Consider the following 72,089-nt stretch of genomic DNA (forward strand, 5'->3'; position numbering starts at 1 on the left):
AGCGTTTCAAATCAGTAATTCAAATCAGTATGATAAAGTATATGTATAACCGTGGGCATCCGGTAACTAGACTTAACGTTTATAACCCCCTGAAAGTACACTTGGCGAGTGCGTATGTTCACGAAGTATTAAACACTCGTTAAATGCTAGCGCGACTAGCCCGAGTGGGGATGTCAAACCCTATGGATCCATATCTAAGATTCGCGTTCACCGGTTCAAAAACCAATGACTAAACGTTACCGAGCTAAAGGGAATGTTTCTGCCGTTGTATAACCCACACATATATAAGTTTAAGTACTCGTGCCTAGTATGTAAAACATAAAATCTGCATGTATTCTCAGTTCCCAAAATAAGTTAAAGTAAAAAGGGAATGCTATAACTCACAGTGATAAAAGCGGTAAAGTCGGTAATGAAAGTACGCAAGTAGTAAGTCGGTCCGAAAGGTTGTCAACCTAAATCAAGGGTTACTAGGTTAGTAGGTTGTTTTTATAAATTCTAATAGTGCATAAAGTAAGTTTAAGTGTCATCATCATCATCATTCATCATCATAAAAGCTAAGTAAGTTCGACAAGAATAGAGATCGAAACAATAGGCTGACTTCGGTCAGCTGCTGCGACCACTACGTAAATCGAAAAGATGGATAGTCAGTGGCTATGGCTCCGTATGTGAGTCCCCTAACCGCTGACCAATTTTCAGAACCTAACTCGTCTTCGTTTGACCGTGGCGACGGTTTAAGTGCGAGTAGGTCAGAAATTTCAGCACAACGTTAATAGGGTGTAGTGACTCTCGGAGGGCCATAAATCCTAAACCGTAACTCGGATTAAGATGAGGCATAAACGGAAAATCATCTACTCGAACCGAACTAACTGAAAATCAACTTTCCAGTAGCCCAGGTGGTCTGATCAGATACGAAAATCAGTGGACAAGTGCTCCGGTGAGGTTCTTGGTGTTTGATGCTCATCACGGTTCTCATCCTTGATGCTGTAGCTTCAAGTGTACAACTCGTTGATGGTTTAGCATCACTTTTGACCAAGATTCTACCATCAATACACAATATGTTAAGACCAAGTGGTAACACAACTCATTTAAGAGTCTTAGATGGATGATGAACCAAGGTTACATCATATCCTTAGTGTTAACACAATTACAAGTCCTATTTACAAACAAAGTTACAAACTTTACATCAATCAAACAAGTATGAACATGATCCAAGTCAAAAGAGGTGATGGAACCCTAATCTAGAGAGCTTGGATCCCTTTCACACAATTTATAAGGTCACAAAGCTAGAAAGCTTGAACCTTTAGTGTTCTTGAAGATCTTGAAGCATAAAGCTTGGATCTTTAAGATATATGAAGATAACAAACAAAAGTTTGAATCTTTATCACAAAATAACAAGATTAAAGTAAAAGAAAGATGAATCTACAAAGTTGGTGAAGATTCAAAGCTAGAAAGCTTGAATCTTCCATGTTCTTGAAAGATTCATGCTTGAATCAACAAGATATAAGCAAGATCAAAGCTAAAAGGAACTTTGATCTCCATAATATGATGATGATGGCCACGAAAATGAAAGGAAAAGAAGAAGAAAAAGAAGACTTACAAGCAATACTAGAAAGGAAAGAAAGAAAGAACAAGTGTGTGTGAAAACCAAATGAGCAAGTGATTTGAATGAGAGGTAAATGGCTAGTATTTATAAGCAAGGAATTTGACAAGGATTGATGACATGGACAAGGGCTAGTATTTATAAGCAAGGAATTTGACAAGGATTGATGACATGGACAAGGGCTAGTATTTATAAGCAAGGAATTTGAAAAGGATTGATGACATGGACAAGGGCTAATTAATTGGGTCACTAGCTAGAGTAGGGTGGGCTTAAGCCCAACAAGGTAGAAAGTCCAACAAGACTAACTATTGTGCATAATTAAATTACTACGCGTAATTAAGCATCCAAAAACCCAGGTAATTATTATTATAAAATAATAATTAATATTTCGCAGTCATAATATTCCGATTATGACAAAAGTTAAACGTGCGCGCAAGTTCGCGGTTTATTCGAAACGTCAAATAACACTAACGGTTATAAAGGCTTCCAATGATCAAGTTATGTATCCTACGTACTCTAAGGCACGTTTTAACATATAAATGGAAGTAAACCACGTAAATCAAGTTTCCAGAGTATAAAGTAACACAGTACGCACAAATACGCAGTTTCGCAAAAACACAAGGCACAAAAGCAAGTCGAAAAAGCCGGGTCGTTACAATAATTAAGGTTTGGACAAAAGACCGACACTTGTAGACATTGGACTATTGACTATTAATAGATAGGGGGTATTGTCTAATCGAATGACAACTGATTAGAATCTGTCGAACCTATCTTCAAATTAGTTAATCTAATAATTATTAAAATGATTATGCATGTTCTATTTAGTGACGTTTATACGACATCTTTTACGATCATTTAATTAATTATTCGGGTTGGGTAATTGATTATTCATTCTGATTAAGTGGGTAAATTAATATTCATATCTCATTAAAACAGGGGTGGATTACATACAAGGATAATTGGTGTAATTGTTAACAAAGTATTAAAACCTTGGATTACAAGCAGTCGATAACCTAGTGTAATTATTAACAAAGTATTAAAACCTTGTTACAGTTCGAATCCCTAATTAGTTGGAATATTTGACTTCGGGAATAAGGTTAATTTGACGAGCATTTTATAATTATGACCGATGGACTATTATGAACAAAAACCAGATAGGTATCAAATAAACCAGGACAAAGGACAATTAACCCGGGTAACAATTAATTAAAATCAAAACGTCAAACATCATGATTACGGAAGTTTAAATAAGCATAATACTTTTTTTTCATATTTCATCGTACCTTTATTTACTGTCATTTTAATTATTGCAATTTACTTTATCGCAATTTAAATTCTGTCATTTATATTATCGTCATTTATCTTTACGGTTTATTTAAAATCAACAAACCGGTCATTAAACGGTAAAACCCCCTTTTATAATAATATTACTACTTATATATATATATATATATATATATATATATATATATATATATATATATATACACAAATATAGTTTAAAATAAATATAGCGTTAAACTTGGCTAGCTCCCTGCGGAACGAACCGGACTTACTAAAAACTACACTACTGTACAATTAGGTACGCTGCCTATAGTGTTGTAGCAAGGTTTAGGTATATCCACTCTAATAATAAATAAATAACTTGTGTAAAATTGTATCGTATTTAATAGTATTTCGCAATAAAAATATAACTATTTCGTACCCCTCTGCTTTAACATCACACTTATACCAATCCGAATACATACTAGCAATATAGTTAGCATACCTTCATAACGTATAACGCTAAATCCTCGATAACATAAGTTAGTATAACATTAGCATATAACGCAAACATTACAATATGCTACAACACAATACACAAACATCGATGTTCACAACATCCATTAATATCCAAATTCCAAGGCTAGTCCAACGAATGGTATCGTCAACATCGAACTTATTCCCCATACATCCTAATTAATGTGGTATCGTCAACATCGAACTTATACCCACATATGAGCTATCGTCAACATCAAACTTAAACTCTCATCGAATGTCACTACAATAGTGGTATGGCTTCATCAACATCGAACTTTAAATCCATAAATGAGGTATTGTCAACATCGAACTTAAACCCTCATCAAAACGAACAAACAATATACTCTAGGATATGGTATCGTCAAAATCGAACTTTAACCCATACCCCACAAGCAAATAAATCATATACATACATATATAATTATTCCACTCACCTTAACGCCTTTCGTGAGTTAATCAAGCACGCAACCTTCAACGCAACGTACCTAGTACATTATGTATATAATTAATATACAATTCGTTGGACTAAACACCAACAATACACTCTTGTGCATTTAATGACTTAAATGCATTAGTTGACCAATTTATACCAAAACCATCCATTTAAGGTCAAGACCCATCATATATCACTATAATCTAGTGATTAAGGTCTAATGTAACGACCCGACTTTTTCGACTTGCTTTTGTGCTTTGTGTTTTTGTGAAACTGCGTATTTGTGCGTACTGAACTATATTATACTCTAGAAACTCCCTACATGTTGATTACTTTCATTTATATGTTAAAACGTATCATTAGGTACATAGGATACTTAACTTAACCCCCGGAAGCCTTTATGACTGTTAGTGTTACTTGACGTTTTTTAACGAACTGCGTACTGCGTACACGTTTAACTTTTGTCGTAATCGGAATATTATGACTACGAAATACTAATTGTTATTTTATAATAACAATTACTTGGGTTTTTGGATGCTTAATTACGCTTAGTAATTTACTAGAGCACACTAGTTAGTCTTGTTGGACTTTCTACCTTGTTGGACCTTAGCCCACCCTACACTAGCTAGTGGACTATTTAATTAGCCCAATTACAAATAACTAGTGACCCATTAATAAGTAAGATAAATGCCCATTTATTAGAGGGAACATACTAGCATTTTTGTCAAGTATTATCCTTAATGTTGCATGGGATCCTAACATAAGCACCAACTTTAGACAACCATTAACCAAAAAGCAAAAAGGTGTCCCCCTTGTCCCCCATACAACCCACGGCCACCACCACCCACCCTCACCCTCACCACCTATAAATACAAGCCTTATTCCATCTATTTTACACTTGCTCTCATTTGCATTTTACACACTCTTACTCTCTAATTCTTTCTCTGGTCTTTCTCTCTCTAAAAAGTGTAAGTATTTGATTTTTCTTCTTCTTCTTCCCTTCTCTTTCACGAAATCATCATCATCATCAAAGGGTCTAGCTTTTTAGCTTTGATCTTGATTACATCTTGTAGATTCAAACATGGATTTGAATCCTTCAAGAACATGGAAGATTCAAGCTTTCTAGCTTTGAATCTTCACCTATTTTGTAGATCTAAATCTTTTAGCTTTAATCTTATTATTTTATTATAAAGAGTCAAACATGTGTTTGTAATCTTCATGTAACTTAAAGATCCAAGCTTTATGCTTCAAGATCTTCAAGAACAACCAAGATTCAAGCTTTCTAGCTTTGAATCTTCATTTCTTTTATTGGATCTAAGTTTTCTAACTTATGATCTCATTATTTTGTTATAAAGATCAAAACTTGTGTTTATGGTCTTCATGTAACTTAAAGATCCAAGCTTTATGCTTCAAGATCTTCAAGAACACCAAAGATTCAAGCTTTCTAGCTTTATAATCTCATAACTTGTGTGAAAAGGATCCAAGCTCTCTAGCTTAGGGTTCCATTACTTTATTTGATTAAGATTGTGTTCATACTTGTTTGATTGAAGTAAAGTTTGTAGTTTTAGTTGTAAATAGAATTTGTATTTGTGTTAAGACTAAGGATATGATGTAACCTTGGTTCATCATCCATCTAAGACTCTTAAATGAGTTGTGTTCTTACTTGGTCTTAACATATTATGTGTTGATGGTTGAATCTTGGTCAAGGTGATGCTAACCCATCAATGAGTTGTACACTTGAAGCTACAAGCATCAAGGATGAGAACCGTGATGAGCATCAAGCACCAAGAACCCCACCTGAGCACTTTTTTACTGTTTTTCGGGATATGATCAGATTCCTGGACTTCTGAAAAATTGATTTTCAGTTAGTTCGTTTCGAGTATATGACTTTTTGTTTAGGCCTCGACTTAATCCGATATACGGTTTAGGATTTATGGCCTTCCGAAAGTCACTACGCCTTTGTAACGTTGTGCTGAAATTTCCGACCTACTCACACTTAAATCGTCGCCACAGTCAAATGAAGACGAGTTAGGTTCTGAAAATTGGTCAGAGGTTAGAGGACTCACATATGGAGCCATAGCCACCGACTATGCATCTTTTCGATTTGTATAGAGGTCGTAACAGCTGTCCGAAGTCAGCCTTTTGTTTCGATCTCTATTCTTGTTAAACTTACCTTAGTATTGATGAATGATGATGATAATGATGATGTCGATGATGACACTTAAACTTAATTTATTCACTCTTAAACTTTTGGGACAACATACTGACCTAGTGACCTTTGACTTAGGTTGACGACCTTTCGGACCGACATACTACCTGCATACGTTTCATATCGACTTTTACTGCTTGATCACTGTGAGTTATAGCTTCCCTTTTTACTTATACTATTTTTGGGACTGAGAATACATGCGCTTTTTATGTTTTACTTACTTGACACGAGTACTTAAACTTTACATATGTGTGGGTTAGATAACGGCATAAACATTCCCCTTAGCACGGTAACGTTTAATCATTGGTTTTGAACCGGTGAACACGAATATTAGATATGGATTCATAGGGTTTGACATCCCCACTCGGGCTAGTCACGCTAGCATTTAATGGGTGTTTGATACTTCGAGGACATACGCACTCGTCAAGTGTACTTTTAGGGGGTATTACTATTACGTTAAGTTAGTTACCGGGTGCCCACGGATAAGTATATACTTTTCATACTGTTTTGAATATGATAACTCATGGTCTACATTACTTTACTGATTACAAACTATAGCTCACCAACATTCGTGTTAACTTTTAAGCGTGTATTTCTCAGGTGCTTAGACGATGTTGCTTCCGATGTTAGACTTGCTGTTCTGGTGTTATAGACTTGCTGTTATGGACCTGCTGTGTTAGATTTCCGCTAAATTACTTAGAGATGTCTCAATCATGAAACTTTTATCTTGCATTCATAACTTATGTTATTTTCAAATAATGACTTTGTAACGACCTTTGTGTCACGTTATCTTTTGTAAACGCTATCTTTTTATGAATGCAAAACTGGTTTTCAAACAGCATGTAGTATCTGACCGTGTAAAAATCCTGTTGTTGACGAATCGTACACAATGGTTTTGTACGGGGCGTCACATCAAACAACACCGACTAACACAAACTTAGGACATTTCACACTCATCTTGCCCAACTAGGTCAACAATTACCCATTTAATCATTTAAAGTCAACACGCCCATTTCGGGTCATCCACTAACCCAATTAACACACTTTCACATAATATCAAGGTGTGCTAGTAATTTACTAACCAATTAAGGCTCATAAGTTCAATTTACCATTTCAAGCCCTAGGTTAGTCATCATTGAGTCTTTGTGACCCAAACTCGCCCAAAACCCCCAACTCACAAACAAACGGGTTTTTAAATTCACCACTAACCCAAACCCTAACCCTTAAATAATTAAAGTAAGGAAATCGAAGTTAAGGCTTACCACTACAATCAAAACGTAGCTAGGGAGTAGATGAACAACTTTAAAACACGCACTTTGACCCGAAACTAGCTTCTTCCTCTTTGGATTGAGCTTTCTCACACTAAAACCCTTCTCTCTCTCTAGAATTTATGTGGATAGGAAGTGGTGGTTGAAAATGGAGTGATGACACTCAATGAACTGATCTAGGAGCCTTAAACTCGTTTCATAAGTGAAATTACCAAAAATCCCCTTTAATATAACCAAAGTAAGACAGCTGGCCCGCCAGTACATCTGGACGGCGTCCAGAATACTGGACGGCGTTCAGTCCTTCAACACAGGATGGCGTCCCACACATTGGACGACGTCCCAACCATCAGGGAAAACAGGATGTTACACTTTGAAGGGGCACCGATACCGCGCGAATTATCAACCGAGACATTCACTTTGAATAAATTGTTTGTCGATGATCCAACAAAGGGTGGAATTGAATCTTTACTAGAGCTCAAAGTACACTCATTTACAACCACATCATCAGAAAAAGATCTGAATCTTAACCCGAAACAATCCACATCAAAAAATGAAGCGACTATCGACTATCTGAAGGAACAATCACTGAATCAACTATACATGGGTGACCTGACATCGCGCCTAAAACAGTATCACAATGAGAAGCATAAAGTGTTCGTTGGATATCTCGTTCAAATTAATCTAAGTCTGACGAAGAAATGACCCTTCGCCACCCAAACTACTTGATACCACAAAGCGATTTGTAGATTCCAAAAGCAGTTTGATCGATGCCTTGAAAAGAAACCGATTAAGGAAAGTCAAGTTTGTAACTTCATTAACCAAAACATTACAAGTTGAACACACCGCATCCAAATTTTCCAAGTCCACATTGACCTTATCATGAATATATTTTGCGTTCGAAGATTGATGAAGACGAACACCGAGCTAATATAACCCAACGTTTATGACGACTTTACCACATCCATAACCATACCAAAAATTTTGACCACTTCCATAGCGCTCTCCTTCAAAACACATAAAGTCGTGATACCAGTGATTTCCAACCAAACCAACCGATGAATAGCAGAAACGCAGTCTAATAAAGGAGCAACTAAAATGAAATCATGAGACCTAGAAGTAATCACATTATTGAAGCTATCTAAATTACCACAGACGCACACATACCCTAAAGGGCCAAATATGCTAATATGTGCAACTTGTGCTTTGCCCGACAATAAAACACGGGAAACCTCAGTTTCCGTAATCAGGACCAAATCCAACAGCAAGATCAAAAGGCTAAGACGATCCGAAATCAAAGGGTTAGAGGAATCTTACATCGGAGATTGGGCTTCGCCAGCGAAAAAACCACCGGAAACACTCACCTTCGACGTTTTGGCCACCCTACAAAGATGGGTCGCCAAAAAACCGTCGAACCATTGAGGGAAGAAACAATTTGGATGGCCTCCAAACAATTCGGAAACACTCTCCACCATATGACGAGTAACAGAACTTTCGATCCTTTTGATGAACATGGTACAATTGTGTTGATCAGAAGAAGCACTCCAAGGCCTGGGAGTACCTCCGGCACTAGGAACATCATCTAGGGGTGTTCATCGGTTTGATTTATTCGGTTTGGTGTATTCTTTAATTTTTTTTGTCAAAACCGAAAAAGTTGAAATAAATTTTGAAACCGAACCAAAACTAAATACGAAAACCGAATTCAATTAGGTTCGGTTTCGGTTAAAACCGAAAATCGTGAAAGAAAAATTGAACTCTCGGATTTAAACATTTTGATAGAAGAATGTTACTAGTATTAGTTTAGGTATGAAAAGCAAAGAAAATTAGTGGTATGTATACCACTCACGATGAAGCTGTTCATTATTCTTATTTTAAAATGGTTGCAACAAATAAGAATCTTAAATTAGAGATTATAGGTGATCATAAAGATTGGAATTTGTATACTTGGAATAACGTGTGATCACTATATATTAGATTTAGAATTTGGTACATGGTATTAACATATGGTTAAAAATTTAGTAAGTGAAAACACACTCGCATTACCAATTACCAAATACATATAAAATGAAATTGAAGCTAAAATCACATAAGTTAGATGGAGTTTAGCCCATAGTGAAAACTAATATTGATAATCCGGGTGACCCAATCCGGGTGAAAACTAATATTAATAATTGCTTGCCTGACCTCCTAGATTGACAAAAACCCCCAAAACAACTAAGCACTTTGCCTAAACCATCAACATGTATATATATCATCGTGTACTCGTTTACATCTAATGAATGCTGTAATTGAATTAATGTTAGAACTTGAGTCTTCTAGTGAAAGGACATTGTTATTTCTTGGATCCTTGTTCGGGTAGAACCGGGTTTCATTTGCTCTATTCATTTTCCTGCACGTCAAAATCAAATAATAAATTATATTGATTAACTTGACATAAGTATTTGACATAAGTATATTTGATGATGAATCGATAAAAATGTAATGTACGAATTACTTTTTGAAATAGTAAAAGATAATTATAAGTACGCAAAAATGAATAAATATATTTATAACAATAATTTGGATTTTTTATTTATAAAAGTGTTATGCAAGCACAATATATTGAATTTTTTATTCATTATAAGTGTTATGCAAGTACAATATATTGAGTTTAAAATGACGATTATTATTAAATTGTATAACGATGCACGTTAATGTTAATGATAGCTCTTATTATTAGGCAAATCCTAATAATTAATAGTTAATATGAAGAAAAACACATACCAAATGATCTTTTGCAGTGAACAATGGCCTCATCAACTGATCCTTCACTATAATCATACGAAGTATTATTCGAACAAGAAAAATGAGCTGGGCTTGTTGAATTATGGCTCCAACTTTTGGTTCTACGGAATGTGATCGTCTTCCAACCCTCAGTTTTCGTATTCATTTGGTTATTTGTAATCATAGAAGACGGAAAACAAACCGAATTTCTAGAACTATCAACAATTCTTGTATTCTTTCGCCATACAAGAAACCTAAAACATTTTCCAAGTGCCTTTTTAGACGAAGCTCGCCAATTTGCTATAAGTTGACTACATTTTTTCGCGTAATTTGATGGACTTTTAGGTGGAAAATGAGCTAGAGGTGTAGTGGGACATGAATATAAAGTCAATTGATGTACCGATTTAGGAAGAATACGTCCATCAAGAAAGATTTCATCGGCATCAACAATATTAGAATCATTTGGAAGACTGAAACAAAAGTTTTGTGATTCTTGATCAAGAAACCTTGATGATTTCGCAACAGAATTTGTGTTTCCTTCTTTGTTGTGATCATCGAATATGTGATCGAGGGACGGTTTTTGGTTGATCAACCAAGAGTATGAGAAGCTTTCGATAGTAAGTGTTTGAGAGGTATCCATGTCTCTCTTAGGATGAATGTTGGTTTTGAGATATAAATATGAAATAATCAGTAGGAAGAGTTTTCATATTTGTTTATTTGAGGGGCCGACTAATAATTTTTAAATATTTATTAAGAAAAGAGTTATGTTATTTTCAAGAGACATTTGAGAATGATGTGTACAAAATTATAAAACTCATGATAATTATGTTTTTGCGTGTTCATTTTTTTTTTTTTTTTTTTTTTGAAATATTTATTTAGTCTCTTTTTCTTTAATCATTAAATAAAATATATGAAGATAGATTAAAAATAATGATAATTCAAAATATTAAAAATAAAAATTGTTAATCGTAGACACAACTTGTATTTTTCTTGTCTTTTTGCCATACCCACGAACCAAAGTTGACAAAAAAAAATAGTGAAATACACCTTCTATGAAGTAACTCTTTGACTTTTGCTCCAATTTTTTGATGACTTACGACCTTCCTTAAGAAATAAAATGCACTTCCTCCGTATAATTCATACTCCGTAATTAACACTTAAAAACCTATTAATAATTAAAATATATTAAAAACTTAAATCTATCTTCATTTATTGTACCAGTCAACCCTTTGAATTTCGTATTCCCTTTTTTTTTTTTTTAAGAACAATTTTATTAATAACACCAAAAGGCCCAAATTGAGCATACAAACCAACATGGACGGCCCGCAAGATTATGACCACCTAAAAAGGACTCCTAATGCTTGGAATCACCATCTTCAAAATCCTAACATCTCCGAGCTTATGTCAAACTTATTTTAAACGAGGATAAGAAACTCGCGCTTGGCTGCGGTGTGGTTTTGGTCGGTTAACGAAATGTTAAAAACGGTTAACCCGTCGGTTCGCGATTGGTTAATTGAAAAGTAAAAGACGGTTAACGGCAAGATATTTATACGTTTAAAGAATTAAGAAATGAAAAACGAATGAGAAAAAGAAGGAGAAAAAGAAAGTAAAGAAATTTTACAAAAATGTAATTTTAAAAGTTTTTATTTTATAAAAAGGTTTAAAAAAATACCCTCAAAGTTGAAAGTATTTACGAAATTGCCATCGTGAATAGTGTTCACTCTCATGACATTAAGTATATTACTATAATATTTGCAAAAGGTAAGGTGTAGATTGACAGGCACCCAAACTACGTTTTCATATAAAAACGACCAAACTCACATCGTTTGAGGCAGGTACCTATAAAATTCACTATGTGACAGGAACGAGACTAATTCCACTATGTCAAGAGATGCGAATTCTTGACACTAATGGGATCGAACAATCGCCCACATTTGCAAAGAACTTCTACATAATGGCTGCGGGCTTTTAAGTCAACGGTACTTTCCCACGAAGCACATTGATAACTGACATTTTATTACTCTCGTTGAGTTCAATTCAAACCTTGTGTTGTAACTCATGTGGTAATGGTCTGACTCTCTTAGTGAAAGGTCAGAAGTTCGACTCCCGTGGAGTGCAGTATTACACACAAGGTTGTCCATTTACTCTTGAATTTCATTGAATTCCACCCAAAGGTGCCTTCTGCACATCGCGTTACGGGGGCAGTGGGGAGGGGGATTTTGCCGCCCATGCCCTCGAAGGTGGTAGCATGAGTTCAGAGTTATCAAAGTTAGCATGGAGACGTTTCTTTAGACTAATAGAGTATTATATTAATAATATCAAATATTAATACTTCTATAGTTAGTATATAAAAATAGAAACGGCAAAAATAATACAGGCATAAAATGTATAGTTAAAAAATGCAATTGGTGAACGTAAAATTTTCCTAGTAGAATTTTCCTAGTAGAGATAATGACATAATGTAATGTTGGAATAATACGGTATTATTTATATAATGGCAGCTAATTTTATTAGTCAAATATATGGTTTAAACTTTGAACAAGTATGAGCTTCTATATGTACGTTGGATAAGGTAGGATTTAGTCCAAGTAGTTGGAAGAGTAGCCCAACTTTTACTCCACGTGCACCACACTTTTCTCAGAGTCAGTTTATAATTCTTTGTGTTAAATACCTATGCTTGGCTACATATTCTAGGGTACAAAAAATTGATCTGGATCTTTTCTCTCAACAAATTACCTCAGACTCAAAAATCAATTGTTTCATTCTCATAAAACCCATCTGCTTTTACACTATTGATTTGTAACTTTGGGCACAAGTTTGGCAAGTTCCAAGTCGTACTATCACGAGTGCACGTGTTAGTCGACTGTTGTGTTAACCTTGGGGAGCGAACGACATTCTCGGTTGCACCACGGTCGGTGTCGAAATTCGCTTTCAAGGCACTGATTGATTCACGGTGCAACATCTCGTTCTATTTTCGATAAGTGTTTTTGGTTTTTGTTACATCAATTATCTATATATTTGACTTGTGTTTGTTCTTAGGTACAGTCAGTACCAACAATTTTGAAAGCGAATTATTTTAATTTTAACATGGTTGTATCTATTAATAAAGTGCTTCCTGATTTGTCAAAGTTGGAACCACTTGATGGGACCAATTACAAACGTTGGTCTCAAAAGCTTTTAGTTTTCTTTGAGCAACTTGAAATAGACTATGTTCTATTTCAAGAATCTGAACTCAATACCTCTAAGAGTCCTACTGATGTAACTACAAAGTCAACAATTGAATTGGATAAGTCGAGTTCTACTGATGTTACTGATAAGTCAACAATTGATTTGGATAAATTGAAATTGAAAATTGAAAAAGATAACAGGACTGCTTGAGGTCACCTTTTGAATCATATGACTAATTGTAACACCCCGTTTTTCTAAACATGACGCTCGGGGCATCATTTGAAGTCCAAGAATGATTATTTAATAGTTTGGATGTAATGCATTGACCACGTTTGACTTTGGGATGTTTTAAAAGTGAAATTGGAGTACATCAGGTAAACTGTCGAGTTTGAGTGCAGTTTGTCGCGTTCTGGTGTGTCGCGTTCCGTGACAAACATGGTTGAAACGCGACAACTTCTGATACTTGATTTCTGCCCCTTTTGTCGCGTTTCAGTATTGTTTATAGCGTCCTAGTGTCGCGAAACGCGACGAAGTGTCGCAAAACGCGGCAAATGTCGCTGTAATGACATTTTTAACCCATTTTAATGGAATCTTTTGAGGGTGATTTGGTAAATTCACTTATGGCCGGTTCTAGAGCCATAAGACTGGTTCAAGGCTCATCTTATCCTCATTTTACACATCAAACACTTCCTTCATCAAACCCTAGAGTGAGAAACTCAATTTAGTGAGAGAAAGCTCCATTTGGAGAAGAAGAAGAGTGTTTCGGGTCAAACCTTAATTGTTAAAGTTGTTCCACTCGTCAACGGCATCACTTTGGCGGTATTGGTAAGTTCTAACTCCGAGTTTCATTATTTGATTTAAGATTCAATGTTAGGGTTTTGAGATTGTTAGTTGTAAAACCCATTTAGATGATGAAGAGGGTTTATATGTGAGAACCCGTCCTTATCCTCCTGGACGAAGTCATCAACATTTGGTCCCATTGCGATGATTGACTCCAAGTAATATCCTTAAATTGAGCAAATGCACAGCGGAAGTCCTAATTCGTACCTGAGAATAAACATGCTTTAAAGTGTCAACCAAAAGGTTGGTGAGTTCATAGGTTTCTCCGATATGCAGTTTTATTTTTGACACAAATATGCATACTCAAGATCTTGCTTAAATTCAACATGTTGCAGCGGAAGCTTTTAGTTATCACCTGAGAATAAACATGCTTAAAACGTCAACATAAAGTTGGTGAGATATAGGTTTAATGCCTGCAGCGTTATACATATAGACCACAAGATTTCATATATAAACGTTTTAATAAAAATATTCTAAGTTGTTGAGCACTTGATAACCATACTTAACATTTAATCAACGTCGCATATTCCCTTTATTATGAAATCTTACTACACCGTACCAAGTGTAGTCACCAAAACGAAGTACTGTGCAACCGTTGAATACTGGTCGTCCAGTCCGGTTGGGGTTGTCAGGCCCGATAGATCTATCAACAGGATTCGCGTTTACAATACCTCATGTAAATAGTAGTTACCAAGTTACAGGGAAGTATGCCAGTGGTACAACTCAACGTAGAATATATATTTTTAATCACTTGTGTCCATAACGTAAATCATAAAATGCATGTATTCTCATCCCGAAATATTTAGAGTTTAAAAGTGGGACTATATACTCACTTTTGTCTTGAAGGTAATTAACACGACTTGGTCTCCGATAGATATCACGAACCTAACCATATATATAATATATCAACATATTTTCTTTTCAAGTAATCGTTATATATATATATATATATATATATATATATATATATATATATATATATATATATATATATATATATATATATATATATATATATATATATACTTATTATACTTTTAATATTTTCTTTGTCCGTAGTTAGCAGTCTGTTGTTAATGGTCCACAATTAGTTGCTCAAAAAAATAAATAAAGACCCCATCGTATTCGTATTGATCAGAATTAATCTCGACCCATGGTACCATGTTGTCAAATGACGTGTTGCGTACATAAAGTACCGTGTTGTCAAATGACGTGTTGCGTACAATCATGAGGTCTTATGATTAATCTTCTCGTGTTGTTTACGGGTGGTCCTGAAATATGTAAAATCAAATCATGAGTAAATATATATAAAATATCATATTAGTTAGCCAAGATATGATTAGTTTGGTTTTTGTCAAAATATATTCGTAGCTAAACTAGCTTCGGATACCCGATTTTGTTTTAAGGTGTTCTTTGTAAAAACAAGTTGTATCTTGTTAAGTTAGCATATCATTATGATATATTACAGGTCTTGAAGTATTTTAAAAGTCAAGTTAGAAGGATCTATTTAGTTTGCGAACAAGTTTGAAATCATTCAAACTATGTTCTTGTTGTTATAATTTATATCTCAAAATAAGAAAGCTATATAAATATGAATCGAATAAGATTATGAATAAGGTTACTACCTCAGGTTACTTGGATAAAGCTACTGGAAAAGATAAGAAAAAATCTTGAAATCAAAAGAGTGGTGGAGTGGGATTGAAAGATTGGAAGTAATCTCCTTGAAATCGGATGACTATATTGATACGTTCTTGGGTAGGTAAATGAAGAGAGATTAGGGAGTGAATTAACTTGAAAGAAAATTGGAAATGAAATTGTATGTGTGTGTGTGTGCAAAATGATGTGATTATGGGATGGATATATAGGAGATTTAGTTTGTTTTCTTGCATATAAGTCATACATGAGGTTAAATGGTTGGTTCCCACATATAACATCATGTCTAGTGGCTGATCATTGGAGTTTATTGTTGGTATATACTAATAGTAAATACGTATAGAAGCTGGGTATGATACGGTTACATATACCCTAGATATACTTGTAGAAATTTTGAGGAAACGGAACGAGAATTCAAATATGGACGGGTTTATAACTGTAAAAGAGGCTCAAAATCGGGCTTTTATTTTGGGTCAAACCGGGCCAAAATAAAATTTTAAGACATTTTTAATAAAGCAATGTTAGCCCAAAAAAAAAAATTCCAAGCTGACCTGGCAGCTCGACCCCAGCCAGGGGCTCTGCCCCTTGGACCCCGCTAGGGGTTGCCACCCCTTGGACCCCGCTATCGGGGGTGCTGCCCCCGAACTCCCGTCATGATCAAGATAAGTTCAAACAAGTGTGCACCCCGCACTTTCCCAAACTTGTTCGCTATTTATCAAGATTATTTTGGTTAACAAATTAATCCCATTACACTTAAATCATATTGGTGACATAAATCACCAACACATTATAGATTATAAGTATATATGTCAAAGAATGTTACATATAGTTATCGTTTTGAAAACTTAAGTTAGTGATCTCAAAGTATACCTATAACTCATTGTTGTTAGTACACAATGAGACGTTAAACCATCCTTAAATCATGTTAAATATGTATAGATATATATATACATAATCGTATAATTATCGTGTGTTATATAGCTCGTGATATCATCGGTCAAATTGGACGGTCAAACGTTGTGTAAAAATCTTTTCAAAAACATAAGTCTCAACAATTTAGATTACTTATCATGTTGGTAAGGTTTAATTTATGTAAATATTAATCTCATAAGTATAAAACGATCGAAAAAATCCGGGTCGTTACATATAACTATATTGAACAATGCAGGGTTGACCTCGGATTCACGAACCTATATAATTTGTATGTATATTAACACATATAATTGAAATCGAACAATTTATATATTATTAGTGATTAAATTGTTATTTTTTTATTATGTTTTTCATTAATAACCTACTTGATTATATCTATTATTATTTATAATAAAAATATTAATATATTTATGTTATATGTAGTAAATATAGTTTTAAATAACTAGTAGTTAGTTGATAAAATAATATTGATAATAATAAATAAAAAGTTATTTTATTTTGTAATAATAATAGTAATAATAACAAAAAGATAATTTATAAAAAAATGATACTTTTAAAAATATTGATATAAATGATAACTTTTAATAATAAGGATAGCTTTTATGATAATGATACTAATATTAATATTAATAATAATAATAATAATTTGTGTTATATTTTTACAATAATACTAATAATAATTATAATAATAATAATATTAATAATAATAATAATAATAATAATGATAAATGAGGTGACTACCTTAAAGGGGAAGACTTCAAAAAAATAAGCTGCTGCGAATGGGACTCGAACTCGCGACCCCTCGAAACCTCAACACTCACACAAACCATCCATCCGCCTATTTCTATCAGTTTTTATTCACTTAAATAAATATATGAATCCGTATTACTGTTATCCGCTTCTTCTTCCTCTCAAATCATAATTCGACCAAAGTTTGATACCAATTACAAAGAAAACGTTTCTTATTTTATTTTAGGATTTATAAACAATACGAAAACAATTTGATAGTGAATTAAATTACTAAAAAATATATATAAAAAGGGATAAACCTCCTGTGCTGTTCGTCGGATAAAAAAAATAATAATAATAATTGTGATTTTTGATTTCGTGAGCGATTTAGGCCAAGGTTATAACATAAAGTATGTTTCTAATCACTCATATAAACTTTCCAAACCGTTAATTGAACCTTAATTGTCACAGAAATTTCCAATTTAATCGAAGAACAATATTTGACTTTTTATTTCAAAAATGTTTGACTTCGAAATTAGAACATGTTAAGAAGATTTGAAACCTGAAATTTTGTAAAGAGTTCGCTTATAGGGTTACCAACACTTCTACATTTATAGTTTTTGATAAAAAAAAAATCGAATTCAAACATTTGTCAAAAAAAAAATACTCGTAAAGAGCTTAATAAACTGTTTTTATAAAACTTTTACTCATTTACAAGAATCACTATCTGTTTTAATTATAATGGATAATTGATAGTAAGAGGTTGAATGTGTTAACAAAAAAAAATCAGATTATCTGTTATATAAAGAGCTTATGTACTTCGACACTAATCACAGACAGAAATGAAAATATATAAAAAAAATAAAAATAAAAATTACAGAAGGTGATCGTGACTCTTAAACAGATTTCTTTGGATTGTTGTGTTGATTAGATCTTGATTTGTACTGGGAGTAAAATTAGCTACAGATTGAAAGAGACTAGATATTGAATTCGATTTTGTGATGTTATAATTCTGTATTTTCTTTAATTAAAATTTATAACAAAAATACATTAATAACAGATTTATTAAAAGTCTGTTTGTATGCATATTCAGATGCATATATGTATATATTAGTATATATGTAATCATATATGTATAATTGTATTTCGCATATGTACATGTATATGTATTTGTGATTATATAAGTGTATTAATAATAATATTAATACTGTATAATAGGTATTTAAATAATAATACTATTAATATTAATGATAATAATATCAATGATTCTAATAATTAGTAATAAATAATGATTTTATTACTAACAAATAAATAATAGTATTACTGGTAATAATTATTAACGATAATGTTCCTAGTAACATTAATAGTATCGTTGATAATATTATAAGTAAAATACTAGTAAAAATATTAACAATAATAGAATTATAACTTTCCTACTAGTTGTAACATTGATAATATTAATAATAATAACAATAATTCAAATGTATCAAATTTCAGTATTATAATTTTAATAATATTAATATCAATATTAATATTACTATGGATAATAATAATAATATAATAACTTTAATTATCTTGTAATTACATTTAATATTTTATTATTATATATTATTAATTATTATTTATATGAATATACACATATCTATTTACAAATAGTTGTTCGTGAATCGTCGGAAGTAGACACAGGTTAAATGATATATTTAAACAGTTCAAAGTTTTTGAGACGCAACCTAACAGACTTTGCTTATCGTGTTGAAAATACAATATCGTATCGAGAGTTTGATTTAAAATTAGTCGAAATTTTCCGGGTCTTGACAGTACCTACCCGTTAAATAAATTTCGTCCCGAAATTTGAGTGAGGTGGTCATGGCTAACAACAAAAATGTTTTCATGATGAATATGAGTCGATAAATAGAGTTTTATTACCATAGAGTGATATGGATAAAATAATTCGATTACTCGAAGAGTGTGAGTGAAGCTATTGCAAAAGAGCGAAATGATAACTTTAAGGTTCGTCTTAACTCTTGACGTAATCACGGTTGATTTCCGAAATTCAAGGGATATAAAGAAAATCTTCGAAATCTAAAAGATTTGATTCTTCGGCGAGTAAAGAAATTAAGATCTATATAATTAAATACGGTGATCTGCCTCGATTACTTTGTCTGATATTTCCATTATAAATTAAACTCTTCCTTCCCATTATTCTCATCATTCCTATATTTTTTTTCTCAGTTAATATATCCAAAAGATTGTAAAAATGCTTAATTCGGTTCTAATCCTTGTCCTTCTTCTGTCAATCACTTCTGTCTTCCTTTTTCATCTACCACCGGAAGGAATCTGCTTTCTTCTACTTCGCCCTTGGGGTTATAGTGTTCTTAATTCTCCCGTGTCTTTATGTTGCGATAAACATTGATATACACGGTTTGTAATTTATGTGTTGTTATCGGTTTTTATATTCTCCCTTATATTTCAAAGTCCTTGCTTCTGTTTTCTATATCCATTGTCATTCCCAGTTAATACTCCCCCCCCCCCTATTTGCTGCGATTTATACTCCAATTTCTATTTCGGAGCTTTGTCCCTTCGTTTCTTCTTCTTGCAATTGACATCTCTTGTAATAGTCCAAAATTCGTAGATATAAGTTTCAGAATGAATATTGTTAATGTTCTAAGAAAGAAACGGTAATAGTACAATTTGACTTGTCAAATTACCAGAATATCCGGGAAAAGACCGAATCATCAAGAAAAATATTTTCTTGAAATGTTTAGAGGTTAAATAGAATACAAGAGTCGTGTAACATGGCACATGATGACGGTACTGTGAATCATCACGTTCCATTAGAAACTCAGCATGAATTACTGTAATATAATCACGTTGATCAAGTGTCATTATATTATACTAACTCATGCTTCAGTTCCCAACACTACTTCAAAAGCATTCATATTTTAAATTTGAAGGTTCGCAGAATATAGAAACTAATAGTTTCTCATATGATGTAACACTGATAGCTCAAGAGATAAATGATTTCGGATAAGATTAGTTATGAAAATATATTCAGATATATAGAAGATATTTATAATGAAAGATACAATAATATCTTTGATTATCTAAGATCATAGGATGATGGAGACTATTGTCCGCAAGGGTTTAGAGTAAGGAGTAAGATATTCGCTAAAGACTTCAACAGGCATTGAATTATTTGGATTCTTTGAAGTCAAACTTATTCTTTGTGATTTGTCCACGGCTTTCTTCATAGTTTCGCATAATCTGCTTTTCGGTACTAAATTTTCTATCAAGCGTTCCTAACACTCCTTTCTTTATCATCAAACTTTTGGCCATTAAGATCATCTACAACATGCTGCTTCGTCAGCATTTTCAAAGTTAACTGATCTGGGTCATCAGTTATCAAACCGAGGTAGTTTTAGGAGAATTGTGTTTTTAGATGATTAAACGCTGATGGTAATATCGTGGAATATAAAAGGTTCCCCAGTAACAATAAAGAGTACGCATATATATCGAGGTTATAATAAGGTTGTTTTGGATGAAAAGTCGGAGTTGACTTGCTGGACCTGTGACAAAATTGGCTACTTTGGAAAGGGATTGCAAAACGATCTTCGGTAGTAACAATGTCAAAGGAACTAGAACAGATACGTGTTAAACTATTACTCGGGTTTTCTAGTGTTTTCAGGTGCATGACTATATGCATCAATCTTTTCTTCCGTAGATGAAGTTTGGTTCATTCTCTCGATTGAGGTGTTTTGAAGGATCATGAAAGGTTCGAACGCAGATTGTAATCGTCAAGATAAAAATGACATTTAAGATGAAATCAAGTGGCAAACTTGAAGAATTGTTTAGTTTCATATGTTATAATCAATATTTTAATCCATTTTAATTGTCCAATAATGGCAATCCTTAGTTGATAGTCCAATAATTGGTTTATATATATATAATCTTAGAATTACCCAACGACGTATTGTATACGTATTGTCTTTGCATCAACCCAGAGACGTATTGTAGACGTATTGTCTTAGAATTAACTAAGACGTATTGTGTACGTATTGTCTTAGGATTTATCAAAACGTATTGTATACTTATTGTGTTAGGATGTACCAAATATTCGAATTAATAAGTACGTATCATGACCCGTGTACAACTTATTGTCTCAGAATTAATCCGACGTATTGTGTACATATGTCCCGATTTATCCGACGATATGTAAAGTACGAAAAATAAATAACAGTATTTAAATGACGGTAAATAAAATTGCGAGAATATAAATTGCGATAATTAAATTGTGATAAATAAAATGTAACCAGTTAGCTAGGAACAGTTAGCGTGGATTCTTAACAAAATTCTTTATAATTAATTTGTTTGTTTCTAACAAATTTTATTTTGTCCATTGTTTTCTTCATTATGCCACTTGTTGGATTCTGATAGGTCAAAATCCAAATATGAAAATTAAATTTGAATGAAAATAGTTGTTCTTTGGTGAACGGATACGTATATATGTAGATTTGAGCAGTATTGTTAATGACTGCTGAATCTGAATTGAAGAATGTACAGTGTAACTTATTAATGTGAAATCTAAATATTCCTCGGGTATTACCTACCCGTTAAAATATTTTCACCATTAACAGTTTGTACAAAAGAATTTTTAATCACAATCTTTATGAAAATATATATACATATATATTTTCTTCAGATGTAATTATGGATTTAACGAGTTTATATGCTTTTAATCTCATTTGCTTTTCGGTTTGTGCTAGAATAAGTAATCTCTAAAACTATTAGGAACCACATATTCTTCGCAGAATATCAATGAAGTTATGGATCAATACTTCATCGTTCATTGTTGCTGGTACTCCTGGGTATCTATGGTGCGTATGGCGTTGATGTTCGAGGTATAGATTGTGAAATTGAGGTTTGCGGTGCGGATGTGGTTGTTGTGGAAGGTGGTACTGGTTATGCTGCTGGTGCTGCTTCTGGCATTTATAACCTTCGCACCATATTTTCTAAAGCCACTACCCGAGCGCGAAGCTCGTTGACTTCTTCTATTACACCGGGGTGACTGTCGGTTCGGACGAGCGGATAAATAAAATCTAAAATTTGATGTAATATATAATCGTGACGAGATACTCTGGAAATAAGAGAGAAAATGGTTTCTCGAACAGGTTCGCCGGTAAGTGCTTCAGGTTCATCTCCAAGAGGGAAATTTGGTGGATGGAAGGGATCACCTTCTTCTTGTCTCCAATAATTAAGTAAACTACGAACCCATCCCCAATTCATCCAGAATTGGTGATGACTAATTGGTTGATCCATTCCAGTTACACTGTCTTCGGAGCTTGAGTCGAAATCCATATCGGAATAGCTGTCGGAATCTAAGGAATTTGAACTGGTTGCGAGTTTCGTCTTGTACGGTTAGATAAAGGATTTTTGGATATGAAATGATTTTCGGATATCGGATGATATTCTAATTGCATATAATACCTAAATATAGTACAGAAGATCCCGTAAATTACGGAGGAAATTAAGGAAACGTGTCAGACAAGATTTAATGTGATGGGATATGAATTTATCTGTACACCATCTATGCACTAATTGCAATAAGACGTGTCGAGACTGTAAATGATAAGTAGATATTTTTCGATAAATGGTGGTAAGCAAAAACTTTTAACATACAGACCAGGTTCAAGTCCAGACTTACTAATATAACCTAACAACTACTAGGTCGAAGTCCAGACTCTTTAATGTATCCTAACAACTCCTAGTTAGACACACTAATGCAAGACCTGGTTCGCTACGACCACCGCTCTGATACCACCTGTGAGAACTCGTCCTTATCCTCCTGGACGAAGTCATCAACATTTGGTCCCATTGCGATGATTGACTCCAAGTAATATCCTTAAATTGAGCAAATGCACAGCGGAAGACCTAATTCGTACCTGAGAATAAACATGCTTTAAAGTGTCAACCAAAAGGTTGGTGAGTTCATAGGTTTATCATAACAATCATTTCAATATTTTAATAGACCACAAGATTTCATAATCATAAACATAATACACTCGTAAGTGTATGTAAAGCATTCTAAGTAGTTGAGCACTTGGTAACCATACTTAACTATTAATCAACGTCGCATATTCCCTTTATTATAAAATCTCACTACACTGTACCAAGTGTAGCCTACAAAACGAAGTACTGTGCAACCGTTGAATACTGGTCGTCCAGTCCGGTTGGGGTTGTCAGGCCCGATAGATCTATCAACAGGATTCGCGTTTACAATACCCATGTAAATAGTAGTTACCAAGCAACAGGGAAGTATGCCAGTAGTACAACTCAACGTAGAATGTATTTTAATTACTTGTGTCTATTTCGTAAACATTTATAAAAGCAGCGCATGTATTCTCAGCCCAAAAATATATATTGCAAAAGCAATTAAAAAGGGAGCAAATGAAACTCACCATACTGTATTTCATAGTAAAAATACATATAACTATATTGAACAATGCAGGGTTGACCTCAGATTCACGAACCTATATCATTTGTATGTATATTAACACATATAATTGAAATCGAACAATTTATATATTATTAGTGATTAAATTGTTATTTTTTTATTATGTTTTTCATTAATAACCTACTTGATTATATCTATATCTATTATTATTTATAATACAAATATTAATATATTTATGTTATATGTAGTAAATATAGTTTTAAATAACTAGTAGTTAGTTGATAAAATAATATTGATAATAATAAATAAAAAGTTATTTTATTTTGTAATAATAATAGTAATAATAACAAAAAGATAATTTATAAAAAAATGATACTTTTAAAAATATTGATATAAATGATAACTTTTAATAATAAGGATGGATTTTATGATAATGATACTAATATTAATATTAATAATAATAATAAATTGTGTTATCTTTTTACAATAATACTAATAATAATTATAATAATAATAATATTAATAATAATAATAATAATAATAATGATAAATGAGGTGACTACCTTAAAGGGGAAGGCTTAAAAAAATAAGCTGCTGCGAATGGGACTCGAACTCGCGACCCCTCGAAACCCCAACACTCACACAAACCATCCATCCGCCTGTTTCTTTCAGTTTTTATTCACTTAAATAAATATATGAATCCGTATTACTGTTATCCTCTTCTTCTTCCTCTCAAATCATAATTCGACCAAAGTTTGATACCAATTACAAAGAAAACGTTTCTTATTTTATTTTAGGATTTATAAACAATACGAAAACAATTTGATAGTGAATTAAATTACTAAAAATATATATAAAAAGGGATAAACCTCCTGTGCTGTTCGTCGGACAAAAAAAAAATAAAAAAAATAATAATAATTGTGATTTTTCATTTCGTGAGCGATTTAGGCAAAGGTTATAACATAAAGTATGTTTTTAATCACTCATATAAACTTTCCAAATCATTAATTGAACCTTAATCGTCACAGAAATTTCCAATTTAATCGAAGAACAATATTTGACTTTTTATTTCAAAAATGTTTGACTTCGAAATTAGAACATGTTAAGAAGATTTGAAACCTGAGATTTTGTAAATAGTTCGCTTATAGGGTTACCAACACTTCTACATTTATAGTTTTTGATAAAAAATCGAATTCAAACATTTGTCAAAAAAAATACTCGTACAGAGCTTAATAAACTGTTTTTATAAAACTTTTACTCATTTACAAGAATCACTATCTGTTTTAATTATAATTGATAATTGATAGTAAGAGGTTGAATGTGTTAACAAAAAAAATCAGATTATCTGTTATATAAAGAGCTTATGTACATCGACACTAATCACAGACAGAAATGAAAATATATATAAAAAATAAAAAAAAATACAGAAGGTGATCGTGACTCTTAAACAGATTTCTTTGGATTGTTGTGTTGATTAGATCTTGATTTGTACTGGGAGTAAAATTAGCTACAGATTGAAAGAGACTGGATATTGAATTCGATTCTGTGATGTTATAATTCTGTATTTTCTTTAATTAAAATTTATAACAAAAATACATTAATAACAGATTTATTAAAAGTCTGTTTGTATGCATATTCAGATGCATATATGTATATATTAATATATATGTAATCATATATGTATAATTGTATTTCGCATAAGTACATGTATATGTATTTGTGATTATATAAGTGTATTAATAATAATATTAATACTGTATAATAGGTATTTAAAAAATAATACTACTAATATTAATGATAATAATATCAATGATTCTAATAATTAGTAATAAATAATGATTTTATTACTAACAAATAAATAATAGTATTACTGGTAATAATTATTAACGATAATGTTCCTAGTAACATTAATAGTATCGTTGATAATATTATAAGTAAAATACTAGTAAAAATATTAACAATAATAGAATTATAACTTTCCTACTAGTTGTAACATTGATAATATTAATAATGATAACAATAATTCAAATGTATCAAATTTCTGTATTATAATTTTAACAATATTAATATCAATATTAATATTACTATGGATAATAATAATATAATAACTTTAATTATCTTGTAATTACATTTAATATTTTAATATTATATATTATTAATTATTATTTATATGAATATACACATATCTATTTATAAATAGTTGTTCGTGAATCGTCGGAAGTAGACACAGGTTAAATGATATATTTAAACAGTTCAAAGTTTTTGATACGCAACCTAACAGACTTTGCTTATCGTGTTGAAAATACAATATCGTATCGAGAGTTTGATTTAAAATTAGTCGAAATTTTCCGGGTCGTGACATTATGGAAAGTTGTTATTGTTGATACTTGGCGGGTTTTGGGTTGATTAATGATTTAACCATGTTTAAGGCTTGTAAGTAGTGTGTAATCACTAGTGTTAGTGATTATAGAAGTGTTGGAACTACTTTGGGTGTATTTGGGTTGACTAATTTTGAAATGGGTCAAAATTAGGGTTAAGATGTCATATTGGGCAAGATTGGTGTTTAACACCTATGCTTTGGTTTAATTGGTGTATTAGGACCATTCTCATTTGTGTTAGTGATTATTAGTTAGTTTGGGCGCGGTTTGAGCTTGAAAGTGCAATTGGGTCGAAATTGCACTAGTTGTCGAAATGGGTTGATTTGTAATCCACCCTAATTGTGTTATTTGTTATGTGATAATGGAATAGGTACGTTCCATTGGCGTTTGTGGATTTTGGTTTGGAATCCATCTAGACTTCAAGGTGAGTGTTAATATCCTATGTGCATATGTATGTGTAGGATGGGTGCGGGTCTGGTGAAGCAGTTCTCGTTTATAGAGATCACTTCACATGTAGGTGGATGATGGACTCTTGGTTTTGGAGTCTTTGTGTACGCTTATGCGTTTTGGGTCACCACCCTTGGGATAGTGAATCTTTGTAGTATACGGATTCATGATGACTCGGTTGTTCGGTCATCTTATTATAGAGGTAGTGGATCTCGGTTAGGGCGGATTCATGATGACTCGGTTGTTCAGTCATCTTATTATAGAGTTAGTGGATCTCGGTTAGGGCGGATTCATGATAACTCGGTTTGTTCGGTCATCTTATTATAGAGGTAATGAATCTCGGTTAGTGCGGATTCATGATGGCTCGGTTTGCTCGGTCATCTTCTCGTTAAGGTTGTGAATCTCGGTTAGAGCGGGTTCATGATGACTCAGTTTGTTCGGTCATCTTATCATTGAGGTAGTGTATCTCGGGTCGTGCGAATTCACTAAGGCTCGAGTTGTCCAGCCAACTTTCGTATGTTTAAGGTTAAGTGGTTAACCTTGGGTTGCAGGTTCGTTGGGTATTATATTACCTTATGTTATTGATATTGTTGTGTTGTAGCTAGGCCTCCGGGTGTAGCTTGGTAGTGTTGTTCATATCGTTGTGAGTGAACTTACATTGATGTTGTAGCTAGTGGTATCGTAATTGTACGGTATCCTTAGATTAGCTTGCTATATGCCTGGATGCTCCGGTATGTGTTATTTGATATTTGTGTGGCGTGTCCATTTTATGCATATATATGTATGTAGTATATTCTCACTCACTAAGCGTTAGCTTACCCTCTCGTTGTTGATATTTTTATAGGTTCGCGTAATGGCGGCTCGGGTAAGCGTGGGGATTAGAGATCTTGGCTAGGTTGCTTAGGAGATATCTCTTTTGGATTTGATTAGGATTGGGTAGCGTATCCCCAATCACCATGCTCGGTTTTGTATGCCCGTTTGGATATTTAAACTTGTGTTAAATGTTTTAAAGTTATTAAACTTACTATTGTATTGAAGATGTCTTGGAAACATAATTGGGACCTAAATGTTAATGATATTAATGTATTATAAAGAAAAATTTTTATGGGCCGTTATTAACACGGGTTGGGGTTGTTTCGCTAATACTCTTTTTACTCTTTTTATCAACCAAAAATCTACAAAAGTTATTTGGGAAACCCTTGAGAAAAAATATGGTGCAGATGATGCTGGTAAAAAGAAATATGTTGTTGGAAACTGGTTACAATTTCAGATGGTAGATGACAAGCCAATCATGGAACAAATACATACTTATGAGAACTTGGTGGCTGATGTTCTAAATGAAGGAATGAAGATGTGTGAAGTTTTGCAAGCTAATGTGTTGCTAGAGAAATTTCCTCCACAATGGAATGACTACCGAAATCAACTCAAACACAAGAAACGCGATCTTTCATTGCAAGAACTTATTTGTCACATGAGAACTGAAGAAGCCAACCGACTAAAGGATAAGCAAATCTCTAACTCTACTTGTTCTATTAAAGCTAATTTGGTTGAATCTGTTGGTCCTTTAAAAAACAGGTTTAAAGGAAAAGATAAGAACCATAAAAATGGGTACCAAAAGAAAAAGTTTGTCCCGAGAAAGGGAGATGGCGGTATTCAAAAAATCAAAGGCTCATGCTATGTTTGTGGAAAGCCTGGGCACAAAGCTTTTCGATGCAATGACCGCAAGGATCAACAAAGTACGAATCAAAAGCAATCTGCCCCACAAGTGAATGTTGTTGAAACTGAAATCATAGCAGCAGTGGTTGTTGAAACTAACCTGCTAGAAGACAAATCGGTGTGGATAATGGACAGTGGTGCCACAGGGCACTTTTGCAACAATCGAGCACTTTTTCACCGATTTGAAGAAATTCCAAATGGTCAACATGTTTTCATGGGAAACTCTAATTGTAACGACCCTGGTTTTTCCTACGTTATTTATTAATAATTATTATTATTAATACGCTTGATTAATCGAATGTATGTTATTACATTTACATGTTGCTTTAACTGTCCGTACTTGAACTTTAAATGCCCGAAACGTCTTGGTGACACCCGGAACTTGCACGAATAATATTTTCAAGTATTATTTACATTCATGATTAATTTTATTAATCATTTAGGTTAACTATAATGGTTAGTTAGTTACTTGGGCTTAACTTGGACTTTTAGTGGATTACTAGCTAACTACTCACTACTTGGGCCTTTTAAGAGTTAATGGACTTGTATAAGCCCACCCTACTTATTACTTGGGTTAATTAGCCCACTCTTGAAGCTTGTAAGTATCATTTAGCTTGGAACTAACTAGTTTGACCATTTGGAATCTTGTTGGCTCACTATCCCCATGCACACCACCTTATTGTCCAACTTTAAGCCTTCTTTACATGCAATTATCCAACAAACCATGCACTCTTTCCCTTGGGGCTGCAGGCCGTGAGTTTTGTGGCTTCAAGGAGTCCACACTTCATTATTTCTTCATTACTTGTTCACTTGAAATCTCTCACTCAAACACACACACTTTACTTGCAATTTTCTTCTCTCTTTTTCTCTCAAGTTCTTTGTTCTTTGTAAGTAATTTGAAGACATTTCTTCTTCTTCTTTCTCCCTAAAAACCGTGGCCTTTTACCCCTTAAACATCATCATCAATTGTTGTTTGTTTACTTGTTCTTACTTAATGTTTGAATACATGTAGTTACTAGTTATATGTTACTTACTTTCTAACTTTCAAGAACAAACTTACTAGTTTGATTTCTTCATCTTTATCTTGTTATAACAAGAACATTCAAGAACATAATCTATCTAGTTATGTTCTACATATTTTGTTTCAAAATAACTAAAGTTCATAGTTGTATAAACTCATTACTTGTAGTTCTTGAAGTAACTTTAAAGTTACTTCACTTAAAGATCAACTTGGGTTGAATCTTTAAAAGTATGAGCAACTATGAACCATTTTCTTATTTAGTTAGCTTTCTACTTTATTTATTTCAAAGATTTAAAGTTTATAATCTTTATAATTGTTACTTGTGTTCTTGTTTGTTGTATGTTACTAGAATACCACCTTCATGGTTGGTTTAGGCTTATCATTCATTTTCTTTATTTCTTATTGTTAGTTGCTTACTACACATTTGAACAAGGACATGAAACCAACAAGAGCTCACACTTTGGTGCAAGTATCATGGATCCAACACTTGGTTGTGATCTTTCTTAGTGTTCATGAACTTGTTCATAAACTTACATGTAACCTTGGTTCATCAAACACTTACAACACTTGCACTTGAGTTATGATGGACAAACCTTGGTCAAAATGATGTTAACACATCAACGAGTTGTACACTTGAAGCTATACGCATCAAGGATGAGAACCGTGATGAACATCAAGCACCGAGACAACCGGAACTCTCCAAAACCCACTGTTCTGTCCAAAACCTACTGACCTGATGCTTCTGGAACAGACCAGTAGACCTGGGCTGTTCTAACCTTGATTTTTAGATAGAACTTTTCGAGTAGATAACTTTTCATATAGGACTCGTCTTAATCCGAGTTACGGTTTAGGATTTATGGCCCTCCGATCGTTACCATGTCCTTTAACGTTGTGCAGAAATTTCTGACCTACTCGCACTTAGACCGTCGTCACGGTCAAACCAAGACGAGTTTGCTTCTGTAAATTTTACCACACTTAAGGGACTCATAGACGGAGCCATGACCACTGGTCTCACCTTAATTCAGTAAGGGTAGAGGCCGTGGTGACTGACCGAAGTCAGCCCTTGTTTTAAACGACTTTCATAAACGAGTCTTACATGTTTCCTTTTGTTTAATGATGATTGATGATGACCCTTATGACCTTAATTACATACTTGTAAACCTTTTGAGACGACTTATTGACTTAGTGCTATTTGACTTAGGTTGAGGACGTTTGGACCGTTACTTGCACACCACTTTCCCGACTACTACCTTACCGTTACGTCTAATCATTGTGAGTTATAGCATTCCCTTTTTACTTTAACTTATTTTGGGAACTGAGAATACATGCGGATTTTATTTTATGTTTTACATACTAGGCACGAGTACTTAAACTTTTATATGTGTGGGTTATACAACGGCATAAACATTCCCTTTAGCTCGGTAACGTTTAATCATTGGTTTTTGAACCGTGAACGCGAATCTTAGATATGGATCCATAGGGTTTGACATCCCCACTCGGGCTAGTAGCGCTAGCATTTAACGAGTGTTTAATACTTCGAGGTTATACGCACTTGCCAAGTGCACTTTAAGGGGGTACATTAAACGTTAAGTTAGTTACCGGGTGCCCATGGTTAAGCATATACTTTTACATACTTTTGAAACGCTCGTGTAGCACTGAAATCTCGTGGCCTACTTACATTACTGTTATACTTAAACTATAGCTCACCAACCTTTGTGTTGACCTTTTTAAGCATGTATTTTCTCAGGTGCTTGAAGTCGCTTCCGCTACCTTACTAGTCGTGCTGTAGAACCCGCTGCCTAGAGTTGTTATCGCATGACTACTTATGTTGCATTCAAACTTTTTACTTATGAACTTATGTTATGTAACGACCATTATGGTCACGTACACTTATTTAATGCTTCTACTTAGTGAAGCATACTTTTGATTTGTAAAACAATTGACGTATGTTATGACGTCACTTTTATTTATGAATGTAAACTCTGTTTTGAAAACGCATATAGTACTTAACCTTGTAATGATCCTGTTGTTGATGGTCCGTACATAATGATTTAGTACGGGGCGTCACATTTGGTATCAGAGCATTGGTTGTAGGGAATTAGGATGCATTAGTGAGTCTAAGACCGACCCGAGTAGGATTCACTAATAGGGCTAATCTACAACTTGTTAGTTTACTTGTTTCCGCTGAATTTACTGCATGCTACTGCTTACTGTTACTGCTATATGCCGTATGCTACTACGTGATTTCACTACTGCATGCTATTACTTGCTTTCGATTGCATGCTAGTTTCGTACGATTACTGATATTGCCATGCTACTTATTGTTATACATGATTTAAACTGTTGGCCTATTATTTGCTTGCTTTATGACATACTGACATGGAAAATTTATTTTTCCTTGTTCAGATGTCGGACGTTCCACCTGCTGACATCCCGAGCGGCTCAGGCCCCGTTGTTCCACCCACTGCTGCACCTGTTGCTGCTGCTGCTACCGACATTCCGGCCCCGACACCCACTGGCGACCCCGGCGCCTCTAGTTCTGGAGCTAGCTCTAGTGTGCCCATCCCGGCGTCTTCTTCCAGACCCCCGAGGCAACTGGCTCGCATTGGTGGTATGGAGATCCTCGCGGAGTTCGGGGAAGGTCCCTTCCGTAATCACTGGCGCACACCTTGCCGACGCACTGCCGACGGCCGCTTAGCCGTGATTACGCCAGGCCGACACCGACAGATGTTGGCCGCTTTCGGATATGTTGAGCCACCCGCGCCACCACCGCATGATTCAGACGACGATTCTTCCACCGATACTTCTTCAGACGACACCTCATCTGACGACTCCAGTGATGAGGAGGATCACGCTGACCGACCGATTCAGGCACCTTCTACCCCGCCGAAGAAGCGGTATCGCTTCGCTGGCATAATTCCTGGTCGTACTGTCACTGACGCTTATGGACGGCGTCGTAGGATCACTGCACGTAAACGGCTGGTGCCGTACCCCGCCGACCCACAGATATTACCGTCTCCACCCAGAGCCGGACCATCCACTTCAGCACCACCGGCTCCACCTGCACCGCCAGCACCACCTGCCCCACCATCTTCCTCTAATGAGGAAATGAGGCGGGAGATTGAGATTCTCCAGACTCGAGTTACTGAGCTCGAGGAGCAGTTGGCTCATGTTTTGGACATCTTGTACCCACCATCGCCGTAGGACTTTGTACTAGATTCTGTATTGTAATCTCTTTTGTAATCTCATATTTCACTTATGTAATGTACGAACTTATTGTAATGTATGAACTTATTATCATTAATGAATGGAATTTGTGTTGCTTACTTCTTGCGCAAGTGTTCTATTTACGTTATCATCTCATGGTTTTGTGGTACTTATATCTGCTTGCGTTATTTAATCAACATGTGTTGTGCTGTTTTCATGTTGGTTGTTATATAATGTACTATTATTATTTGCATAATGGATTTTGACTTGAGTCAAAATGTTTGTATAGAACATCATGGCCAACGGGAGATCTATCCCCACCGCGGCACAAATTGAGGAAATGATTAACGAGCGAGTCGCTGCTGCACTAGCTGAAAGACAACCCCAAGCTCCACCACCACCGCCTGTCAATCCACCTGTCATCCGAGATGGGTGTACTTACAAGGAATTTCAAAGCTGCAAGCCACACTACTTCAGTGGCACTGAGGGACCCGTCGGTCTCACCAGATGGTTCGAAAAGTTGGAATCGGTATTCAGGGTTAGCAATTGTTCTGAGGCTAACAAAACGAAATTTGCATCTTGCACACTTTCGGATGGCGCGCTTACATGGTGGAATACCATGGCCCAAGCGCAAGGAATTGATGAGGCGTATGCTACGCCTTGGGAAGAATTTAAATGTGCTATGATCGAGGAATACTGTCCGAGAACCGAGATTCAAAAGATGGAAATCGAATTTATGCAATTGAAAACCGTGGGGAACGACCTTAACAGCTACAACCGTAGGTTTTTGGAATTGGCTCTTATGTGTCCAACCATGGTCACCCCCGAATTTAAGCGTTTGGAGAAATACTTCTCGGGACTTCCTAAGTCCATCAAGGGTAATGTTACCTCATCCAAGCCACCAAGTGTTCCCGAAGCAATGCGCATGGCGCATACTCTCTTGAATCAAATCATCCTTGACGAGCCGGAGAAGGCTAAGTTTGAAACTGTTAGTGGTGAAAAGAGGAAATGGGACAACAACCACAACAACAACAGGGGTAGGAACTATGATCAAAACCCGGCAAAACGACATGAAGGGTTCAGGCAAAACAACAACATACACAACAATAACACCAACCCCAACAACAACAACCGCACCAATCCGAACTACAAAGGAACCTTACCACAATGCAATAGGTGCTACAAGCACCACACTGGGTATTGCAATGTTATCTGTGAGAAGTGCCAACGATCTGGACATGTTGGCAAGGATTGCAAGGTTACCACTTTGAATGTGAAGCCAAACCACAACAACAATGGGCCTAAGAAGTGTTATGAATGTGGAAAGACGGGCCATTTCAGAAACGAGTGTCCTAACAAGCGTAAGGATGGCGGACCACCATGTGCTAGAGCCTTCAATGTTAATGCAAGAGATGCACGCGACAACCCCGACTTGGTAACAGGTATATTTAAAATCAACAATCTTTTAGCTTCTGTCCTATTCGATACTGGTGCCGATAGGAGCTATGTGTGTAGACATTTTTGTGATAAGTTAGATTGGTCGTTAGTTCCTTTGAAGGAAAGTATGCTTGTCGAGGTCGCCAATGGAAAACTTGAAAAGGTTGACCATATTAGTCGTGGAGCTATTATCAACATAGCTGGTGCAGATTTCGAAATTGATTTGATACCTATCAAACTGGGAAGTTTTGACGTGATCGTCGGTATGGATTGGTTGAGCAAGATAAAGGCCGATGTTATCTGTGGAGATAAAGCACTTCGCATACCACAAGGAGATGGCGAACCACTGGTTATCTATGGAGAGAGATGTACCTCGAAGTTGAACCTCATTAGTTGCGTGAAAGCACAAAAGATTATGAAGAAGGGACGCTTTGCTGTCCTAGCACATGTGAAAGCGGTAGAAACTGAGGTGAAGAACGTGAACGACGTTCGAATTGTGAACGAATTTTCTGATGTCTTCCCAGAGGAATTGCCTGGATTACCGCCGCAGAGAGCAGTAGAGTTTCAGATTGACTTAGTGCCGGGAGCTGCACCTGTAGCTCGCGCACCTTATAGACTCGCACCTTCCGAGATGCAAGAATTACAGAGTCAACTACAAGAGCTATTAGATCGAGGGTTTATCCAACCAAGCTTCTCGCCTTGGGGCGCACCTGTGTTGTTTGTAAAGAAGAAGGATGGATCCTTCCGTATGTGTATCGACTACCGTGAACTCAACAAATTGACTATCAAGAATCGATATCCTCTTCCACGAATTGATGATATTTTTGATCAACTACAAGGATCGAGCGTTTATTCAAAGATCGATTTGCGATCCGGATATCACCAGCTGAGGGTGAAGGAAAGTGACATGATGAAAACTGCATTCAGGACCCGTTATGGTCATTATGAGTTCCTTGTGATGCCATTCGGTTTGACAAATGCACCTGCCGTGTTCATGGATCTCATGAATCGTGTCTGCAAGCCTTACTTGGATAAGTTTGTTATCGTCTTCATAGATGATATCCTCATCTACTCTAAGAGCGAAGAAGAACATGAGCAACACCTTCGGCTAGTGCTTGAACTCTTAAGACAAGAGCAACTTTACGCCAAATTCTCCAAGTGCGAATTTTGGTTGAAGGAAGTACAGTTTTTGGGTCATGTTGTGAGCGACCAGGGTATCAAAGTGGATCCCGCCAAGATTGAAGCCATCAGCAAGTGGGAGACCCCCACTACTCCAACGCATATTCGCCAATTTCTAGGTCTCGCCGGTTATTATCGAAGGTTTATCGAAGGATTTTCTCTGATTGCGCGTCCTTTGACCGCACTGACTCACAAGGGCAAGAAGTTCATTTGGGAACCCACACACGAATCAGCATTCCAAACTTTGAAGAATAAGTTAACCTCCGCACCTATCCTATCACTTCCTGAAGGCAGTGACGACTTTGTTGTTTATTGCGATGCATCGAAGAGTGGTTTTGGTTGTGTACTGATGCAACGATCAAAGGTTATTGCCTATGCCTCCCGCCAATTGAAGATTCACGAGCGGAACTACACTACACATGATCTTGAACTTGGAGCCGTTGTCTTTGCACTCAAATTGTGGAGACATTATTTGTATGGAACTAAGAGCACTATCTTCACCGATCACAAGAGTCTCCAGCACATCTTCGATCAGAAGCAATTGAATATGAGACAGCGTCGATGGATCGAGACGCTCAACGACTACGATTGTGAACTCCGTTATCACCCTGGCAAGGCCAATGTTGTAGCTGACGCTTTAAGCCGAAAGGAGAGGACGGCACCTCTCCGTGTTAGGGCTCTGAACATCACCATCCATTCGAACCTCAACAACCAGATCAGAGTAGCCCAAGTTGAGGCTCTCAAGGAGGAGAACATATCTCACGAGCATTTGAACATACTTGTCTCTCGATTCGAGGTTAGAGAGTCTGGACTCCGATGTTATGCCGGAAGAATTTGGGTACCTTACTATGGAGATCTACGAAGCCTGATACTTGATGAAGCACACAAATCGAGATATTCGATTCACCCCGGTGTAGGTAAGATGTACCACGACCTTAAAGAACAGTATTGGTGGCCGAATCTTAAGAAGGACGTTGCGACTTATGTTGGTAAGTGTTTGACTTGCTCGAAGGTTAAAGCCGAGCATCAGAGACCTTCTGGGTTACTTCAACAGCCGGAAATCCCACAATGGAAGTGGGAAAGGATCACAATGGATTTCATTACTAAGCTGCCGAAGACGGTGGGCGGATGCGATACTATTTGGGTTATTGTTGACCGCCTCACCAAATCTGCACACTTCCTAGCGATGAAGGAAATTGATACAATGGAAAGACTTGCTCAGCTGTACATCAAAGAGGTTGTATCTCGTCATGGTGTACCTTTATCAATCATCTCCGATCGCGATCCCCGTTTTGCTTCCAGATTTTGGCGTTCTTTGCAAGAAGCCATGGGAACTCGTCTTGACATGAGTACTGCTTATCATCCTCAGACTGACGGGCAAAGTGAACGAACGATTCAGACCTTGGAGGACATGCTGCGTGCATGTGTCATTGATTTTGGAAAGGCCTGGGAAAGGCATTTTCCACTCGCCGAATTCTCGTACAACAACAGTTATCACTCAAGCATTAATGCTGCACCTTTTGAAGCATTGTATGGTCGTAAGTGCCGATCTCCTATTTGTTGGGCCGAAGTAGGCGAAAAGCAAATCACCGGACCCGAGGTAGTTCACGAAACCACGGAGAAGATTGCTCAGATCCAAGCTAGACTTAAGACTGCCCGTGATCGCCAAAAGAGCTATGCCGATCTTAAACGGAAAGACTTTGAATTTAATGTTGGTGATCGTGTAATGTTGAAGGTTGCACCTTGGAAAGGTGTGATCCGTTTTGGAAAACGTGGAAAGTTGAACCCACGATACATTGGTCCATTCGAGATCTTGGAACGTGTTGGACCAGTTGCATACCGTTTGGATCTACCAGCACAATTGAGCTCAGTTCATCCTACCTTCCATGTATCGAACTTGAAGAAGTGTCTTGCTGCACCCGAACTCATCATACCTTTGGAAGAACTTACTATTGATGACAAACTCCACTTTGTGGAGGAACCTGTTGAGATTATGGATCGTGAGATCAAAACTTTGAAACGCAACAAGATTCCGATTGTACGAGTACGATGGAATGCCAAACGAGGACCTGAGTTTACTTGGGAACGAGAGGATCAAATGATGCGGAAATATCCTCATCTTTTCCCGACTCCTCCATCTACTTCAGCTTAAATTTCGGGACGAAATTTTCTTTAACAGGTGGGTAATGTAACGACCCTGGTTTTTCCTACGTTATTTATTAATAATTATTATTATTAATACGCTTGATTAATCGAATGTATGTTATTACATTTACATGTTGCTTTAACTGTCCGTACTTGAACTTTAAATGCCCGAAACGTCTTGGTGACACCCGGAACTTGCACGAATAATATTTTCAAGTATTATTTACATTCATGATTAATTTTATTAATCATTTAGGTTAACTATAATGGTTAGTTAGTTACTTGGGCTTAACTTGGACTTTTAGTGGATTACTAGCTAACTACTCACTACTTGGGCCTTTTAAGAGTTAATGGACTTGTATAAGCCCACCCTACTTATTACTTGGGTTAATTAGCCCACTCTTGAAGCTTGTAAGTATCATTTAGCTTGGAACTAACTAGTTTGACCATTTGGAATCTTGTTGGCTCACTATCCCCATGCACACCACCTTATTGTCCAACTTTAAGCCTTCTTTACATGCAATTATCCAACAAACCATGCACTCTTTCCCTTGGGGCTGCAGGCCGTGAGTTTTGTGGCTTCAAGGAGTCCACACTTCATTATTTCTTCATTACTTGTTCACTTGAAATCTCTCACTCAAACACACACACTTTACTTGCAATTTTCTTCTCTCTTTTTCTCTCAAGTTCTTTGTTCTTTGTAAGTAATTTGAAGACATTTCTTCTTCTTCTTTCTCCCTAAAAACCGTGGCCTTTTACCCCTTAAACATCATCATCAATTGTTGTTTGTTTACTTGTTCTTACTTAATGTTTGAATACATGTAGTTACTAGTTATATGTTACTTACTTTCTAACTTTCAAGAACAAACTTACTAGTTTGATTTCTTCATCTTTATCTTGTTATAACAAGAACATTCAAGAACATAATCTATCTAGTTATGTTCTACATATTTTGTTTCAAAATAACTAAAGTTCATAGTTGTATAAACTCATTACTTGTAGTTCTTGAAGTAACTTTAAAGTTACTTCACTTAAAGATCAACTTGGGTTGAATCTTTAAAAGTATGAGCAACTATGAACCATTTTCTTATTTAGTTAGCTTTCTACTTTATTTATTTCAAAGATTTAAAGTTTATAATCTTTATAATTGTTACTTGTGTTCTTGTTTGTTGTATGTTACTAGAATACCACCTTCATGGTTGGTTTAGGCTTATCATTCATTTTCTTTATTTCTTATTGTTAGTTGCTTACTACACATTTGAACAAGGACATGAAACCAACAAGAGCTTACACTTTGGTGCAAGTATCATGGATCCAACACTTGGTTGTGATCTTTCTTAGTGTTCATGAACTTGTTCATAAACTTACATGTAACCTTGGTTCATCAAACACTTACAACACTTGCACTTGAGTTATGATGGACAAACCTTGGTCAATATGATGTTAACACATCAACGAGTTGTACACTTGAAGCTATACGCATCAAGGATGAGAACCGTGATGAACATCAAGCACCGAGACAACCGGAACTCTCCAAAACCCACTGTTCTGTCCAAAACCTACTGACCTGATGCTTCTGGAACAGACCAGTAGACCTGGGCTGTTCTAACCTTGATTTTTAGATAGAACTTTTCGAGTAGATAACTTTTCATATAGGACTCGTCTTAATCCGAGTTACGGTTTAGGATTTATGGCCCTCCGATCGTTACCATGTCCTTTAACGTTGTGCAGAAATTTCTGACCTACTCGCACTTAGACCGTCGTCACGGTCAAACCAAGACGAGTTTGCTTCTGTAAATTTTACCACACTTAAGGGACTCATAGACGGAGCCATGACCACTGGTCTCACCTTAATTCAGTAAGGGTAGAGGCCGTGGTGACTGACCGAAGTCAGCCCTTGTTTTAAACGACTTTCATAAACGAGTCTTACATGTTTCCTTTTGTTTAATGATGATTGATGATGACCCTTATGACCTTAATTACATACTTGTAAACCTTTTGAGACGACTTATTGACTTAGTGCTATTTGACTTAGGTTGAGGACGTTTGGACCGTTACTTGCACACCACTTTCCCGACTACTACCTTACCGTTACGTCTAATCATTGTGAGTTATAGCATTCCCTTTTTACTTTAACTTATTTTGGGAACTGAGAATACATGCGGATTTTATTTTATGTTTTACATACTAGGCACGAGTACTTAAACTTTTATATGTGTGGGTTATACAACGGCATAAACATTCCCTTTAGCTCGGTAACGTTTAATCATTGGTTTTTGAACCGTGAACGCGAATCTTAGATATGGATCCATAGGGTTTGACATCCCCACTCGGGCTAGTAGCGCTAGCATTTAACGAGTGTTTAATACTTCGAGGTTATACGCACTTGCCAAGTGCACTTTAAGGGGGTACATTAAACGTTAAGTTAGTTACCGGGTGCCCATGGTTAAGCATATACTTTTACATACTTTTGAAACGCTCGTGTAGCACTGAAATCTCGTGGCCTACTTACATTACTGTTATACTTAAACTATAGCTCACCAACCTTTGTGTTGACCTTTTTAAGCATGTATTTTCTCAGGTGCTTGAAGTCGCTTCCGCTACCTTACTAGTCGTGCTGTAGAACCCGCTGCCTAGAGTTGTTATCGCATGACTACTTATGTTGCATTCAAACTTTTTACTTATGAACTTATGTTATGTAACGACCATTATGGTCACGTACACTTATTTAATGCTTCTACTTAGTGAAGCATACTTTTGATTTGTAAAACAATTGACGTATGTTATGACGTCACTTTTATTTATGAATGTAAACTCTGTTTTGAAAACGCATATAGTACTTAACCTTGTAATGATCCTGTTGTTGATGGTCCGTACATAATGATTTAGTACGGGGCGTCACATTTGGTATCAGAGCATTGGTTGTAGGGAATTAGGATGCATTAGTGAGTCTAAGACCGACCCGAGTAGGATTCACTAATAGGGCTAATCTACAACTTGTTAGTTTACTTGTTTCCGCTGAATTTACTGCATGCTACTGCTTACTGTTACTGCTATATGCCGTATGCTACTACGTGATTTCACTACTGCATGCTATTACTTGCTTTCGATTGCATGCTAGTTTCGTACGATTACTGATATTGCCATGCTACTTATTGTTATACATGATTTAAACTGTTGGCCTATTATTTGCTTGCTTTATGACATACTGACATGGAAAATTTATTTTTCCTTGTTCAGATGTCGGACGTTCCACCTGCTGACATCCCGAGCGGCTCAGGCCCCGTTGTTCCACCCACTGCTGCACCTGTTGCTGCTGCTGCTACCGACATTCCGGCCCCGACACCCACTGGCGACCCCGGCGCCTCTAGTTCTGGAGCTAGCTCTAGTGTGCCCATCCCGGCGTCTTCTTCCAGACCCCCGAGGCAACTGGCTCGCATTGGTGGTATGGAGATCCTCGCGGAGTTCGGGGAAGGTCCCTTCCGTAATCACTGGCGCACACCTTGCCGACGCACTGCCGACGGCCGCTTAGCCGTGATTACGCCAGGCCGACACCGACAGATGTTGGCCGCTTTCGGATATGTTGAGCCACCCGCGCCACCACCGCATGATTCAGACGACGATTCTTCCACCGATACTTCTTCAGACGACACCTCATCTGACGACTCCAGTGATGAGGAGGATCACGCTGACCGACCGATTCAGGCACCTTCTACCCCGCCGAAGAAGCGGTATCGCTTCGCTGGCATAATTCCTGGTCGTACTGTCACTGACGCTTATGGACGGCGTCGTAGGATCACTGCACGTAAACGGCTGGTGCCGTACCCCGCCGACCCACAGATATTACCGTCTCCACCCAGAGCCGGACCATCCACTTCAGCACCACCGGCTCCACCTGCACCGCCAGCACCACCTGCCCCACCATCTTCCTCTAATGAGGAAATGAGGCGGGAGATTGAGATTCTCCAGACTCGAGTTACTGAGCTCGAGGAGCAGTTGGCTCATGTTTTGGACATCTTGTACCCACCATCGCCGTAGGACTTTGTACTAGATTCTGTATTGTAATCTCTTTTGTAATCTCATATTTCACTTATGTAATGTACGAACTTATTGTAATGTATGAACTTATTATCATTAATGAATGGAATTTGTGTTGCTTACTTCTTGCGCAAGTGTTCTATTTACGTTATCATCTCATGGTTTTGTGGTACTTATATCTGCTTGCGTTATTTAATCAACATGTGTTGTGCTGTTTTCATGTTGGTTGTTATATAATGTACTATTATTATTTGCATAATGGATTTTGACTTGAGTCAAAATGTTTGTATAGAACATCATGGCCAACGGGAGATCTATCCCCACCGCGGCACAAATTGAGGAAATGATTAACGAGCGAGTCGCTGCTGCACTAGCTGAAAGACAACCCCAAGCTCCACCACCACCGCCTGTCAATCCACCTGTCATCCGAGATGGGTGTACTTACAAGGAATTTCAAAGCTGCAAGCCACACTACTTCAGTGGCACTGAGGGACCCGTCGGTCTCACCAGATGGTTCGAAAAGTTGGAATCGGTATTCAGGGTTAGCAATTGTTCTGAGGCTAACAAAACGAAATTTGCATCTTGCACACTTTCGGATGGCGCGCTTACATGGTGGAATACCATGGCCCAAGCGCAAGGAATTGATGAGGCGTATGCTACGCCTTGGGAAGAATTTAAATGTGCTATGATCGAGGAATACTGTCCGAGAACCGAGATTCAAAAGATGGAAATCGAATTTATGCAATTGAAAACCGTGGGGAACGACCTTAACAGCTACAACCGTAGGTTTTTGGAATTGGCTCTTATGTGTCCAACCATGGTCACCCCCGAATTTAAGCGTTTGGAGAAATACTTCTCGGGACTTCCTAAGTCCATCAAGGGTAATGTTACCTCATCCAAGCCACCAAGTGTTCCCGAAGCAATGCGCATGGCGCATACTCTCTTGAATCAAATCATCCTTGACGAGCCGGAGAAGGCTAAGTTTGAAACTGTTAGTGGTGAAAAGAGGAAATGGGACAACAACCACAACAACAACAAGGGTAGGAACTATGATCAAAACCCGGCAAAACGACATGAAGGGTTCAGGCAAAACAACAACATACACAACAATAACACCAACCCCAACAACAACAACCGCACCAATCCGAACTACAAAGGAACCTTACCACAATGCAATAGGTGCTACAAGCACCACACTGGGTATTGCAATGTTATCTGTGAGAAGTGCCAACGATCTGGACATGTTGGCAAGGATTGCAAGGTTACCACTTTGAATGTGAAGCCAAACCACAACAACAATGGGCCTAAGAAGTGTTATGAATGTGGAAAGACGGGCCATTTCAGAAACGAGTGTCCTAACAAGCGTAAGGATGGCGGACCACCATGTGCTAGAGCCTTCAATGTTAATGCAAGAGATGCACGCGACAACCCCGACTTGGTAACAGGTATATTTAAAATCAACAATCTTTTAGCTTCTGTCCTATTCGATACTGGTGCCGATAGGAGCTATGTGTGTAGACATTTTTGTGATAAGTTAGATTGGTCGTTAGTTCCTTTGAAGGAAAGTATGCTTGTCGAGGTCGCCAATGGAAAACTTGAAAAGGTTGACCATATTAGTCGTGGAGCTATTATCAACATAGCTGGTGCAGATTTCGAAATTGATTTGATACCTATCAAACTGGGAAGTTTTGACGTGATCGTCGGTATGGATTGGTTGAGCAAGATAAAGGCCGATGTTATCTGTGGAGATAAAGCACTTCGCATACCACAAGGAGATGGCGAACCACTGGTTATCTATGGAGAGAGATGTACCTCGAAGTTGAACCTCATTAGTTGCGTGAAAGCACAAAAGATTATGAAGAAGGGACGCTTTGCTGTCCTAGCACATGTGAAAGCGGTAGAAACTGAGGTGAAGAACGTGAACGACGTTCGAATTGTGAACGAATTTTCTGATGTCTTCCCAGAGGAATTGCCTGGATTACCGCCGCAGAGAGCAGTAGAGTTTCAGATTGACTTAGTGCCGGGAGCTGCACCTGTAGCTCGCGCACCTTATAGACTCGCACCTTCCGAGATGCAAGAATTACAGAGTCAACTACAAGAGCTATTAGATCGAGGGTTTATCCAACCAAGCTTCTCGCCTTGGGGCGCACCTGTGTTGTTTGTAAAGAAGAAGGATGGATCCTTCCGTATGTGTATCGACTACCGTGAACTCAACAAATTGACTATCAAGAATCGATATCCTCTTCCACGAATTGATGATCTTTTTGATCAACTACAAGGATCGAGCGTTTATTCAAAGATCGATTTGCGATCCGGATATCACCAGCTGAGGGTGAAGGAAAGTGACATGATGAAAACTGCATTCAGGACCCGTTATGGTCATTATGAGTTCCTTGTGATGCCATTCGGTTTGACAAATGCACCTGCCGTGTTCATGGATCTCATGAATCGTGTCTGCAAGCCTTACTTGGATAAGTTTGTTATCGTCTTCATAGATGATATCCTCATCTACTCTAAGAGCGAAGAAGAACATGAGCAACACCTTCGGCTAGTGCTTGAACTCTTAAGACAAGAGCAACTTTACGCCAAATTCTCCAAGTGCGAATTTTGGTTGAAGGAAGTACAGTTTTTGGGTCATGTTGTGAGCGACCAGGGTATCAAAGTGGATCCCGCCAAGATTGAAGCCATCAGCAAGTGGGAGACCCCCACTACTCCAACGCATATTCGCCAATTTCTAGGTCTCGCCGGTTATTATCGAAGGTTTATCGAAGGATTTTCTCTGATTGCGCGTCCTTTGACCGCACTGACTCACAAGGGCAAGAAGTTCATTTGGGAACCCACACACGAATCAGCATTCCAAACTTTGAAGAATAAGTTAACCTCCGCACCTATCCTATCACTTCCTGAAGGCAGTGACGACTTTGTTGTTTATTGCGATGCATCGAAGAGTGGTTTTGGTTGTGTACTGATGCAACGATCAAAGGTTATTGCCTATGCCTCCCGCCAATTGAAGATTCACGAGCGGAACTACACTACACATGATCTTGAACTTGGAGCCGTTGTCTTTGCACTCAAATTGTGGAGACATTATTTGTATGGAACTAAGAGCACTATCTTCACCGATCACAAGAGTCTCCAGCACATCTTCGATCAGAAGCAATTGAATATGAGACAGCGTCGATGGATCGAGACGCTCAACGACTACGATTGTGAACTCCGTTATCACCCTGGCAAGGCCAATGTTGTAGCTGACGCTTTAAGCCGAAAGGAGAGGACGGCACCTCTCCGTGTTAGGGCTCTGAACATCACCATCCATTCGAACCTCAACAACCAGATCAGAGTAGCCCAAGTTGAGGCTCTCAAGGAGGAGAACATATCTCACGAGCATTTGAACATACTTGTCTCTCGATTCGAGGTTAGAGAGTCTGGACTCCGATGTTATGCCGGAAGAATTTGGGTACCTTACTATGGAGATCTACGAAGCCTGATACTTGATGAAGCACACAAATCGAGATATTCGATTCACCCCGGTGTAGGTAAGATGTACCACGACCTTAAAGAACAGTATTGGTGGCCGAATCTTAAGAAGGACGTTGCGACTTATGTTGGTAAGTGTTTGACTTGCTCGAAGGTTAAAGCCGAGCATCAGAGACCTTCTGGGTTACTTCAACAGCCGGAAATCCCACAATGGAAGTGGGAAAGGATCACAATGGATTTCATTACTAAGCTGCCGAAGACGGTGGGCGGATGCGATACTATTTGGGTTATTGTTGACCGCCTCACCAAATCTGCACACTTCCTAGCGATGAAGGAAATTGATACAATGGAAAGACTTGCTCAGCTGTACATCAAAGAGGTTGTATCTCGTCATGGTGTACCTTTATCAATCATCTCCGATCGCGATCCCCGTTTTGCTTCCAGATTTTGGCGTTCTTTGCAAGAAGCCATGGGAACTCGTCTTGACATGAGTACTGCTTATCATCCTCAGACTGACGGGCAAAGTGAACGAACGATTCAGACCTTGGAGGACATGCTGCGTGCATGTGTCATTGATTTTGGAAAGGCCTGGGAAAGGCATTTTCCACTCGCCGAATTCTCGTACAACAACAGTTATCACTCAAGCATTAATGCTGCACCTTTTGAAGCATTGTATGGTCGTAAGTGCCGATCTCCTATTTGTTGGGCCGAAGTAGGCGAAAAGCAAATCACCAGACCCGAGGTAGTTCACGAAACCACGGAGAAGATTGCTCAGATCCAAGCTAGACTTAAGACTGCCCGTGATCGCCAAAAGAGCTATGCCGATCTTAAACGGAAAGACTTTGAATTTAATGTTGGTGATCGTGTAATGTTGAAGGTTGCACCTTGGAAAGGTGTGATCCGTTTTGGAAAACGTGGAAAGTTGAACCCACGATACATTGGTCCATTCGAGATCTTGGAACGTGTTGGACCAGTTGTATACCGTTTGGATCTACCAGCACAATTGAGCTCAGTTCATCCTACCTTCCATGTATCGAACTTGAAGAAGTGTCTTGCTGCACCCGAACTCATCATACCTTTGGAAGAACTTACTATTGATGACAAACTCCACTTTGTGGAGGAACCTGTTGAGATTATGGATCGTGAGATCAAAACTTTGAAACGCAACAAGATTCCGATTGTACGAGTACGATGGAATGCCAAACGAGGACCTGAGTTTACTTGGGAACGAGAGGATCAAATGATGCGGAAATATCCTCATCTTTTCCCGACTCCTCCATCTACTTCAGCTTAAATTTCGGGACGAAATTTTCTTTAACAGGTGGGTAATGTAACGACCCTGGTTTTTCCTACGTTATTTATTAATAATTATTATTATTAATACGCTTGATTAATCGAATGTATGTTATTACATTTACATGTTGCTTTAACTGTCCGTACTTGAACTTTAAATGCCCGAAACGTCTTGGTGACACCCGGAACTTGCACGAATAATATTTTCAAGTATTATTTACATTCATGATTAATTTTATTAATCATTTAGGTTAACTATAATGGTTAGTTAGTTACTTGGGCTTAACTTGGACTTTTAGTGGATTACTAGCTAACTACTCACTACTTGGGCCTTTTAAGAGTTAATGGACTTGTATAAGCCCACCCTACTTATTACTTGGGTTAATTAGCCCACTCTTGAAGCTTGTAAGTATCATTTAGCTTGGAACTAACTAGTTTGACCATTTGGAATCTTGTTGGCTCACTATCCCCATGCACACCACCTTATTGTCCAACTTTAAGCCTTCTTTACATGCAATTATCCAACAAACCATGCACTCTTTCCCTTGGGGCTGCAGGCCGTGAGTTTTGTGGCTTCAAGGAGTCCACACTTCATTATTTCTTCATTACTTGTTCACTTGAAATCTCTCACTCAAACACACACACTTTACTTGCAATTTTCTTCTCTCTTTTTCTCTCAAGTTCTTTGTTCTTTGTAAGTAATTTGAAGACATTTCTTCTTCTTCTTTCTCCCTAAAAACCGTGGCCTTTTACCCCTTAAACATCATCATCAATTGTTGTTTGTTTACTTGTTCTTACTTAATGTTTGAATACATGTAGTTACTAGTTATATGTTACTTACTTTCTAACTTTCAAGAACAAACTTACTAGTTTGATTTCTTCATCTTTATCTTGTTATAACAAGAACATTCAAGAACATAATCTATCTAGTTATGTTCTACATATTTTGTTTCAAAATAACTAAAGTTCATAGTTGTATAAACTCATTACTTGTAGTTCTTGAAGTAACTTTAAAGTTACTTCACTTAAAGATCAACTTGGGTTGAATCTTTAAAAGTATGAGCAACTATGAACCATTTTCTTATTTAGTTAGCTTTCTACTTTATTTATTTCAAAGATTTAAAGTTTATAATCTTTATAATTGTTACTTGTGTTCTTGTTTGTTGTATGTTACTAGAATACCACCTTCATGGTTGGTTTAGGCTTATCATTCATTTTCTTTATTTCTTATTGTTAGTTGCTTACTACACATTTGAACAAGGACATGAAACCAACAAGAGCTTACACTTTGGTGCAAGTATCATGGATCCAACACTTGGTTGTGATCTTTCTTAGTGTTCATGAACTTGTTCATAAACTTACATGTAACCTTGGTTCATCAAACACTTACAACACTTGCACTTGAGTTATGATGGACAAACCTTGGTCAATATGATGTTAACACATCAACGAGTTGTACACTTGAAGCTATACGCATCAAGGATGAGAACCGTGATGAACATCAAGCACCGAGACAACCGGAACTCTCCAAAACCCACTGTTCTGTCCAAAACCTACTGACCTGATGCTTCTGGAACAGACCAGTAGACCTGGGCTGTTCTAACCTTGATTTTTAGATAGAACTTTTCGAGTAGATAACTTTTCATATAGGACTCGTCTTAATCCGAGTTACGGTTTAGGATTTATGGCCCTCCGATCGTTACCATGTCCTTTAACGTTGTGCAGAAATTTCTGACCTACTCGCACTTAGACCGTCGTCACGGTCAAACCAAGACGAGTTTGCTTCTGTAAATTTTACCACACTTAAGGGACTCATAGACGGAGCCATGACCACTGGTCTCACCTTAATTCAGTAAGGGTAGAGGCCGTGGTGACTGACCGAAGTCAGCCCTTGTTTTAAACGACTTTCATAAACGAGTCTTACATGTTTCCTTTTGTTTAATGATGATTGATGATGACCCTTATGACCTTAATTACATACTTGTAAACCTTTTGAGACGACTTATTGACTTAGTGCTATTTGACTTAGGTTGAGGACGTTTGGACCGTTACTTGCACACCACTTTCCCGACTACTACCTTACCGTTACGTCTAATCATTGTGAGTTATAGCATTCCCTTTTTACTTTAACTTATTTTGGGAACTGAGAATACATGCGGATTTTATTTTATGTTTTACATACTAGGCACGAGTACTTAAACTTTTATATGTGTGGGTTATACAACGGCATAAACATTCCCTTTAGCTCGGTAACGTTTAATCATTGGTTTTTGAACCGTGAACGCGAATCTTAGATATGGATCCATAGGGTTTGACATCCCCACTCGGGCTAGTAGCGCTAGCATTTAACGAGTGTTTAATACTTCGAGGTTATACGCACTTGCCAAGTGCACTTTAAGGGGGTACATTAAACGTTAAGTTAGTTACCGGGTGCCCATGGTTAAGCATATACTTTTACATACTTTTGAAACGCTCGTGTAGCACTGAAATCTCGTGGCCTACTTACATTACTGTTATACTTAAACTATAGCTCACCAACCTTTGTGTTGACCTTTTTAAGCATGTATTTTCTCAGGTGCTTGAAGTCGCTTCCGCTACCTTACTAGTCGTGCTGTAGAACCCGCTGCCTAGAGTTGTTATCGCATGACTACTTATGTTGCATTCAAACTTTTTACTTATGAACTTATGTTATGTAACGACCATTATGGTCACGTACACTTATTTAATGCTTCTACTTAGTGAAGCATACTTTTGATTTGTAAAACAATTGACGTATGTTATGACGTCACTTTTATTTATGAATGTAAACTCTGTTTTGAAAACGCATATAGTACTTAACCTTGTAATGATCCTGTTGTTGATGGTCCGTACATAATGATTTAGTACGGGGCGTCACACTAATACTGCTGGAGTATTTGGTAGAGGCAAGGTTCTTCTCAAGTTCACCTATGGTAAAACTTTGGACTTAAATAATGTCTTGTACGTACCTTCTCTTCGTAGAAATAAGGTTTCGGGTTCGCTGCTACTTAAGGCAGGTTTGAAAGTTGTTCTTGAAGCTGATAAAGTAGTAATCTCTAAAAATAATGTGTTTGTAGGGATGGGATATGAAATCGGGGGTTTATTTGTACTAAATGTTGATTTGATTTCTAATGCAAGTTCTTCTGCTTCTACTTATATTGTTGAGTCCGCTAATATGTGGCATGGTAGATTAGGACATTTAAATATTGCATCCATCAAGAAACTCAAGAACATGAACTTAATTAATGTTATTGATGTAAAAGAATTTTCAAAATGTCCAATATGTGTTGAAGCAAAGTTTGCTAAAAAATCTTTTAAAAATGTTGCGTATAAAAGCACTCAGTTACTTGAACTGATACATACTGATTTGGCCGATTTTAAATATTCAACAAGTAAAGGAGGGAAAAAATATTACATAACTTTTGTGGATGACTATTCAAGATACACTAAAGTGAACCTCCTAAGATCTAAAGATGAGGCTGAAGAAATGATTTTAAAATACAAAGCGGAAGCAGAAAACCAATTAGATAGAAAAATCAAAAGACTTAGGTCTGATAGAGGTGGGGAGTATAGTACTAATTTCCTTAAGGAATTTTGTGAGAAAAATGGCATTATACATGAAACAAGTGCCCCTTATACACCTCAACAAAATGGTATTGCTGAAAGAAAAAATAGGACACTTAAAGTGATGAATGCTATGCTACTTAGTTCGAGAATGTGTGATAATATGTGGGGTGAAGCTATTCTTTCAGCTTGTTATATCTTGAATAAAGTGCCTCATAAAAAATTGATAAAACCCCTTACGAATTATGGAAAGGATTCCCGCCTAACCTAAAATACTTACGAGTGTGGGGGTGTTTGGCTAAGGTTGCCTTCCCAGATTTTAAAAAACCTAACATTGGACCTAAGACGTTTGATTGTGCATTTATTGGTTATGCCATGAATAGTGCTGCTTATCGATTTATGTGTTTGCATGATAATTCTATATGTGAATCTAGAGATGCTGAATTTTTTGAGCATGTATTCCCTTTTAAGAAAACTGATGTTAGTGATACTATTGGGCCATCTAGTACTACTGATGTAACCACATCTTCTATTTCAAGTAATCAACAAAATTAACCTAGAAGAAGTAAAAGACAAAGAGTAGAAAATAACTTTGGACCAGACTTTATTACTACATATTTAATTGAGAGTAGTAAAGCAAATAAAGTGAATGAGGATATTTTGACGACCTTTTTGTTAGAGGAAGATCCTAAAACTTATAGAGAAGCAATTACTCCCATAGACGCTAGCTTTTGGAAAGATGCCATCAATAGTGAGTTAGATTCAATAATGATTAATCACACTTGGGATTTAGTAGATTTGCCTAAGGGTTGCAAACCTATTAAATGTAAATGGATATTTAAGAGAAAAATGAGGCCCGATAATACTATAGAGAAGTATAAGGCTCGACTAGTAGTTGTAGGCTACTCGTAAAAGAAAGGGATCGACTTTTTTGACACTTATTCTCCTGTTACTAAAGTTGCTACAATTAGATTACTAATAGCTCTTGCTGCAATCAATAGTCTAGTTGTACACCAAATGGATATAAAAACGGCGTTTTTAAATGGTGATCTGGATGAAGAAATATATATGGATCAACCCGAAGGTTTGGTGATTCCAAGTAAAGAAAATAAAGTATGTAAACTTAAAAAATCGCTTTATGGCCTCAAACAAGCTCCTAAACAATGGTATATGAAATTTGATAGTACTTTAGTGAGCAATGGTTTTATTTCTAATGAATCAAATACATGTGTATACTCCAAGTTAATTGGATCAGATTGTGTAATTATCTGTTTGTATGTTGATGATATGCTCATTTTTGGCACTAACATGAATGTTGTTAGAGAAACAAAATTATTTTTATCCTCTCAATTTGACATGAAAGATCTTGGAGAAGTTGATGTAATTCTTGGAATTAAGGTGAGAAAAACTGAAAATGGTATTTCTTTATGTCAAGCTCACTACATTGAGAAAATGCTAAAGAGATTTAACTATTTCGATGTAGTTCCTGTGAAAACTCCTTATGATTCTAGCATGTGTCTTAAAAAGAATAAAGGTGATAGTGTTTCTCAAACTGAATATGCTAAAATTATAGGAAGTGTTATGTTCAGGTAGTTCAAGAAGTAATTCACTATCTGATATAAGAGGTTGCCCCATTTCACTACGTGTCAATTCAAATCGAAAGATATTGACACTTAAGTACATATAACTATTTTTCTCAAATGTTTTTCTTGGCTGGTTTTTCCTTTTGTAGCTAGCCATTAGTGGGGGATTGTTGGAATAATACGGTATTATTTATATAATGGCAGCTAATTTTATTAGTCAAATACATGGTTTAAAGTTTGAACAAGTATGAGCTTCTATATGTACGTTGGATAAGGTAGGATTTAGTCCAAGTAGTTAGAAGAGTAGCCCAACTTTTACTCCACGTGCACCACACTTTTCTCAGAGTCAGTTTATAATTCTATGTGTTAAATACCTATGCTTGGCTTCATATTCTAGGGTACAAAAAATTGATCTGGATCTATTCTCTCAACAAATTATCTCAGACTCAAAAATCAATTGTTTCATTCTCATAAAACCCATCTGCTTTTACACTATTGATTTGTAACTTTGGGCACAAGTTTGGCAAGTTCCAAGTCGTACTATCACGAGTGCACGTGTTAGTCGACTGTTGTGTTAACCTTGGGGAGCGAACGACATTCTCGGTTGCACCACGGTCGGTGTCGAAATTCCCTTTCAAGGCAGTGATTGATTCACGGCGCAACATCTCGTTCTATTTTCGATAAGTGTTTTTGGTTTTTGTTACATCAATTATCTATACATTTGACTTGTGCTTGTTCTTAGATACAGTCAGTACCAACATGTAAGAGAGATGAATGATACATATCTTAATCCATAGTTAGGCATCATTTCATACGGAACAAGTTTTGGAGTTAAACGGCGCTTCGCTGCGGTCAAAGTGCGATTGACCATGTAAGAGCTTTTAATGAATATTGCTACTAGATGTTTGCGTTAGTTTTTTTCGTACATAACTATATGTTTTCTGTTAAAATAAATTAACGTTAATGAGTCTAACGTAACCTAGGAAAAAATAGTTATAGCCGCACATTTCGGCGGGGATATTTGTAAAAAGAAGTAAAAAAATTTTTAATAAAATAAAAAAATGAAAAAGTGGTCAAGATAAAATAAAAGAAGTCATATAAATATTATAAGAAATCTTAGATTAAAAAAGAATAAAAAAATTGGGAGTGGGATGACTAAATTGAAAATAAGGGAAGGCTAATACTCGATGTCGTAATTTCTCTTGATCAAGTATGCTTGTGCCTAACCACTGCTCCAATATTTCAACTGTGTTAGTAATACGATATTTAATATTTAACATTTAACATGAAACATAATCTAATTTCAAATATCGCAAATTAATGGATTTCAAGTTTTATTGTCCAATCAGGTTGCTCAATTTATTATTACTGTTCATAAATTTCAAATTGAATATATATATATATATATATATGGAGAGGATCCAGTGAGAATTTTTTTAGTGTGAGAACTCTAGAAACTCCAAAATACACCCAAATACACTAAAATTCGAGCAAAAAAATGGGAATTTGAGCAAAAAAAGGGAAGTCGAGCAAAAAATAAAAACACGGACGAACAAAAAAATTATAGTCGAGCAAAAAAATTTTTTTTTTGGTTCTAATACCAAAATGTAGAACACAAATTGTTCGCCCGCCTTTTTTTTTGTTCGAATTTCCTGTTTTTTGCTCGACTATCCCCTTTTTTGCTCGTCCGTGTCCCTTTTTGCTCGAATTTCAGTGTATTTTTGGATATTTTGGAGTTCTCGGGTTCTCACACAAAAAAAATTCTCATCTGATCCCTCTACTATATATATATATATATATATATATATATATATATATATATATATATATATATATATATATATATATATATATATATATATATATATATATATATATATATATATATATATATATATATATAATCCGTGATCCATTGGCGTTGTTATTATCGAAAATAACTTTACAATCTCTCTCCAAAGTAGCCAATTTTGTCACATCTCCAGCAAATCAACATCGACCTTTCATTCGAATAAGCCTTATTATAACTTTGATATATAAGTTTACCCTTCGTCATCGTTACCGGGGAACCATTTATATTCCACTACATTAGCAGTAAACTTACCAGCAACTACACTGATATATATATATATATATATATATATATATATATATATATATGGTAGAGATCAAGGGATAAGTAGTAATTTGAGGATAAGGGAATAAGTTAATCCTGGCCACATATCTTATAAATTAAAAAAAAAAAACGCGTAGGGGCAATTATGTCATTTGGTAATTAGGTTAGTTAAAATAAAATATTCACAAAACACTGAAGGAGGTTATCGTCAGACATCTAGGGTTTATCCAAAATTATATCTATATATCTAAAAGATATCTTGGAAATGAATAGTAACTTTTGTAATTTTCACAAACTTACCCCAAACTTTTTATTTTTTTATAATTCACACACACACTCTTTCTAATATTTAAGTTTATAGTTTTATAAACTTACCACAAACTTTTCTCATTTTTTACGTTAATCATTAAACTTCTCATTCATTATAAATCGACCATATAATTTTTCCTATCTAATAACCATTCATTATTATTATTATTATTATTATTATTATTATTATTATTATTATTATTATTATTATTATTATTAAACTTTTTATTTTTTTATAATTCACACACACACTCTTTCTAATATTTAAGTTTATAGTTTTATAAACTTACCACAAACTTTTCTCATTTTTTACGTTAATCATTAAACTTCTCATTCATTATAAATCGACCATATAATTTTTCCTATCTAATAACCATTCATTATTATTATTATTATTATTATTATTATTATTATTATTATTATTATTATTATTATTACTCTATATACCTAAAAGACATAAGATAAATGAATAGTGAACTTCATAAGGTTCACAAACTTACAACATTTTCTTTTTTTTTTAAATTCAACCACACCCTTTATAATAGTTAACTTTATAGCTTTTATAAACTTACTACAAAATTTTCATATTTTGTAATTTAACCATAAAACCTCTCATTCATTATAAATCGACCACATAATTATATTATACCTATATACTAAAATGTAAGACCTTATAAATAGTGAACTTTATGGTTTCTATAATTTTACAACAAACTTTCACTCTTCCGTAATTCAACCACAACCATTATTATAGTTTAACTTTACGTTTATTAGAAATCAAACACATAACATTCCATTTACTAAGAATCAACCACATAACTTTTCACTTATTACAAATCGTTAATGTTGCTACTATTAATATTGTTATTGTTATGTTATTGTTATTATTTGAATTTTTTTTTAATTTGAGTTTTTTTACCCGTTTTAGTTTATGTCATCTGCTTCTATTTTTTTTATTTTTTATTTTTACTTTTCATAATCGAATTTAGCTAACGTTCTTCCGCCGCATCGCGAGGGCGCCACAACTAGGGGTGTTCATTCGGTTGGTTTATGGTTTATTTGGTTTATTCGGTTTGGTTTATTTGGTTTTCGAGAATATTTTTGAGAACCAATAACCGAACCAAATTTGACAAAACCAAACCAATCCAACCAAATAAGAAATCGATTTACATGGTTCGGTTTCGGTTAAATCAAATTAAAACTCATTGATAAAAAAGTGTGTAGTTATTTTTTTAAGAAAAGCAAACATATTTTATTGACTAAACTGTAAGTATAAAATTTATACAATATTTAATGTTAAGCATGCACTATAATCTATATTTACAAACTAAACTATATCAACGAACCGTACAAAAAATTAGTAGCATAGAAATAAAAACGATAACAGCAGCAACTAAGTTTTCAGGTACAAAAAATTCACACTATGGAGTAATAGATAAACATTAGGTACATGGTTTAAATTTTACACCATATAAATATAGATAAAATAAAATAAATATTTAATATATTTAATATTCAATATATATACCATAAATAGTAGTAGTATATTTCGGTTTTTTGGTTTCAAACCAAATGATCATTTACAAACCAAATCCAAACCGAAAACTATTAATATTTTCGGGTGAAACCAGAAAACTAAACCAAAATCAAATAAGCCAACTCACTTTAACAGTGAAAACCGTTTAATCCACGCCCCTAACCACAACTAGTTTCATTCAATAAATCAAAGTTTAAGTTAGAGAGAATTCAAGGTTTGAAATCTAATAATTGAACTGTAAAAACATCACTAAATTCATTGTTCGATTGCAGATTATTCATTATTCCTTGAAAGGAGCTAATTTCAACTAAAATCTAAGGAAGATTCATCTTGCTAGATAATATTTAATTCGTTCAGGTAATAAACCTCAAGTTTTTGTAATGTTTTTCTAGTTACTAGTATATCTATCATTATTAAGTTTTCATCATCCAACAGCTATATCACTGCGTGCAGTTAGTCAAATTAAGCTATTGATTCTTCAAAGTTCCTCCTCAATTTCATTATCTGTAGCGTTACTCGTATTGGTTTGTATGTTATGTTTTGTATCTATTCTCACTTGTTCTTCATTCGAAATCACATATATATATAATTTTGACGATGGACCTGATTGTATCCCAGAAGTATTTCAAGTCAATGGGAATGTTTCTCAAAATGTATCACTTGCAAATTCAGTTTAAGAAATAATAGATAACATAATATGAATATATACTAGTCATTTATGTCAATTCTTATGTTTATTTTCATGCACTCAAAGTGTTTGATGAAATGCCTAAATGAATTTTGGTTACTACGCCTAACATTTCGTTTGCTTGTTTTTTTATAGATTATCATTTCTGGAATCAAATGAATTGAAAAGTTGGTTACGTTCGATTCGAAGACTATTAGAGAACATTAGAGACCATTTCCCATCCAACCGGAGATTCTGTCCCAGTCGAAAAATAGGTTTCTTGGTCCTTGTTGATATAATGTTGGAAACTGTATGGTTCACGGTTGTTCATAGAATCAACAGTAAGTTTCATATTTTACTCTTTCGAAAAAGAGGTGGCAAATTAGAATCAGATGGTCTGGGTTACATATTAAAACGGGTCAAAAGCGAACACGTTTCATCCACCGTTATTATTATTGAACAATACCATTAACAGTAACAACCTTTAACTATTGTATCTAACAAAATTTTATTTATCAAGTTATGGAAGGAATCAAATAATACTTATTATTCTCGCTTTACATTAGCAGTTGATCCATTTAAAAGATTTGTACTTATGAGTTCAGATGTTTTACAATTCTATCAAAAACTTAAACATACATGAATGTCCAATAACTAATATGATATTAAAATAGTTACAATCAAATCTAATATTTAACAAAAAACTCTAACATAAATTAATAAAACTAGAGACGTAAGATCTTGATTATTGCAGTTGGAAAATAGGTAGATTCGTAGTTTAGATTCAGTTAGTGGGTCCTTTTACTCAATGTCAATTGCTCTAATTCATACAATATTAAGGGGTTAATGTATAAGAAATTAGGCTCAATATAGTGTAGTCGGGATCATCCTTTATACATCTACTCTTAATAAATATGCAAGAGTTGAGTGTGCATTATTGTAGCTTGACACTTTGCATAATAATACGTATAGCTGCTCGTTTATATTTCAGTCACTTCAAGTAGAATTATTTGAGTGAATTAGTGAGCTTGAGAGATCATTACATTCATTATATTGATGCAGATTGTTGATGATGATCTCTTTGTGACAAACCCAAAGGTGATGGCTGCAAATCTGAAGAAGAAGGTACTTAGCTCAATTAACTATATAAAAAAAAGTTTTATGATAATAACATGTGTTAGTATGCGTTAAATCAACCCATTTATTAACCGCTAGATTATATCATACGGGCTGAATTTAGCTCATTGCAGTGTACGATTCTGACTGATGATCGTTCCGTCACAAATGGCCCGGGAACAAACGTCACTGAAGAAAAGCAATATTTGAAGGATATAGTGGCGGCTTATAAGAGAGCCATTGATGTTGTCGCCCGTATACAAGAAGCATTCAGATAGAAATCATTCAAATTGAAAGCAAAAGCAGTAGAATAATTTGGAGCACATCTTATTTGATTTAGAAAAACAAGAACGCAAAAGTGTTCGAGAGAAAGGTCTTAAATGCGGACACTCTATTGCGTGAAGTGCAGATTCATAGTTTTAAATGGATGAAATCAAGGGTAAAGAAGGTATATTTTAATTGGTCGCTTTGGGTAAACTATCTAGCATCTTTGTTTTATTGAGTTCATAGTTGATATCGATGTTTAGATATTGTCCAGTTACTATTCTCCTGGGCGTTTTCTGCTGTAATGTGCCATATGAGTAGGCGAGTCTAGTCATTAAGTTTGGACAGGAGTTGGACATCCATAACATAGTGGCTCATTTTATTATGTGTTTAAGCTTGAAACTTGTTACCTTGTTCACCTATAAAGACTAGACTGATAATTTATCTCTACAAAATTGTTGAAATGTGGTGTTAACTGATGGAGATTTAGATTGTCTAATGATATTTAATTGTATATATGAATATTGTAATTATCAACGTTAATATTGGTGGTCATTCGAAGAGCAGGTTAGCATTTTTACCTACATAATTGTTAAACTATGCAATATGTATAGGATATGGGTGGTGGCGCATCACTGACCCATTACTAGTTGGAGTTACAAACGCCCTTAGCTCGGCCTATTTCGACGTAGGAACGAAAGAATGGAATGAGGTGAACCCAGCGAGAAGGTATATTTTACTTTGGCTAATTTGGACTTGTAGAAACAAGTTGGTTAATGGTTCGGTGGAGCAAAGAAGAGAAGTTTTACATGAAGATATCTTTGCTAGCATGAAGGTTTTAGCACATTTACGGCTTTCCAAAAGGGGAGCGAAGATCATTACCGACTTCGATATTTGGCGTCAAAACTCCAGGATATTAATAGGCTAATCAACTTGGTTGGGGCAGGAGAATGTCACTGCACATACTTGTTATTTTGGTGTTCTGTTTGTAATAATAAGGCTCGACCGTTTGAGCCATGGAGTTTGTAATGGCTTTTAGCCTTTGGTGATTAATAAAAGTTTGTTTTAGAAATATGTATAGGATATGTCTTTAAGATAGTTATGAGTTTTATAACGATGAATAAGAATCACTTTTCGGTTTGGTGGTGGTGATTGATTTCATCAATTACAGTTTTTGCCCTTTGAATGAAAGTTGCTCCACCTCATCAATAAGAGTTTAAAAAGTAATTTTGAACATCTATATTCAAAATTTCACTGTATGATAAGTTTGATTATAGACATGTATTTTAACATTCACCACAAATAATAAATATAGAAAATCTAATAGATGTAGATGTATGTTAACATTCAATATGTATAAAATAAATTCATTAGATGTTGAACCAGATGTACAATGAATATTAACATTCATCAGATATACAATAATAATAATTTCTCGTTAACATTCATCAGATGTATGATAATATATTAAGTAATAAATATAAAAAATCATTAAATGTCGATGTATGTTAAATTCAACGGTGTATCTTAACATACAATAGATAATAAATATAAAAAATTTATTAGATGTAGATGTATGTTAACATTCAATATATATATATATATATATATAGAAAATTCAATATATATATATATATATATAGAAAGTTCATTAGATGTTGATGTATGTTAACATACACCAGATATGCAATGAATATTACCATTCATCAGATGTACAATACTAATTTTTTATTAACATTCATCAGATATATGATAATATATTAAATAATAAATAAAAAAATCAATAGAATGTAGATGTATGTTAACATACACCAGATGTGCAATGAATATTACCATTCATCAGATGACCAATACTAATTTTTTATTAACATTCATCAGATGTATGATAATTTACTATGTAATAAATATAAATATAAAACATCAATAGAATGCAGATGTATGTTAATATTCACCAGATGTATGTTAACATACACCATATGTACAATGAATATTAACATTCATCAGATGTACAATAGTAATTTCTTGTTAACATTCATCATATGTATGATAATAAATTAAGTAATAAATATAAAAAATCAATAGAATATAGATGTATGTTAACATTCACCATATGTATGTTAACATACACCATATGTACGATGAATATTAACATTCAAAGATGTACAACGATAATATTTTTCAAATGTACAATAATACTTACTTTTTTAGCACGTAAACATTCATCATATATATATATATATATATATATATATATATATATATATATATATATATATATATATATATATATATATATATATATATATATATATATATATAGGGGCAGGATCAATGGGGAAGTAACCAATCGGGGGGAAGCAAAAAAATAAAAAAAAAATCGTTTTTTTTTTGGAATTTTTTTTTCCGGCATCAAGATCATACGAAAATATGAACATTTAGAAGAGACACTTCGTGACGAATGTTATTATTTAGGCGGGAAAACGATCGACAAAAATAACATTCAAGATAATATTGTTCGTGAAGAATATGAACGTTTTTTTTCTTCATGTTTTGTGAAGTAAAATTTAGCCCGATTTAGAGTTTAGGGTTTAGGGTTTGGTGTTTTGGGTTTATTCCATAAACTCAAAACACCAAACCCTAAACCCTAAACTCTAAACCGTTCGTGTTAAAAACTCAATCTAAACCCTAAATCTAAACCCTAAATCTAAACCCTAAACCCTAAATTTCTAAACCCTAATATCTAAACCCTATAAATCCTAATATCTAAACCCCAATAGCTAAAACCTCAATATACGCTTGAAAAACACGATAATTGTTATATATTACTTCTTCGAGCGTTTTCCCGCCAAAATAAAAACATTTATCACAAAGTGTCTCTACTAAATATTCATATTTTCATCTCATCTATAATGTTCGTGAACAAGTTTTTCCAAAAAACGAAAAAAAAAAAAAAGTTTTTGCTTCCCCCGATTGGTTACTTCCCTCTTGATCCTACCAATATATATATATATATATATATATATATATATATATATATATATTGGAAAAACCAAGTAATGTATTAGAAATATAGCGAAATGTACATCTGTGAGTTGCAACAGAGAGAATACTTAATGTTACAGCAGCGAATATATACAGCTGCAATACACGGAATAAAATTAGACTACAGGTCCCGAACTTATTTCAACGAAAGTGACATTATAACAGCCCGACGCGAGGTATTAGCCAATGCCGATCTATCTTGTGGGAGCACGTAACATCCCGGGTTGATTAACCGTTGTTGCCAATCCAAGGATGTTTTTTTGACCGTGGTTCCAAGGACGCTTTGTATTTGAATTTCAGTTACGATTGATTAACCGGACCATTCTTTCTTTACGGAAGATATTGAGGTTTCTATGCTTCCGAAGTATAGCCTCCAATCCACCTTGTCGCAAGCCAAATTGACTTACCCAGTTCCGATTTAATGCAGTCTGGAATACATGTGAATGCTTTGTCTATGCTGTCAATAGGCTGAATATCAAGATTCCACAATTTTAGCAGCTTAACCCATATTATGGAGACGCATTTACAGTGTACGAAGGAGTGAGACCCTTTCAAAATCTGATACGCATAGTGGACACAAAACAGTATTGAGATATAATTTTCTTTTGTCTAGTTCATAGCGTGCTGGAAATCTTTTGCGTTTAGCTCTCCAAATGAATACGTCAGCCTTGCTAGGAGCAGCTGAGTTACATATCGTTTCTGGGATAGATGGAGCAGTCACGAGTGTGATCATCAAGCAAGGCTGACATCAAATGTTGAGTTTTAGAGCTGCATTCAATATAAGCAACTGCACCGATTTGTTTCCTTAGTTTCTTGCCCTAATAAGCATTAAATGTTGAATAAATAAGTTACCTTCTAGTTTTACAAATCAGATCAAAACTAAAATTTCAAAAGATTCTTAATTTAGTACCTGGGCAGAAGTAATAACATTAGAACCCGTATGATCAACATAGTATTCGTTGTCGTTGTGAAGGTCTGGAAGCAAAATAATGGAAAACATAATTATGAATAATGGCTCTAAAAATTAAACCACTTTCAACGCTATGGTCTCCAAAGTTCAAAACAATAACTTGAAGCAAGAAGCAACAGAGCTAAATTAAAGCTAAATTATAAGTTAATTGAACTTCTAGTCAACAAATAATTATTATTATTATTAATTTTTTTTTTTTTAAACAGCATAATAGGACTGCACAAAAGAATGACCAACGGAGTTAGTCTATACTCTATATCCTACATAACAAAGGAAAGAACAAGCCACAATATGCATCATCTTAGTCTATACTCTATATCCTACATAACAAAGGAAAGAACAAGCCACAATATGCATCATCTTAACACGGACGAAGTATATAAGGGGCAGGGGTGGGCGCCGTGGGCCCCGGCCACCCCACCTTTTTGTGTCATTTATAGCATTTATAGCAATTATTCTATTCTTAAGGGTGTAATATAAAAAAAATAAAAAAAATAAAAAAAAAATAAAAAATAAAAAAAATAATTGGGCCATCCCATTTGATTTACCGATCAAAGTTACTCTGTAGGTTTTAGGATTGAGTTTTTTAATATCAAAAATACATTATCATTCTTTTGTCTTATTGGGGTGCAGCATATGCTGTTAATACTAATCATATAACCCATTTCCCTACCAAATTTAGCTATTTACATAATTATATGGCTGTGTTGTATCACCTTTTTACGGAGTATTATTTAATGAAATTTAACCTTTATGAATGATTTATTTTTATATATATAATAACGTGCTTTGTTTGATATAAGTTGGCCCCCTTCATATTAATCTTCAAGCTCCGTGCTTGCATCTTAACACTACAAACTTTCAGACAAAGACTCTTACACCTTATATTATAAGCTTAGGCTGTTTTAACTTCAAGACTTAATTTTCAAAAACAGCCATAAAAGGATTACGTTTTCGTGCTTGTAATTAAGTATGACCCAACAACCATACTAAGGCTTAAGCTTCAAATTCAGGATCTAGTTCTTACTTTCACGTAAACCACCATAAATAAATATTAGATACCCAAATGCAGAAGCAGCATGTCTACACCATCTGGCATCTGGTCAGTTAAACTGCAACATCTCCACCAGTAACATTAGCACTATATCTTCCCGTATGTGGAGTTGTGACAACTGATTTAGTATCGCACCAGACAACTGCTGCAGTGTCCAAAACTATATACAAAAGTAATAAACAAACGAGGACATACTCTTTATGAATACAAACTAAAAAAAAAGCTACTGTAAACAATTTCAAAAAAATTCATAATCTATTAAGGAGCATGAATAAATAAGGTTCTATCCAATTATCTAAACAGTGACCAACTTTGATAGTATTTAACGAGGAATGTTCATTTGAGTCCATAAATTAAGTTGAGATTCAAGGAACCAATGAGAGCGCGACATGTGTCGCGAAAATCACATGTGATAAAAAAAAAATTCAAAAAATTTTTTTCGAAAAAAAAAATTTTAAATTTTTTTTCGAAATTTTTTTTAAAAAATTTTTAAATTATTTTTTTTTTACAATCAAATGTGATTTACCTGCACAATCACATGTGATTGAATTGTACAATCACATGTGATTGGATTTGCCATGCATAATCACATGTGATTGAGTTTATAATCACATGTGATTGACATGCATAATCACATATGATTTTAAAAAAAAAATTTGAAAAAAAAAAATGCGAAAAAAAATTTTCGAAAATTTTTTTTTCTAATTTTTTTTTCAATCACATGTGATTTTCGCGCCACATGTCGCGTTCTCATTAAGTGATTACCAAACCTCAACGAGTTTAGTACCCATGTTCTATCAGTTTTTTTTATAACTAATTCAGGATGTATAAAAACACAAAACTAAAATTAAGAAATAGGTTAATAATACTTACTTGAAACATCTTTATGAACATTTACGTGACTGTAATTGTGCATCAGAACTAGTACACAGAGTGAATCTGAAAATAAGAACAAAAACCCTAAAATTGATAATTTCCTATTCAGAAACTGTATAAATTGAAATCGTATGTAGAATTCATGATGTATGAGTAATCCGAATTCATAACGAATTGAAATTGAGCGAATCAATTGCTTAATCAAGAATTGGAAACGAATTGAAATTGAAATCGAAATCGTATGCAGGTGTGTACCTGATTCATTGACGGAGCGAGCGTGAAGGAATTGATCTGATATCATTAACATAAAAAAAGACCAATATACCCTTTCACTATATGCAAGATGGATCGCAGGAGCACAGGAAGAATGTGCACAAGCAGATGGTAACGCCAGATGAAGGGATGGATGATTGCTTATCTACTTATCTCAAAACATAAGCTTAGCGCTAGATCTCTTGCATACTATTGCATTGCTAAGTATGCAATATATAAAGGATCATTTCAAGAAGAAAATAGAGAAACTATATATATATATATATATATATATATATATATATATATATATATATATATATATATATATATATATATATATATATAATATTGCATTGCTAAGAAAATAGAGAAACTATATGAATTGCAAGAAGATTTCCATTAAAATGAAAGTCATCAAAATACTAACTTTTTTAACCTATATAAAAATTTAAAGGATCATTTTTAAAATATCCATAATTTTGCAACTAGTAGGATATGGAATTCCCCACCCACCCCCACACCTCACGGGAGACACAAAATCAATTGTGTACCATTGAAGCTTTCTTGAGTGGTGTCGGGTGGGACTTGATTCTCACTCCAAGCAGACAGTTTCTAATCTTTGATGATATTGCCAACATCAATGCGATCTGAGAAGGTCTCTAGGAGGTTTTCTCAACTTTCGATGGTACTGCCAACATCGTCGCGAATTAGTTTTCCTCCTAACGCATGTGTGGATGACAAATGATAGCATTCAATTACGATATCGCCGTTAAAAAAAAGAAATCAATTGTGTGTTACAATTCGATCATCATTTGTAATGCAAAGAGGCAATCAACAATTTTTTGGTCACGGTCGTTTCAGCTATGACCAAAAACCGTCAGTCGAGACCAACAATATCCCACGACCATTATACGTTGTTCGAATTCTTTTAGAAATTTGGACAATCGTATAAAATATTTAAGAATGGTTCAATTGTCAATGAAAAGTTGTGTGTTGATATGGTTATTTTTGTTATTAATATTGTATTTATTGGAGAAGGAAAAAGAAGAAATGTGTGTTTAGATGAAACTAGCTGGAACTGCTAGTTTGGAGCTTATGGTTGAAGCTGGAGCTTATGGTTGGAGCTTATTATGAAGTTGAAAACTGAAGCTTATTGTTTTTTATAAGTATTTAGTAAAGCGGCTGGAACTTACTCTTGTGAAATTACTTAAAAGGACCCATATAAAAAATGTAAACTAATATAATAAAGGGTATATTACTAAATTCATTCTCATAAGCTCTTCTTTTATTAAGAAGTTAGTTTCAGTAGCTTATTTTTGTTTATAAGATATACTTTTTATTCAATGTCAAACAAAGCTTACGATTTGTAGCTTAATAAAATTATAAGTTCAAGCTCTTATAAGCGCTCTCATAAGCTCTCATAAGTTCGTAGGCCAAATACAGCCGAAAACAGAAAGAAAAAAAAATAACTAATATTAACCAATGTCCTTTTTAAAATAAATAAAAAAGCAAGCTCCAAAGTGAGTGTGGATTGAATATGAGTTGAAGCACATTATAATAATCTTTCTTGAAATTTATTTATTTATTTTTTTGCAAAAATGGTCTCACAAATCGCCAACACTAATCGATTTGCAAATGGCCTTGCCGAAATGCTCTCTCAATTTGTAAATATCATGAAATTCCTCGATCAATATAAGTAATTAACCCAAATCGCACATTTGTACCTAAATCGCAATATGAGACCCAATCTCGAAAAAATGAAAATTTCTTAAAAACATATAAATCTGGAAAAAAAAATACACACGAATTAAGGAACAAAAGACTCATCCAGATTATCGGCCACCAAACTTGCAGTGGCATATAGAAACCTTTTGGACTCATTACGGAGCCACCTCCACATTAACCTATTACTACTCTATTTACGGTAATTGGATCGGAAGATTTAGGTTTCGATAACCAATGATGCATCGGTTGTTGGAAACGGAAGATGAGGACCCGATTGTTGGAAGCTTGGCGAATCGTTACGCAGGTTTTTTGAGAAGATTCTTGGCCCTACCATGGTTAAAGGAAATTTTTCGGGTTTTTCTAAGATCACGTTTGACTCTCTAGAGTTGTTTTTGTATAAGTCTCATACGAACAAGGCGGTGACTGTTAGAAAGGTTGCCGGAAAGGTCTCAAAGTCAAATGCGAGAGGGAAGAAGGCCTTGAATATCGTTGATGCTCTTGGATGTCCTTGATGTGGTTTGGTTTGCTTGTCGTGTTTGTTCGTTTCTCGATTTTCCTCTTATTATTGCTTGCAATTGTCTTTTCGATTTGTGGTATTTAGTATGGTAATCTCTGTTTGTTTAGGTTGTTTGTTTGCTCGGTCTTTTTTGTATTTGTGGATCGGCTCAGCTGGCCCTTAGATAGTTTTTTATGCTGTCGTGTTTTAGGTTTTGCTTTCTAGAAGCGAGGTGGGTCGGGGATTCGTATTTGTATTTTTTTTTTTAAGATAGGTTCTTTCATTATTTGAATGAAAGTTTATGGTTATGAAGTTTATGGTTTTTTTCGTAAAAAAACCAACGAGGCCACGAAAATCCACAACATTAACTAATTCACGCCCATTAATTTCCATGACCCGCGGATAAATATGTATTTACGTTGAAAATATTATTATATTATGGTGTAATTAAATAAAAAAAGGTATGCGGGTTAAGGGGTATAGCCATGATTTTCTGAACTTGGTAGCAAGGGTCGAAATTTTATCCGCGACAGGTAAGATACATCTACAACCCGCTAGCGGGTACAAAATTTTACTCATGACTTTTACCTCCTCATTACCGGTACAATATCCGCGAGTCACGAGTTTTTCAGTACCTGTTGTGATCCCTACAAATGTCATTCACGAGAGTTGCTTGTTAATTATTTATTTAAGTCACAACCTATAAAATAAAATAATTTTGCAATTTTCTAGGGTTATTTTTGTTTTTTATTAGGGTTAATTAACACAATCATATTATTGTTTTTCTATAAAATAATATTTTATAAGAAAACTTGATAAAAGTTCGAATTTTTAAAAAAAGGAAAAAAAATAATCAGCAAACGAAAATGGTGCAACATAACGCCATTTGAATGGGAACTACAGTACCGGGAGGGATCCGGGGTGGGTCAGGTCAACCCGTTTTAAATTCGGTTTCTACAGTGAAATTGGGTGATGTGGCGGGCTGCTATTGGTCCCAGTAATACAACAATTAGAATCTATATATTATGATACTGAGAAAATAGCTCAAATACAAATTTTAAAATTTATATTACTTTTTACACAATTTCTAAAATATATTTGTCACAATATACTGCTTATTCGAACAATTATCTCTTCGAACACGAGCAACGTTGTTCGAAAGCAGGAAAACGAGCTCGTAATCGACAAAAATGGCTCGTACATGTTAGTTGTGCTCTAACACCTTTCATTATGTTCGAGAAATATGTCGTTTGAACTCAAGTTTAAACACTTGGATAACTGTGTTCGAACGAATTGTTGTTCGAATACATTAAACTTTCAAATTAATGATGCTGATATCAAAATTTTTACAAACAACGATTTACTTTATCATATAACAATTGCATAAAATAAGCTAATAAAATTACGTAACATTTATTAACTAGAGTTACATAAATTTAGACTAACTGTTATTAAAACGTTCAATCTGAAAATCATAAGAATCTGAATCACGATGAATCATGTTAACAATATCTATAAATAGAGGATACAACTGAATTCTTTGGTTCAGTATCTTGTGAATTTGTTATATATTAAGCCACTTTTCGTTGTGCATAAGAAAACTTGTTTCGTTGTCTCTAGCAGCGTGTTCTTCAAAATATAAAACGTCGAAGTGCTCGAAATCATTATTTTTCTTTTAAAAACTTGTGCAAGTCACATAAATCAAAGGAACTAACATCAATATCTTCAAACTATTGTTTCAACCCACCAGCGTATGATGTCCAGTCATCACTAAAATCTCCGCCATAAAACACGTCAATCGAAATAATGCACAGAACCATAAAAACAAGTGAGAATTTGTGTGTAATAATGACATAATTTATAGTAATTGGAATTAAAATTAAGAGGAAAGAAATAGATATTTTGTGTGTAAAAATAAGATAGAAATGGATAAATTTGTAGTGTAAAAATCATATATGCATGGTGTTAATATGCGAGAACTCAATGTAATAAGCTTAGGTTCGAACACCAAATTGTTCTACCAAAGTGAATCTAAAGGAGTTCGATCACAATCTTGTCTGAGTATAATACATTCAGGATAAGATTTTCAGATTTTTCATAAGATTTTCAGATAAGATTTTCATATTTTTCGGATAAGAATTTCTGACATTTTAAAGGATAAGATTATATGACCTTTTGTATTATTGGAAGAATAGAGTCTTTAGCATCTTTATGTGACATTTTCAGGAAAAGATTTCCAGGATAAGATTCCATATGGATTAGAACAACTTGGAATATTAATGTGTTCGAATCCATCGTACTAGTAAGGTAATTCGGATATAAACAGGTTCAAACGAAGAATAAAATTGGACATTCGAACACCAATCAATTCGAACATACTTTAATACAAGATAAGATTTTCAGGATAAAGTTTTTTGATGTTTACCTCTTTAAATAAAATTCCCCATGAGCACTTAATTTCATAATTCAATCAGTCAAAATAGTATATAAAAACACAGTAAAAATGAAAGATGATTGGGCATTTTTTACTGAGCTTTTAGACTCTGAACTGTTTGGAAACCTTTAACAATTCTTTTCAATTGCAATCTCAAACCATAACATCTACCCTGACACCACCCCCTACAAGTTCTAGAATGTCACCATAATTACGTTGAACTTGGATACAATATTTCAGGTTCGGAGGGTGTTCTCTAGACTGCTTTTCATCTTAGAAGCTAAGGGTGAACATAACCAGTGTGAACATTTTAGGTCAACCCTGGAATTTGTAAGGGAAGTACTTGAAGAGGCAACATATGATGATAGTTTTAAACAAATTTCATGACTTTCGGCGATAGAGTTTGTGTATCCTGATGGTTGTAATAATCAATCGTGTATTTGTACATTTAAATTAAATTGTAAAAATACATGGTGACATTTGTTTGTATTTTTGAGTGAAGGAAACTCGAATTTAGGAGCAATACCTGGTTGTCTGAGGAAAAAAAAAAAAGAAAAATCGATAAGGTTGTTGGTGTTATCAAGTCTTGTATTGCAACTGATTTGGGTGATCTTCAATTAAGATCAAAATAAGATCCTTGATATGGCCGAAACGGACGGTTTTATATGTGCGGTGTCGTTAGGTCGCAACACTTCAGAATCAACCACCAAGAAGGGGTACTGTTTTAAATTTATATTTAGTGGGGCCTAAATCGTATTACTCCATATTATGAGTAAGGGAAGTATGACCTAGAGTCTTATTTTTACGATATCAGTAGAATCAAACCTATATCAAAGCTTAAGATAGTTATGAAGGAGTAGTGGTTACCTAATTTTGGGCTTTTCTAGTTTATAAGACAGAAAAAGTAAATGCAATAAAATTCGTAATTCATATAAGGTTAAAACAAGTACATACTATGATTTCATTAGTTATTCTGCCGAGATTATGGAATGCTGGCTCATAAATAGGCAGAGACCTTGTATTCATTAAACTGGTCTTAAACACCCCTATCGTAAGACATGTCACTCGGTAATGCGATAGGCTTGAAGATTCTGAATAGACAACAACGTCCCTTACCCCGACGCCCGTGCAGTCTGACTACAGGCATACACGTTCACACGACTCATCCAATTGAGCGACTCGGTTGGGTGACCTATTAACATTCCACAAAGGTCTAAACTTTCTTAAGCATAATAGAATACAGGGTTTACCATATTCGAGAGACGTGATGTGTTTCAATGCTTTCATTAATGATTGGTTTTAAAAGATATTTAGGCCCTTAAAAAGAGTTCAACCATAAAGAACACCATGGCCAAGTCAGGTTGACTTCCATGAACACGTTTGGTTATCCAAACAGTCTAATCCTTTATGTGTTTAAACAAATAGTTCCTTAATTAACTAAGAATCCCTCAAGCGGGGTGCAATGCTTGAGACCGCGTTATGGTGCAGTGTACTAATCAACACTGACCGTGTTCCATGACCTTACTTAGCAGAGGTACAACTTACAACAACCGTTGTGATTCAGCATGCACGTACGAAGTTTATATGCTTGGTGACTACACTAGCATGGTCTGGGACCGATAATGTACTAAGGGTCTAGTCAGATGTTTCACTATGAAAGAGTCCTCAGTCGAAATCCAAAGCTTGATGGACTTACTACAACAGGTGTTCCTCGGTCGATCTTACGTTGTATCCGATAGACTTCTCTTACCAAGGGGTGACACGGATAGTGTACTTTGAATCGGAGTTCACGACTTCCCAATAACAGAGCCAATAACTACGTTCTATTAGTTGGAAAAGCGATTAAGTTTAAAGCATAATCGGAAAGCATTTCAACAACATACACAAACCATAACATTATTTCGGTATTATAATTGCTTACATCATAGCATACACTAAAGATAACTACTCGCTAATCATGGCAACAACATCACAGAACATAATGATAGAAGACATTATATAAAGATAAAGGATAGAAGTACCAGTAGATTAAACGAGTTCCGAATATAAAAGTGACAACTTCAAACTCCAGACCGCTCCTAATACAATCTTCGGCGTTCTTCTCCGGGTACTAGGTTTCCTGCACGGAGTCGAAGACCTTGAAAGTATGGCTAATATTGTACAAGGGAGAGAAAGAAGTGAATTGAAGTGTGTGTTGAAATGAATGACAAAGACCCTTTAAATAAGCAAGAAATTTGCCTGCAAACGGCTAGCAGGCCGTTTGGAAAGCCGTTTGGCAGGCCGTTTGCCAGACCAAGCCATTTGCAGGGGCCGTTTAACTTAGGCATGTGGCAGGCCATTTGTGAGCCAGGCAGGCCATTTGGCAAGCCGTTTGGCTTGCTGATTCCCTGGATCGTAACTTAATTTCTTGTCTTCCACCGTTTTTGCTCTACAATCTTCGTTTTAGCTCCGATTCTCTTGATTCTTTTTGCACCATCTTTGTAATTACTTGTTCTTCAATTCTAACCCATGAAGTGGGTATTTTGCCAATAAAGTTCGAATCTTTCTTGTTTTTGGGCCTTAATACCGGGGTGAAAACGTGACTTTTTAGCCGATATCAAATATCCCACACTTAGACTTTGCTTGTCCTCAAGCAAACTCTCATTTTACCTTAAGAAATCTTTTCGGAGTTTATTTTCTAATAGCCTAAGCGGTTTGCCTTTTATTATAACAGTGAAAGATAAGGTGAGTCATTTAGGTTACGATTGAAACTATCTCTGCAAGCATGCGAGGGGGTTACATGACATAGACTAGCTTTTATGGGTCACTCAAATCACACAAGTGTTTAGGGTACCCTATAGATCTAAGAAATGAATTCACTCATAGCCAGTCATGTTGTACCCATCGTCATAGGCTTGATAAAAACTTAAATCCTTGCTACTAACATGAGAACAGTAGTAATCTTAGCTTCTAGGTCATTTGTCAATGATGGAAATGAATTTTGGAGTGGTAGTGAAGTTATTTTTGAGAGGTGAAGGAAAAAAGTGTAATACAGTCTTTAGGCAGACTTTTATTCGGATAGATAGGAGTGCTGAAATTTTGAGAAGCACTTTTGAACTTTTCTTCATTTGATAATCATTTTCGGTCAAGTTTTTCTTCAGCGTTTCTCTTTTATAAATTCTGCTCCTTTTTTCAGAACTTTGAATTTTTTTTTTTTTTTTTGGAGATTTCATCTTGAGAAACTTTTTGCCGGTAAACTTTTTCAAGACCTTTGCCATGATACTTGAAAAGTTTATAACATCATATTTTCGGAAGGAATCTCATTTTCTGTATTTTTCCGAGTGATAGTAAAGATGATGTGAATGTGGTGGTGAAGTGAAGTAGAAGTAGTGGAAGTGCGAAAGGCTTATTTTTGACAAATGACTAGCTCTTCTGATTTTAACCGAATCACGTTTCGCTGCTTTGGAAATGTAGATCTAAAGCAAGTTCTGATTCCGACAGACATCGGCACTCTCAACGGAAAACAGTGAATCATTAAAGATGAATGATGGTCTTATTTGGGTGCCTCACCATTATCAATTTAGGTCGATAATGCCTTAATCATGCAGTGCTCTATTAGAGATTTGGTTCAACCTAAAAAGATTTCCATCCTACTTAAGCCTTACTTTTATTTACAAACGTTTCAGGTTTTCAAAAATACTTTTTCGGAAAGGCTTTCTCTTGTTAAAATTTTTGAAATTTGGTTTAAGAACTTGGGATTTTCGTAATGGGTTATTTTAATACAGCATAAAAAGATTATACCAACATCCCACACTTAGACGAACATTGTCCTCAATGTTCCTAGTGTATCCCACACTTAGGAGTTTTAGTTGAAGATTTGGGAATATTTGTCTAGTGTTTAA

The 72,089-nt window shown here is 35.2% G+C and overlaps 2 long non-coding RNA genes across 4 annotated transcripts; one reads left to right on the plus strand and one right to left on the minus strand.

Annotated features, from left to right (window-relative positions):
- Nucleotides 1-13,892: 13,892 nt before the first annotated feature.
- Nucleotides 13,893-58,499, plus strand: LOC139862452 (uncharacterized). Of its 2 annotated transcripts, XR_011764188.1 has the most exons (6): nt 13,893-14,063; nt 55,582-55,666; nt 56,133-56,317; nt 57,039-57,101; nt 57,217-57,540; nt 57,971-58,498. It is a non-coding gene; the product is annotated as an uncharacterized lncRNA (long non-coding RNA). The 2 variants fall into 2 exon arrangements; XR_011764187.1 differs by having other exon boundaries at nt 57,217-58,499.
- Nucleotides 58,500-60,381: 1,882 nt separating this feature from the next.
- LOC139862611 (uncharacterized) lies at nt 60,382-63,656 on the minus strand. Of its 2 annotated transcripts, XR_011764234.1 has the most exons (5): nt 63,554-63,656; nt 63,296-63,361; nt 62,396-62,582; nt 61,309-61,373; nt 60,382-61,216 (listed from the first exon to the last, which is right to left on the minus strand). It is a non-coding gene; the product is annotated as an uncharacterized lncRNA (long non-coding RNA). The 2 variants fall into 2 exon arrangements; XR_011764233.1 differs by lacking the exon at nt 63,554-63,656 and having other exon boundaries at nt 63,296-63,476.
- Between the last annotated feature and the right edge of the window lie 8,433 nt (nt 63,657-72,089).

The sequence above is a fragment of the Rutidosis leptorrhynchoides genome, chromosome 8 (genome assembly GCF_046630445.1).
Source record: "Rutidosis leptorrhynchoides isolate AG116_Rl617_1_P2 chromosome 8, CSIRO_AGI_Rlap_v1, whole genome shotgun sequence".
Taxonomy (NCBI): Eukaryota; Viridiplantae; Streptophyta; class Magnoliopsida; order Asterales; family Asteraceae; genus Rutidosis; species Rutidosis leptorrhynchoides.